Below are 58472 nucleotides of genomic sequence, written 5' to 3'. Positions count from 1 at the left end.
GAAGGTGAGATTTTCCTTCCCTCTTGCTGTCTCCATTGCAGTAAAACATTTTCCTGCTTGTGTATTTACCTTTTTCTACTGGTTACCTGGATCCTGCAGCAAAGGATGCACAGCAAGATGAGTCAGGCTGAATTGTTACTGGCAAATAAGTTTTCCTGTGTTAAATACTCATATTTCAGTGCGACACTCTGCTTTTTATGTTGGTGCCTCACCTAAGGGATGACAAAACTGTGTTTTTAGCAGGTGACCCATGCCTGGAGAACACCTCACAGGTCACAGCCACGCCTGGCCACGATGCAGACTTCCCCATGGGCGATCAGCTGGGCTGCGATGACTCCTACAGAATGAACTTGGCCAAAGGAGTCTCCATGTCCCTGCCATCCTCCCCTCTGTTGCCACGCCAGTCCTATTTGATGCAGTCAAGAGCAAACAAAAAGTCTCCAGGTAAAATGAAACTAAAATCTTCAACTCAGCTTTTCATACACAGTGCAATCATACTAACCTTTTGGAACAAGAACAAGAGCAATGAATGCGTTTTTCGTGCTTCCAGGGAAACAAGGTAACTGGTGATTCATAAAATACTTTATTTCATGTGGCAAAGAATTATTCAGGTATTGCAGATCCCTGTATTGAAATGCCTGGATGTGTTTAAAACTGGTTATTTATGATGTGTTTATCAGTTAGGTGGGAGACAGCTGCAAAACCTTTGTGCCTGTGTCAGTGACTGTGTAAGAGTGAATGTTGTTTGTGGCTTTAGCAGTTCATTTGTTTTGCTCCTACCTGCCTAAATGTATTAATAGATAAATTGCTGCTGAAGTGGTGACAAGAAACTTGTTAATTTTCAACAGTTGTATCCTTAGTAATGATCTCATGCTTCTGTGTGAGCCTGGCTAAATAAGGTGCTCCATCTGGTTCCCTTTTTATCAGCATTCTGCACATAGAAATCATTCCAACGTGCTAGCTTCACTTGGGTTCACTCGGGTCACAGCTTGAGCGTCAAGTGAAATTGTCCATGTTGCTATTGCTTGGGAAAACACTCAACAGTTTTGAGGTTCTTATATTGCAAAGTTTGTAAGATCTAGGAACAAAGAGTATCAGAAGTTGGGTTTTGTCAGCACTGAGGAACTGCGTTCGTTAGTTGCCCGTTTTACATAAAATTAAAAGTTGCACAAAGAATTGCCACAGGATGGTAAAAATAAAGTTTGTTAAAAGTATTCTTGGTTCAAGTTGCCTATTAATGCTTAATTTTTTCCCTTTCAGAATTTAAAGACAGTCACGCTTCGTGTATAAATAATTTTGAGTTGTTTTTGACACTTCAAGTAAATGTGTTGAGCCGCAGAGCAGTATTTTGTTGGTCTCTTACTACAAGTGATTTGTGTGCTGAAGAGCCTTACAACATAGAGTGAGGTCCTTGTAGTGGAGAAGGAAATGAGATTTTTGCCAGAGACTTCAGTGACTGTCAGGATCTAACTCTTAGTTTTGTTACTGTTGGGAAAACTGAAGTGCATTGTAGGTATGTTTGAGATCCTCTCTCACCAACTTGCCCACTCCATGTTTAGCTCAGTGACACACATTTGTATGAGCAGAGGGCAGGCTGCTGGCAGTTTCTCTTGCACAAAGTGCAGCTGATAAATTTTTAATGAAAAGCCATATTCGTGATGGCTTCAAAATCATTCTGCTGTGACACATAACCAGAGAAAAAGACTCCTTAAGCCTCTGGAGTGCTCTGAATGCTTTAGCATTTATGGAATCAGAGAATTGCTGTGTCTGGAAAAGACCTTGAAGATCTTATGTGCTGTTATCTTTTGCAAATACTCAACCAGGTGAGAGGGGGCTGATGGAGACATTCTCTGCTGGTCTTTCACCTTTCAGCAGAATATAGCTGATGGAAGATGAGTTAATACAAATTATCTTTCTAGTATCTAGTGGAAAGAGTAATAAAAGGAGAGAGTATCCTAAAGTGCTGATTTCAAAGCACTCTGGTTTCACAGCTTTCAGGTAGCAAGTTAAAGATTATTCAGGACATGGTGGATGAAAGAAGAAAGGATTGCACAGAAAGTTAAAAGTAGTGTTCTGAAATTAAGATGCAGTTATGAAGTTACCTAACCAGTGGTAGAACAAAATTCTAATTTCGGGCCTCTGTTTGCAAGTGAAGACAGAGCAGCTACTTAGGGATGTATTTGTCATTTTAGATCATATTGTTAATATTTTTTTAAGTCTTTGGAGCTGTGTAATAGGGCAGAGGAAAAGGAAAAGCCTGTCCCTTGGCATGTAATCATTTGTTCTACTTTTGCTGCTGTTGTGTAGTTCTGTTTGTATAACCCAGGCGTGTTGGGGGCAGACACAAGGTGATACCCTTGCATAACTTATCACAGCTTATATGACAGATGTACACAACTGAGAGGCATCTTTGCAGCAGCACGTGTGGTCATAGCTGCTTTGTTGCCCATCCATCTGCAAGTATGTCAGCCACTAGAACCTCCTAACACACAGGCAGGCAAAACCAGGGGAGAGCAAGCTGAACTTCTTCACTGGGACACAGGGAGCTGCATCATCCCGTGTGCACTATCTGCTGTGAGTGACACTTAATTATTTGCATAGGAGGTGGAGGAGCTTTTCCTTTGTGAGAAGGACTTGGAAGAGTACCAGTGTTTCTGGCCCCAGTTCAGTCTTCCAACTATAAAAGGAGGGAAGAGAGAAACTATATCCTCAATTACTAAGGAGCCTAAAATTTTTGGCACAACTAAAGCAACTGGTTCATTTGGAGTCAAAAGCTTCCTTAATGAAATAATTCATTGAGGAGGAGTAGGTGGATGAAAGAGCAGAAACAAACAGAACAAGGAAAAGGTTGTCAGTAGGACCACTCTGGGAAGGAGGAGCAGTAAATTGAAAAACTGTCGCAGTAAGTTGAGTTTCTTCTGCTATAAAGCTTGGATTGGTAACCATACAGGAGCACAGCTAAACCAATACTCTTCTTATTACAGGGGCAATAGTTGGCTGCACTCTGGTTTAGAGGGGTCAGCTAAAAGAGTGAAAATACTGATTTAAAACGGAGGTTCCAAAAGAAAAACGGGCTTAAGGAATTTAAGTTGTGAATGAAAGATGCTGCTGCTGCCCTTGGAGTAAATGTTTGCTGACTTAATGGGCTTGAACAGGGCAAGGAAGCAGCTTTCCTTTTAAAGACATCAGTGACTTCTGGCAGAGGCTTTCATAAACGTGCAATAGAACTTTTTAGATAGTTTTTAAATTGAGCTTTAATTAAAACTTTTGATTCATAAACAAATTAATCAGCATACCTTAATAACTGAGACTAAACTAGGTAAGAGAACTGGTTTCCCTTAAGGCTTCAGTTTTGCAGACTGATCTTGAGCACACTGGGAAGCAGTTCCTCTTGCATGCAGTAAGCTCTGCTGTGGCTCAGAGTCAATCCCCAGTATCAGTACAGGTACAGATTAGTTTGATGCTAATGGGAGGGAAAGCCAGGGCAGGGAATTCAGAAGGAGATCCATGAGTTTAAATATTCTTGTAAAAAATCAGATCTTTAAAATATAGAAATTTAAAATTACCAGGAAAACAAAAGATCATAACTTCCCCCTTCCCCCCCACCCAAAAAAAAAATAGTATAGTTATGTTTCCTCAGGAAGATAGAGGTGTAGCTCTAGTGGTATCAACTTTAAGAGTCCATAGTAGAGCTAGGGGAGAGCTCGAGAGGGGCTGCAGGAGTGGCTAAAGATGTGAAAAGGCTCTCAAAGAGAAGTTATTTAAACCAGTTCGGCTGGTATTTTTCTGCCAGGAAGAAAAGGAATGATGAGAGAAGGAAATAGTATGATTAGCATTTCATACCGTGTTGGTTAATTGTGGATGGTGCAGATTGTTAGAGAAAGGTCAAGATAAACTCTTGGAAGGAAAACCCATATAGAACTCTGAAAATGACCCATTCTGACTCAGGAAATGATAAGCCACTTAGCACAGGTCAGGAGAAGTGTACCAGGCAAGCATGTTTTCCCTAGCTTAGATTCTTCTCTGCTGTTTGCTGCTGATAAAATGCTGCCCCAGATGAACTTTTAGTCAGACCTGATTCAGCCATTGTATGGGTTTGGAAAAGAGCTTCCATTGTGCAGATACAGTTCCCCTTCAAATGAGTCCTTTTTCATCCGTGGGTTAATTCATGTGTCCTATTCCAGATTAGTGCAGGGAAATAACATGAATTTTCCTGGCTAGTGCAATGTTGCTCATCAGATCTGCAAGTACTGTAAGTCACCTCCACATTAGCTTGTGAGGAAGAAAATTCAGTGGTCTCTTCCACAGCTTAAAGTGTGAGCGTTTAAAATACATCCTGAAGGTATTTCCACTCTGATCTATATTATATGACTGCTACGTGTCGTTCTGGTTGTTTTTGTTGTTCAACTTTGGCACATCTAATTATACCGCTGCTTACAGATGGCAGGTTTGGTCTATTGTCCCCTTAAAGAATGTGATTTTGTTTCAAAGGAGTGTATTTTTAGCTGCTTCCAAGGCCAGTGCCCCTTGTTTTTGTTAGGAAGCAGCATTGGAAGAGCACCCTCTGGTGATGGTTGATAGCTAAGTGGCCATTGGTTTAAAAAATGTGGAAGGAGATGATTTTACAAGTCTTCTCATCTGCTCTAGGTGGAGGCATAAACATCTGCTCATAGATGACTTATGTCCCCCAGCCAGTATGCCTTAGCTGAGGAATTAGGTTCCCACCATATTCTCATTTTCCACTTTAGGTGGCATGCTGAAAGAAGGTAGGGCCTGTTAAGGAAAGGCCTCCATGCTTCTGAGAGGGTTGGTATGAAGATCTGGTAGAACCAGGTCATCCCTGGGCCATGATGTGTGTGAGGTAGCAAGCACACTCCTCCAGGTCAGTCGTGGTGTGGCAGGGCAGAACAGTACCATGGGGAGGCTAAGACCAGAACAGAGAGTGTCACAACTTACCTCTGAAAGCCATCATCAGCCTCATGAGAGTGAGCAAGGCATCAGTGTATCTCCTGAGACTACTGCCAAAAGGCAGAATGGGACCCTAGGTGGCTGCAAGTGTGGTAGCCTAAACAGATCATGGCTTTTGTTACACAAAATGTGGGCTGGCTCAGAGACCTTCAGCATGCCCTTGGAGTTTGAGCCAAGTAGGTTTGTATTTGGAGACCCAAACAAGTCAGGAAAGCCACCTCATCAAGGGCAATGTGGTAAAGTTAGCCCCAGTCCTGGAGTCTCTCCCCAGTGCTTTCTGCATGGGTTACAGTATTGGTGAGGGGCCGCAGGCTGGAACACAGGGAAAAGTTGAAAGCCTGAAGTGCAGTCCTGAGTTCTACTCAGCTAGGGACCCATCAGGATCTTCAAGTCTGACTCCCCACTCCTCACAGGCATACCTAGAACTAAACCATATGAGCAGGAGCATTGTCCAGACAGTCCTTGAACTCTGATGGGCTTGGTGCCATGGCCACTTCCCTGAGGAGCCTGTTCCAGTGACTGAATCTTTTCAGACAATTCTGGCTTACAGAATGTTGAGAATCTTAAAGACAAAGTTAATGCCTTCTTTTTGCACTGGCTCTCTGATGTTTACACCACATCTGCATTTGTCACAGCCTTTGAAATAAACCTTTGGAGCATTCTTTAGAGATTGCATGTTTGTAGTAGCTCTAAAATAACAAGGGGTTGTATTTAAATAATAAGAGGAAATCACCATCTACTGCCAGAGCTGGGGAGGTGCACAGAAACACCTCTGGGTTAGAATGTTGTTAAACCCAGCCCCTGACTGTGTTTCTGGGGGACTTCCAGCTTATACTGAAGTTCTTCTGGATGAAACATTGCTATTGCCTACCACACCTCAAGCTCACTGGACCTTGGAATGTTTCAAGTGGCTTTGTTACACACGTTACAAGAAGTTGGGATTGCCTTAATGAAAATCATAGGACAAAAATTTGGGTTTGAGTTTTCAGTCCCAGTGATTCCATTCCCCATGCCATTTAAATATCTTAGCTTTCCAGTGTAACTTTGCAAGTTTCCCTGTTCGTGCTTCGTGTTGCAAATACCTTCATGGATATAAAACTCTGCTGGCATTATTGTTTAGGATGTGGATAAATACGTGGTGGAGTTTCAGTTCTATGATCTGTTGTGCATCAGACTAGCAGAGCTAGCTGTCAGTTGCTGCATGAAGATCAGAGTTTCACCCTGTTCCTGGTGCCAGCAGAGGCTTGCTGGCTCAGTACTGTCAGTATATGTTCTCTGATGAACCTTCAGAGGGCAGCCTCACTCCCCTTCTCTTGGAGAAGTCCTGCAGTTAACGTTCCCTGTGCTTGCTGCTGAACCATAGTTAGCAGAGAATAGGATCCTGAGCAGCCTGAAACCAAAGCATGAGGCTAAAAGTGAGAGTACAGAATGCATCAGTTTAATTTTGTAACAGTGTGTGTGTCTGTGTGTGAACACACAATTCCCTTCATGCGGAAGGTGTGTGGCTGTGAACTCCCTGACTGAGAATGCTGCTGTTTAATGGAACCAGGACCTGTTAGTTGCTGTTAATGTTCTCTTCGTCTGAACTCATCTTCACCATTCTTCTTGATCAGGACGTGTGTCAGTATTTGGAGAAAGCATGCTATAATAGAAAGCTTCTTGAGTTTGAATTATTTAGTGTCTCGACGTTGCAAGCTGTTTTCTTGTAGCGTTTTTCTCCTAGCTTCAGAGATGCTGATAACAATATTATCTTCCTGTTAAGAGTCAAAAATCAAAGCTCTCAAAGCTCCAAAACAAGGAGACCCATTAAAAATTAGACCTGAGTTTGAACATGAAAAAGTTGCTCATTTTACATATAGACAGGAAATATTTTCAGGTTTCACAGAATGTCAGGGGCTGGAAGGGACCTTGAGAGATCATCTAGTCCAACCTTCTTGCAAAACAGGATCACCTATAACAGATCAAACAGGAACTCATCCAGGTGGGTCTTGAATATCTCCAGAGAGGGAGACTCCACAACCCCCCAGCAGCCTGTTCCAGTGTTCTGTCACCCAAGGTTTGTCACAACCAGCAGCTTGGGTTTGTTTTCCAGCAGGCTCTGCATTCCAACAGGCCCAGAGAAAGCCTTCCTTTCTCACCAGAGGGGAAGTGCAGCAGCTCAGTGCTCTTTGCAGTAGCAGCTGTGAATGTAAGGAATAATTCCTCTACTTAGTTTAGTCTTGAGAAGAGAAGGCTAAGAGGGGATCTTATCAATAAACATGAGGAGTGAGTGTAAGATGAAGGTGCCAGGCTCCTTTTGGTGGTGCCCAGTGATAGGACAGGGAACAGTGGGTACCAGCTGGAACACAGGAGGTTCCACCTCAACATGAGGAGGCACTTCTTTATCATGAGGGTGCTGGAGCCCTGGAGCAGGCTGCCCAGAGAGGTTGTGGAGCCTCCTTTTCTGGATACTTTTAAAACCTGCCTGGATGCATTCCTGTGCATCCTGCCCTAGGTGATCCTGCTTTTGGACTCAATGATCTCTGGAGGTCCCTTCTACCCCCTACCACTCTGATTCTGTGATACTCATTGTGGAGGATCTACACTGGATATAGGAAACTTGTGGTCCGTTTGGGAAAACTTACATACACTCAACTCATTCCCATTGCAGGTCCAGTCAGGAAGCCCAAGTACGTGGAAAGTCCTAGAGTGCCAGGTGAGGCAGCTCTGCCACTGAGAAAAGGATCAGAGCAAGGAGAACCCTCTCAGAATGGTAAGCCTACTTTATGTGGTAGAACAGGTCTTCATTTCAAACACTGATACACAGGAGCCTGCATAATAAGAATGCCTGACTCTTTGCAAGGGTGCTTTGCAGATATAACATGGTAAGGAGGAGATGCTTTTCATGGTGCTGCAGGATGTGGGTTCTTGGAGCTGTATTGCTGGCCAAGTGATGTGCCAGTGCTGTTGAGTGCCAGCCACCAAAGGCCTCCTGGAATTTTCCTGAGCATGCTTCCCGTGTAAACTGATTCCAAGTGTCTAGCTCTGCACTGGCTGCAGTGCTTCATTTTGGAAATGTGAAAGTTTGCTCAACAAGGAGGCAATAACAGCAGACTGCTGTGTTGGTAGAGCTGGGATAAGCTACTTCCCTGGAGTTACTTGGTGGTGTTGGAAAGTTTCATGTTCATTGAACTGGACTAGTTCATAACAGAGTGTGGCTTTGACAATGAATGTCATGGTCAGAGCAGAGTCACCCCTGTGTTGTTGGTACCTAGCTGTATGCACCATAACATGGATTTCATCTGCCTCATGTTTGTAGATTAATTTTTCAATTTGGCTGACCTTATTGAAGTCATTGCTGACGTTCCAGCTGAGCATTTCTCTGTTTTCCTTTTGCTTCAATTGTAAAGAAAACTGCAGTTATAAACCCAATGGCTTCTGTTTTAAAAAGCACCAGGGAATGTTAGCTGTGTCTTGGGTGGGTAGACACCATATGCTTGCCATACTGACCTGATGCTTTTTTTGGCTTAGTGAAGCCACAAAGGAAAGACCAGAAGAAAAGGGGCAATTCAGGCCACCCCTTATCCCCCTGCTTTTTTCTCCCCCTTTTTTTCTCTTCCCCCCCACATTTTTTTTCCTTTTCCCTCTTTTTCTCTCCCCTCTTTTTTTTTTTTTTTTTTTGCCTTTTCCCCTTCCCCCCCTTTTTTTTCCCTTCCTTCCCCTTCTTTCCCCTCTTCTTTTTACTCTCCCCGTTCCTCTTCCCCCCCCCCTTTTTTTCTTTAAACACTGTCAGATATTAATTCTTGCACCAAGCTGGCATTGGAAGTGTGTCACTCCTTTGCAGAGCACAACAAAAGTCTGTGGTGTTAGTTGAAGTTTTAACTGTGAGATTATGAAACATCTGTATTATTACCCTCTACTTTTCATGTTTTTAACATTACAGAAAACTATTTAAAAGTACAGGACAGACTCTCAGTCTGCCATTGAGTTTTGAGAGCCCTGAGTTGAATGTTGCTGTTAGAACAGTCACACTGATCATCAGTACAGTGATGTGCTGGTTGCTCATAGCCATTTCTGAACTGGCAGGGTTGGGTTTTTGTCTTCCTTAGATATGTGTAGGTATGCAGAGGATCCAAGACCCACCACCAATTTAAAGCCTAATGGTCAAAAAGTTTAAATGGCATCAGCTCCTCTGCAGATATGCTGCTGACAGAATTTATCAGACACATATTGCTGGTGTTCACATTTGATTGTGCTTTTTCTACAACATAAGCCTTTCACCTTCAACTTTTTTTTCCTCCATTCCAAAGCAAAGCCTGATAAAGACTCGAGCTGTTCTCCTGCAGCACAAGAACTGATGACAAGGTTGGGCTTTTTACTGGGAGAAGGGATCCCAACGTCTGCTCATATAGAAGAGAAAAATGAAGTCATGGTAGGACAATGAAAAAGAATACATTTAATATTCATCCTGTTTCTCTGAGGACTAATGTTATTTCCTCTATTTGCTGGTTGCAGCTACTTGATACTTAGCAAAAGACAATTTTAATAGTCATATGGTATAAGAATTGTAAATTAATTCTAAAGTGTGTGTGTGTGTTTGTGAAATTGTGAGGTGATCCTGCATTCTTAAAAAATAAAACAATAGGCTTATTTCTGGAAGTTAAATCTGATCTGCTATGACTGTGAACAGCTAGGGTTCTCTGCCTTATTTTAGTGTTTAGGAGGAACTTCTTTTTCATTCTAGTCTCAGTGATTTGTGAGAATGGAAGATGTTGATGGCTTGTTAGGATAGGAGCATGCTTCTGGGACATGTGTGATTTGTGTTATCCAAGAAGTTCACTTCCATTTGACAATATTTCCCTGTCAGTTGGAGGCAGGGAAGAAGCAAGCAGCTACTGTCTGTATGAAACTGATCTACTAACCAAAACTGCACAGTAACTACCAGTAACTCTTTGTTCCCCTTTCTCTCTCCACTTCCAGCCCCAAGCCTCATAAGTCTTGGTGCCTCCATTTGGGTTTCGTTGATAGTGAAATGTGAATCAGACTGCAGCTCCAGTGTTTTAAACCCAAAAAAATAGATACTGGGGGCAGAGGGGAAAGGTATCCAGTGGGGTTTAATCTATCTCACTGCATCTCTTCAATTGAACTGTACAATTCCCTTCTTTCTTCAGAAGTGGCTTTTAATAGCAATCTTAAAACACGTTGTTAAGGTTCCCAATCAAGGTGAAGCTTCTGCTACTTGGAAGTTCTTGCTTGAGAAGTGAGCTCTTTGCTTTGCTCTTACTCTCCTTCACCTTGATGTGTCTGATGTTCAGCACCGTGGTGTGGTGCCTGTGTAACAACTCTGTTTTTTCTTCACCTTGCAGTGTACAGTAGCCAGCCAAGGAGTCAGCCCCTGCTCCACCCTCACGAGCAGCACCACATCACCCAGCACCGACAGCCCCTGCTCGACGCTCAACAGCTGTGTGGGCAAAGCAGCAGCTAACAAAGGTAGCCCCTGTGGAACCATCAGCAGCCCTAGCTCCACCCTGGAGAGCAAGGACAGTGGAATTATAGGTAAGCATCTTAATTAGTAATAGAAGTTATTCTTCTCTTAACAGTACCAATCTGCTGCTTTGTGTCATTGTGTTCCATTTGACGTTGTCCATGGGGCCTGTTCCAAACCCTCTGTACCTGAAAGATTGAAATCACATCTTTGGTTGTAACTGTTGCTGTTTGGTGGGCATTCCCCTTCTTCTCCTGAGGCAATTTTAACGTCTCCATGATATCTTTTAAAAGAACTGATTCCTCTATCTCCCTCCATTAGGACATAAGGAAATATTTTTTTTCAGGGAAAGAATGGTCAGGCATTGGAATGTGCTGCCCAGGGAGGTGGTTGAGTCACCAACCCTGGATGTGCTTTGAAGGTTGTTTGGATGTGGTGCTTGGGGATATGGTTTAGGGGTAGACCTTGTAGAGTAGGGTTCTGGTTTGGACTTGGTGATCCTGAGAGTCTTTTCCAACCTGAATGTTTCTCTGATTTCTTATTTTCTTCTACCTTTTTCCCTTTCCATTGTATATGTCTTTACAGTGCATTTCATAATGGTGAAGCACAGTGTGGCTTAGAGCTGGTTTGACCAATACAGGCTGGGCAGGGACTGGCTGGAAAGGAGCCCTAAGGAGAGGGACTTGGGAGTGCTGGGGGATGAGAAGCTCAACATGAGCTGTCAGTGTGCACTTGCAGCCCAGAAAGCCAACCAGAGCCTGGGCTGCAGCAAGAGAAGTGTGGCCAGCAGGTCAAGGGAGGTGATTCTCCCCCTCTGCTCAGCTCTGGTGAGACCCCACCTGGAGTACTGCATCCAGTTCTGGAGCCTCCATTACAAGAGGGATATGGAGATGCTGGAAGGTGTCCAGAGAAGGGCCACAAGGATGATCAGAGGGCTGGAGCACCTCTCCTATGAGCACAGTCTGAGAGAGTTGGGGCTGTTCAGTCTGGAGAAGAGAAGGCTCTGCGGTGACCTTCTTGTGGCCTTCCAGTATCTGAAGGGGGCTACAAGAAAGCTGGGGAGGGACTTTTTAGGTTATCAGGTAGTGATAGGACTGGGGGGATGTGGAAACAACGTATTTCTACCCATAAGTCCTGCACCCTATAAAGCCATCTGCAAAGTCATTCTCTTCCTCTTTCTTCCCTCTCTGCTCCCATGGGAGATGTCCTCTCTTATCGGGTAATGCCGGGGGAGTATCCTCAAGGCCTCTTAGGCCTGTCTAGGCCTAATGCCAGGAGGAGAATGGAGGGGGGGCAGTCTCAGACCTGGCCAGCCTGAGACTTGCCTAGCAGCGGGAGGGGGAAGAAAGAGCCCTGGGGGGTTTGGGTTTACCCTCAGGTGGGAAGAAGGGAAGGATTGGGAAGCTTTTGGGAATTCTGTGAGGGGTTCTGTACACTTTGGGATACTCTTTGTCACTATGCTTTGTGGTTTGTAGTTCTCTGTAGCTTCACCAATTGCTTTTCCATTTAAACTTTCCATCACTCTCCAATCCGTTTGTGTGAGTCTCATTCTTTTGTCCCTTTTGGGGGCAAGAGACGATCTGTCTGGCCCCAAACCAGTACAGGGGAATGGAACAAAGCTGAAAGTGGGGAGATTCAGACTGGATGTAAGGAAGAAGTTCTTCACTATGAGAGTGGTGAGAGCCTGGAATGGGTTGTCCAGGGAGGTGGTTGAGGTCCCATCCCTGGAGGTGTTTAAGGCCAGGCTGGATGAGGCTCTGGCCAGCCTGATCTAGTGTGAGGTGTCCCTGCCCATGGCAGGGGATTGGAACTGGATGATCCTTGAGGTCCCTTCCAACCCTGACTGATTCTAGGATTTTATGACTTCCAGCTGAAGGAAAAAATAACTTAGGAGAATAACCTAAATCAAACTGCTTAAAAACAGTGCCAACTTCTGAGTAATAGGCATGAAAATGAGGCTAAAATGGGATATCAGGGCAGAGATGTATGATTCTCCACTGAGTAGATGACTGGCTCTCTACAGCCCTCCTCTAGGGAGCTGGTTGAGAGCAGGGGTGGAAAGAGAAGATCAGAGGCTGGGGGTACTCCTGTATAGCTCCTTCAACCAAGTATAGATGGTTGATGATCATGGGACCATATGAAATTCACCTGATGGAGTTCTGCTCAGTTGCCACTCAGGTCTCAAATTAAGGGAGAATTTGAACACTTCTTGTCCCTTGGCATAGTGTGGCAGCACCCCTTACATCTCAAAAGGCCTGAAACCAAGAAGGGAGAGAAGAGGCATCTCTGTGACAAGTGACCTGTGGTTTTGTTCTTTGTTTTTGAGACACAAAGGTGTCTGTGCATTCCAATTTGTTAGTAGTAGTAAATGTGCATTTTAAATTATGACTACCAAGTGTATGTGTTCTAATGTCCTTGACAGAATTCATCCAGCCATGAGAATAGTCTCCTCTGTCATCTGGGTTTCCATTGTGTTCCTATTCCCACTGTGTTTTCTGGGCCAGCAGACTCTGATGGGAAATCTCTTTTCTCCTTTTCCTTCTTTTTTACTTATGGTTCAAGTTTCTTTTAGCTTTCTGGTTTAGTGCTCTAGTTGAATTCTTCTTTGCTTCCATTGGGTTTGACAATAATAGTGGTGGAAGCAGATTTTAATCTTCAGCAGTGAGCTAAGTAGGAGGAAAGACTGGGCCACAGGCCAGAGCATAAGCTTGTGTGGATATGTGCCACTGCTTCAGTATGGAAATCAGCAGCAAGGTTTCCTGATGCCACATTTCACTCCAGGAGGAATCATAGCTTTAAATATTTCATACTTCAGGAGGAGCCAGATTTTTTTTTTTTCTTTGCCACAACCATTAACAATGAAATGGATTTTGTCATACAGAAGCACAGTCTAGGCTGTGTGCAAAGGTTAATGGAATGCCTGAAAAGCTTTTTCTTCTATTGCCTCTGAAATGTGTGTCCTATTATTGGTGTTCCTTAGAATATGAGCTCTTGAATGAAAGCAGCAGATCTTAAATGCCTTGTGAATGTGAGGCTAAGCTGGAGGAATGCTGAGTTGTGTAAGTGCCTCATCATCCTGCAAGGCTGAAGTTGCAGTGCAGTTGGTCTGAAAGAAGAAGAGTTGGTGCTTCTTTGGGTTGAACAAGCCTCAGAGCTCCAAGGAGCAGTCAGTACATTTGTATTTCATGAGCAGTCCACTATGCTGGAGTGGTTTACCTCATGATTTGGTCAGCAGAGTGTAGAGTCACCACACACAGACCTTTCACATTTTAGTCTGGGGTGCACACAGAGATTATTTGAACTGACATTGATTGTGATTTTTATTTTTTATATTTACCTTTTCTTATCCTGTTGTCCTTTCATCCTGTATTATACCTCCCTCTCTTGCATTCAGGTGTTCAAAATGCATTGGGTGTTGGCTCAACCCTTAAATAAATATTTGTTGTTTAGTTATTTTGTGGGAGTTTAATGTATTGAAAGTGGTTTAAATGAAACAGGCTTGAGAAGTGGGACAGTGCCAGCTGCATGAGGGTCAAGAAGTTGAACTGCAGGGTCCTGCATCTGGGTCAGGCCAGTCCCAGGCACAAATCCAGGCTGGGTGCAGAGTGGGTTGAGAGTAGCTCTAAAAAAAGAGACAATGGTGTGTTGATTGGCGAGAAGCTCACCATAAACAGGCAGTGTGCTCATGCATCCCAGAAGGCAAATCATGTCCTGGGCTGCATCAAGAGGAATGTGTCCAGCAGGTCAAGAGAGGGGATTCTGTCCCTTTACTCTGCTCTTGTAAGACCCCACCGTGAATACTGTGTCCAGTTCTGGTGTCCCCAGCATAAGACAGACACACAACTGTTGGAACAAGTCCAGAAGCGGGTCACAAAGATGATCCAAGGGCTGGAACACCTCTGCTATGAGGATGGGCTGAGGGATCTGGGATTGTTTGGCCTCTCCAGGGGGACGTTACAGCTGCCTTCCAATACCTGAAGGGATCCTACAGAAGGCTGCAGAGGGACTTTTCATAAGGGTGTCCAGCAATGGGACAAGGGGGAGTGGTTTTAAGCTGAGAAGAGAGTAGGTTTAGACTGGATCTTAGGGAGAAGTTCTTCAGTACAAGGGTTGTGAGAGTCTGGAATAGGCTGCCCAGGGAGGTTGTGGATGCATCCTCCTTGGGGGTGTTGAAGGCCAGGTTGGATGAGGTCTTGAACAGCCAAGTCTAGCGGAGAGGCATTCCTGCCCATGGTAGGGAAGTTGGAGTAGATGATCTCTAAGGTCCCTTTCAACCTAAGCCATTCTATGATTATGATTCTATGAAACAGCAGTTTTACTGTAAACACAGGATACATTCACAAAATGTTCACATGTGAGCACACGGGCATGGTTTTATCACACATCACTGAAGTACATCTTTAGGAGTATGAATTCTTCACACCTTCAGCTATTGCAGGAGGCCTAACTACAATCTTGAGCAAAATTAGGCTTGTGGAAATCCTCCTAACTTTGGAAGAACTGTGCAAGCCTTTTCAAAGAATTGAATTATTTTTTTGCAAAGATCAGTCTGTAAAAATGTGAGTTATCAAAAAGATGAGTTTCTTTTTCTTGCTTTAGATGCTACTTCTGAATGAGTCTTTTTTGCCTCCATGTTTGCAGAATGGTTGGAAAATTTGCAAGATAGTCTAGAGTTTTAAAAGAACTGAGATATGTTTTGTTGAAGTACTAGATTCTTCATAAGTGAAGTTTTGGTGGTTAGGGTTTTTTTTATCCCCTCAGTACAAATCAGACAGATCTAATGTGCTGGATTCTTCAGCACATTTTCTTGCCTCCTTCCTGAAGATGTTTTTCCCCATCTGACAAGCTGTATTGTTTGGCTCTTTTAGATCAATAATATTCCTTATATTTAATGAAATACTCAGTTGAAGAAATGCTGGAATATCTGCTGGCCCCAAATGCCATTTGAGTATGAGAACACAAGTGCACCATTTCACACAGCATCACAGTACATTAGAGGCTGGAAGGGACCTCCAGAGATCATCAGCTCCAACCCGCCTGACAAAACACTTAGGGTAGTCCACACAGGAATGCATCCAGGCAGGTTTTGAAAGCCTCCAGAGAAGGAGACTCCAGAACCTCTCTGGGCAGCCTTTTCCAGTGCTCTGTCACCCTCACTGTGAAGTTTCTCTCCTTGTTGAGGTGAAATCTTCTGTGTTCAAGTACGCTTTAGTTCGGTTTTCTCTCTCTTTCAGCAACGATCACGAGTTCATCAGAAAACGATGACCGTAGCGGATCCAGTTTGGAATGGAGCAAGGACGGGAGTCTCCGAGCTGGAAAACACCAAGGTATCGGTCACGAGCGAAGAACAGACAACTGCTCACCAGTGGCAGAGGAGGAGGCTGTTGGATCTGCTGAGAATCTGCCACAAGAAGTAGCAGCAGGAGAGGGTCCTGCTAATTATGCACAAAGTTCTGGCTCCTTAATAATGCCTCGTCCAAACTCTGTTGCAGGTAAAGTCATGAAACAGAAAGAAGGCTCTTCTCACTGAGTCGTCTTCTGTGGAACTTATGTTGTTAGTATGAAAGTATTCTTGTAGGACAGAGAGAAGAGAATGTAGGTTCTAAACTGCAAAGGGGAGCATTGCCAAAGCTGTGCTTCTGCTTTGTGCTCTGCTCTCTGGTACTGGGCTCCTGAGCTCCACAATCCCTGGGTCACTGGCAGCCCAGAATGCCCTCGGCTTTCACCTCTGTGGCAGGTTCTTCCTCTTGCGTATCAGGTCCAGCAGAGCATCTTTCCTTTTTGTCAGTGCACTCCAGAAATCTGAATTGTTTGTGCCTTGCTCTGTGGTCCCTCCAGCAGACATGGGATTTTTGTATTTGATGGCAGTTTGAAAACTGCTTTTCTGAATGTGAATATTCATTTGGTTTATTTTTAATGGAAAAATACATACCCCTGATAATCAGCTGGCAAATATGTTATCTGGCTTTTCAGCTCTTTTGCACAGCTCTTGTGGTTTGAAAATGGAGGCAAAAAATGTTACCCAGAGTTCTGTGACATGCAATACAAAAAGAATCTAAAGTTTTTCTTCACTGTGTTAGCAGCTAATATCTGAACTTGCTGTTAACCCCTCTGACCCATCCTCAGAAAGACAGATCTGATGAAGTGAGTCCTGAGAAGGGCTACAAAGATGATCTAAGGGCTGGAACATCTCTTCTATGAGGATAGGCTGAGGGAGCTGGGGTTGCTCAGCCTAGAGAAGAGAAGACTCTGGGGAAACCTTAGAGCTGCCATCCAGTACCTGAAGGAATCCTGCAGGAAGGCTGGAGAGGGACTTTCTGTAAGGATGTCCAGCAATACGACAAGGGGGAATGGGTTTTAAGCTGAGGGAGAGTAGGGTTAGACTGGACTTTAGAAATTAGTTCTTCAGTATGTGTGGTGGGACTCTGGAGAGGTTGTGGATGCCTCTTCCCTGTGAGTGTTCAAGACTAGGTTGGATGGGGCTTTGAGGGGAGGTTGGAGTAGATGATCTCTAAGGTCACTTCCAACCTAAGCCATTCTATGATTCTATAATGACCCCTCTGATGTGGTAGTACTCATAGTAACAAATGAACATGAGAACTGTTTACCATGAGAGGAAGTTAAGGCAGGTGTGAGTGCTATCTGGAAAGGGAAAAATCCAGCTAAGCCTTTAGTGAGCTTGATTGAAAAGATTTTGTAAATGTTGTAACATGAACTACTGCCATTGCCTACAAAACCTTGGCTGCGAGCACTCTGAGGAAAGCACTGCAATATGTAATAATGTTCCTTGTAACTTACACTGAGAGAAAAATAACCTTCCATCCTTTAAAACTCCAGCCACAAGTTCAACCAAACTGGAAGATCTGAGTTATTTGGATGGACAACGAAATGCTCCTCTACGCACCTCCATTCGCCTGCCGTGGCACAACACTGCTGGTGGCAGAGTGCCTCAGGAGAGCAAAGGTATGCACATCTCTCCTGGCACAGCACAGCTGGGCAGACTGAAGTCATCTGTGCTGTGTCCTTTCTGTTCTTGTGGCTTCAAAATGATGGAAAAATGGGTAGTAATTTATTATTATTATTAATTATTTTTAAAGCATAGGGATTTTTAAACCATAAAATGTTATTCATTCTCTGCACCTTTTTCTGTTTCTCTGTAAATGTCTTTACAGATCTGAAGACCTGACACTGAGAGGCTCAGCAGTGTAGTTCACTCTAAACTGAAAAATGTTTGGCACCTCCCTGTTTGTAGAATTATTGATGTGTTTTTTAAGAAAATAACTCAAGTGCCTTTATTAAAAAAAAAAAAAATCCTCCATTATGTTTGTAGCATCTCACCTCTAGAATTTAAATCCCATAGGAATTATGGAGTGACCTGAGTGCTTATGGAGTGAACTAAGCAACTCAGTCTTCATTGTTCTCTCGATGAAAGCTCTAAAAAGTCTGACAATGAATGCTGTTAACAAGGGCACTGAATGAAGTGGTCTAAACCAGGGCTGGTTTATTGCATGCAGAGTTTCTTCTAATAAACTGCTCTCTGTGCCACCTCTCCTCAGCTCGTTTCATCCCCTATAAGCCTCAAGACATTTTGCTGAAGCCGCTGCTGTTTGAAGTGCCAAGCATCACAACAGACTCGGTGTTCGTTGGAAGAGAATGGCTGTTTCAGGAGATTGAGGACAGGCTGGGGGACAGCAACCCAGCAGAGAACAGGGGAGCAGTCATCACTGGCAACGTGGGATTTGGGAAGACTGCCATCATTTCACGGCTGGTGGCACTTAGCTGCCATGGGAGTCGCATGAGGCAAATAGCTTCCAACAGCCCTCATTCATCTCCCAAAAGTATGTTCTTTTTTCTGAGCAGTTGTTTGGGTTATTGTGCTGGTAACAAGAGCCCAGTGTTGTTTGCTTTTTTTGGATGAGGGTGGTCAGGCTTCATGAGTTCCTCAGCAAATACTTGTTTCCTCCTGTGAGGAAAGGAAACTGTTAGAATTGCTTGCTTTGACATAATGCAGTGTGGATTCAACAGGCCGGAAAAGAGGGTAAAAAAGAGATGCAGAATCTCTTCCTGTGGTCAGGCAGTGAGTGTTTACCCTAAACTTAGCATTGTGACTGTAGGATCTCATTCTTTTGGAAGGAGAGAAGTGATGTGTTTCTTTCTCACCCTGTACCGCACACCTGCCACACAATTTCAGTAATGGCAAGAATAAAGCTGTGGAGAAACCTGTTCTGTCTTCTGCTAGCATCCACAGGTTTCTGTCATCTGACCAGTCCAATGCCTGTGTTAACTGGAGGGGTGATGTGACTGTTCATAGAACAATATAACGGTTTAGGCTGGAAGGGACTCTACAAATAATCTACTCCAACCTCCCTGCCATGGGCAGGGATGCCCCTCAACTAGGCTCAACTGCTCAACACCTCCAACCTGGTCTTGAAACCCCAAGGAGGAGGCATCCACAACCTCCCTGGGCAACCTGTTCCAGACTCTCACCACCCTTTTACTGAAGAACTTATTCCTAAGGTCCCGTCTAACCCTACTCTCCCTCAGCTTAAAACCATTCCCCCCTTGTCCTGTTGCTAGACACCCTTAATGAAAAGTCCCTCTCCAGCCTTCCTGTAGGATCCCTTCAAGTATGGGGAGGCAGCTATAAGGTCCCCCAGAGAGTCTTTGTGGCTGCTATTTCCCCTGCTGACGCTTCTATTATTGTTGTTGTTAATATTTTTTTTAATTATTATTATTACTACTATTTTTAATGATGATGATTATTAAGTTGTTTCCCAAGAGTTCTGACATATAATAACTAAGCCATCACATACATCATTTTCATAAGGAAACTTCAGCCTGATTTCGCTTTCAGTAACTCTGTAGTTTTCATCTAAAAGTCAGTGGAACTGTTTAAAATTTGTGTAGTTGCAAATATGTGGCTGTATTTATCAGACTAGTTGCAGGCTTCTTCTCAAATGCTGTTGTTCAGTTTTAATTTTTACTCTAGCAGTAAAGACACTCTATGAAGTTGTCCTAGAAAGCAACCTGCTACCAGCAAGTTTAGGCTCTTTTGTATTTGTTGTCTTTGAAATGTAGGTGGTGACTCCTGCCAGGAGATTCCCTTAAGTCACTTGCCCTCATCTGCTCCTCCAGCAAGTGGTACCAGTACAATGAAGTCTCTGAGTTGTGCTGGGGCTCCTGAATACCAAAATCAGATTCTGGGGGATTCTGTCCGACGCCTTGCCTCAAAGGTGAGCTTTCACTTCTCAAGAGATGTTCAGTGTGTTAGAAAACTTCTAGCCTTGGAGGCGTGGCATCTGCTTTGCAGAGCCTCCTGGCTAGGCCAGTGGTCACTAGTGGAAGGAGAGGTAGCAACCATGGACACTTCTAGAAGGTGTGTCTGTTTCATGACTGGTGAAACAAACTTCCTGCCCCTTCTGCCTTTCAGGTTATTACTTGAATTCTGCTTGGTTGTAGAAAAAGTTATGTAAAAATTCACACTTGGTTTCTGTGTGTACAGGAGGTTGGGATCTGTCACTTGCAGAAAGGGCCACTACAGGTAGATGCTCCCTCACTGTACCTTCCAAAAGTAAAATTCTGGGGAAAAGTGAACATGAAAAGTTTGGCCTATGTGTAATCCACCTACATTCTGTGACACAGGCTGAGTCTGAATGCAGTCCTTCCCTTATCTGTACTCTGTTACATATGGGGGTGTCTTGATTAGCTGTCTGTCATTCACTGCTGCCTGATGATGATCAGATTAGTCCCTGGGTGATGATGATCAGATTAGTCCATGGGTGACTACAGCACAATTAAATTCCAGCTATTGGGTTGCTTAGTTGGAGCCTCAAGTTGTTTTTCTTGTACTACTTAGCTGTGTACCCACTGTATCCAGACAGCCTGAGCTCACATTACTCTGCTTTCATGCCAGAATCTGACATTTTGATTTCTTTTCCTCTTTGCATGCCCTACAAGGTCAGAATCAGTTTCACTGTCTTCCTCCTTGCTGTGTCTCTGACAGAGGCCATCTGAGACCAGCCTTGGGGTTAGATAATTACTCTAACACTGAGAAATGTTCTGTAGCTGAAGGAGAAATGCAGTTTGTTGCAATTAGATGAAGTAGTGCCCAGCAGGAACACTGAAGGGTGCCACTTGTGTTGTGTTTGTCCCAAACTCTGCAGGTGGTTGCCTACCACTACTGCCAGGCTGACAACACCTACACCTGCCTGGTGCCGGAGTTCGTGCACAGCGTGGCAGCTCTGCTCTGCCGCTCCAGCCAGCTGGCAGCCTACAGAGACCTCCTGATCAGAGAGCCTCACCTGCAGAGCATGCTCAGCCTCAGGTCCTGTGTGCAGGACCCAGAGGCAGCTTTCAGAAGGGGGGTGCTGGAACCACTTGTGAACCTCAGGAAAGGTAGGTTGAGCAGGAAGAGACTTGGAAGCGGAATCTAAACTGCATAAAAAGGGGAATGGTGGTGGTGGTGGTGGTAAATCTAAGAATGTTTGTTTTAATGCTCTGAGGCAAATGAAGCAAGGAGAACATGCCTGGAGAAAGGGATTCCTCGACTGGGGCAGCTATTTGTAGCAATAAGAGGCAGGCTTTGAACAGTTGTTCCATGTTTTAAAATAAAATTCTATGAATCTTAGTAAAGGTTATGGAAACTTCATATTTACTTTTCTGCCAGATATCCCAAAGATAACTTTGCAGCTTGAAATGAAGGCCAGCAGGTTTGCAGGAAAGGTTGTTGTTTTTAGATGCTATTGAGTTTTGCCACACTTCCTTGGTTTGTAATTTTCTGTACATTGTAAATTTCTGTGCCTAAACACCTGCAAAGAGGATGTGGTTTTTGCTTGCTTCTGAAATGGATACAGCAGTTTTCCAAGGAAGCAGTTGGCAGGATGAGTTCCATACTGTAAAAAACCCCAGCAGACCCCTCCTGGAGATCAGCTGGCTCCACTATGTGTGCCAGCCTGTGCAGGGACCTGGTACATGGCAGGGCAGGGTAGGGTGTGCCCACCTGTGAGCAGAGCCTGTGCCATTCCTTTGAAAACTAGTTTGCAGTTCTCAAATTTTGTTGACATTCCACAAAATTCCTGTGAAATCCACTGGCAAATCTCATGTTTAACCCCTGGGATTTTCATCCTTAAAGAGGTGTTCAAAACGAGTGTTGCTGGTTCCTTAAGCTGTTGCAAAAGAACCTCTTCTCCTCAGCACTGAAAGTGTAAACATTTGCAAACTGTAAACTTATTTTTGTTTGGTAACTCCAATAAAGGAGCTCTTTATAAATCAGTTGTGAAATAGATCCATCATAATAGTGCAGTGAAAAACCCCTGCTGTGATTGCTTCCACTTCTTTCACTTTATGGCAGTGTTGTTTTGTATCTCCTAATGTTGCTTTGAATCTCCTAAGTAATGCTTAATGCCGTAAGATGTATTGCTGTGCATAAAAAGGTGTTTTTATCTCTTGATGTTCAAAACCTGGGGAGAAAAATGTGTCATTTAATAGGAGAATTTGATTCATTCTGTCCTCTTCTATTTTTGTAATTGCAGAGCAGAAAATTCCTGAGGAAGATTACATCATTTTGATAGATGGTTTGAATGATGCTGAATTCCATAAACCTGATTATGGTGACACACTCTCTTCATTTCTGACAAATATCATCTGTAAGTTTCCTCCCTGGCTGAAACTCATTGTGACTGTAAGAACAAACTTCCAGGTAAAAACATCTTTTAACTTTTCTCTTGCCCTCAAAGACTAAGTGATTTTGGGGGGGAGGAAAAACTCTGGGTGTAGAGGAATTCCAAGTAAAGATTCTTGGGTTTTTTTCCTCCCTTCCTTTGTTGTTGCATGTTTATTTACAGTGCACAAGTGTGATACCTGAAGGCTTTTTGTGTTTTGAATCACTTTGAGTATGCTAGTGGAATCAATAATACAAAGAAGTAGTGAAATCAGACTGTTTCCTTGACCTTCAAGAGTGAAATGGGCCAAGGAATTTCTTTTTAACCTCTCTGGTACTCATTACAGAAGAGAAGTTTAGCAAAGATGCATTGTTGAGTTTTTGCTGCTGGAATACTCTAATGCCTGTGTGGTTTGTTTTCTTTTTTTCCTACCTCTTCCCCTCATAGGAAATAGTAAATTCACTGCCCTTTATCACAATATCCTTGGACAATTTTCCAGATAACAAAGAAATTCATGAAGACTTGAATGCTTATATTCAGCACAGAATTAATAACAGCCAAGAGATCATAAACAACATATCTTTAAATGGAAAAGCTGATGCATCTATTATTGGGAAAGTGAGTAACCACCTGATCATGAGAAGCCTGGGCTCCTACCTCTATCTGAAACTCACTCTGGATCTTTTCCAAAAAGGTCACTTAGTAATCAAAAGTGCAAGCTACAAGGTTGTTCCAGTGTCTCTGTCAGAACTGTACTTGCTGCAGTGCAATATGAAGTTCATGACAAACTCTGCCTTCGAGCGAGCCCTGCCCATATTGAACGTGGCGCTGGCGTCCCTGCATCCCATGACAGATGAGCAGATCTTCCAAGCTATCAATGCAGGCCAGATCAGTGGTGAACAGAAGTGGGAAGACTTCAGCCAAAGGATGGAGGCCCTCTCCTGTTTTCTGATCAAAAGACGTGACAAAACACGGATGTTCTGCCACCCTTCCTTCAGGGAATGGCTTGTTTGGAGAGCAGAGGGCGAGAATACTGACTTCTTGTGTGAGCCAAGGTGAGTGGGACCTGTGGTGTACCGTGGCCAGAGAATCAGTCATAGAATCATGGAATGGCTTTGGGTGGAAGGGACCTTAGGGATATCTACTCCAGCCTCCCTGCTTTGGGCAGGGACACCTCTCAACTAGACTTGGCAGTTCAAGGCCGCATTCAATCTGGCCTTGAACACCCATAGGGATGTTCATCCTCAGCCCCCATCCGCAGCCTCTCTGGGCAGCCTGTTCCTGAGTCTCACCACCCTCTTACTGAAGAACTTCTTCCAAAGATCCAGTCTACTCTGTCAGCTTAAAACCATTCTCCCTTGTCCTGTTGCTGGACACCCTTATGAAAATGCCCTCTCCAGCCTTCCTGTAGGATCCCGTTAGGTATTGGGAGGCAGCTCGAATGTTCCCCCATTCTTCTCTAGGCTGAGCAACCCAGGTTTCTTCAGCCTGTCCTTGTAGCAGATCCAGCCCTTGGATCATCCTCATGGCCCTCTTCTGGGCTTGCTCCAACAGCTCTGTGTCCTTATGATGGGGGACACCAGAACTTGGATGCAGCATTCAAATTGGGGTCTCACAATAGAGCAAAGGGGCAGAATCCCCCCTCAGCAGCTGGGTTTGACATGATTGCTCAGCAACATCTGCTGAGAGGAAAGAGCAATGGTAAAGTACAAGCACACTCAATTTCTTCCACAATGAAAAGTTAAACATGCTTATAAGTAGAGCTGACCAGAAGTATCAGAGGTTACAATGCATACCTGACTTTGTAGAATATGCAGTTTTGCCTTTGACTTTGCCACCTTCCTGGAGAAATGAGAGTACTAGGTTATTAATAGAGCAAAATTGGTGAGAATGACATGCAGCAGCACCTTGTCTGTTTAGAGCACAGGAATAGAAAGAACAGATTGTTTGGGCTCTTTTAGACGTAAAAACACTAAGGCATTTCATTCTATAATTATATCCTCATGGCATAGCTTCAGTTTGTTCCATCTCACCTTTGACTTAGCATGAATTACTTAGCTTGGAGGCAGTGAAGCTGTTCGTGCACATTCTCCCAGCCTGCATCGTCCATTTGTTTTATGCTCCTCAGGGTGTTAGTTGTTTTGGGTTTGGTTTGGTTTTGTTTCTTTTTTTTTAACATAAGAATAAATAATTCTGCCATTTAAAATTGTCACCAGCCCAGAACCCTCTGTGTGTTGGGGTGGATGTAACCAAGGTGGCAGTGCCAGGGCTGCTGGCTGTTCAGCCCCACCATTTTTCACCTTGCCAGCTGCATGCTGGACCTGTTGCATTCCTGAAGCATGACTGCCTGCTCTGCTGGGAGGTGGAGCACTGCCCACTCTGACATAGAGCTGCCCTCCTTGCAAAGCTCTCTTCAGAAGTTTCTGAAGATGGGGTCAGTAGGGCCCTGCAAATTAATCCCCCAGATAAATGGTCTAATTAGCATATGGTTAGTTGTCCAGTTCCACTGCTAGGGAAGTCATTCTGCCCCTACACTCAGCACTGGTTAGGCCACTCCTTGAGTACTGTGTCCAGTTCTGGGCTCCTCAATTCAAGAAAGATGTTGAGTTGTTCAAACAGGTCCAGAGAAAGGTAACAAAGCTGGGGAGGGGTCTGGAGCACAGCCCTGTGAGGAGAGGCTGAGGGAGCTGGGGGTGTTTAGCCTGGAGAAGAGGAGGCTCAGGGGAGACCTCATTGCTGTCTACAACTACCTGAAGGGAGGTTGTAGTCAGGTGGGGGTTGGTCTCTTTACCCAGGCAACCAGCGACAGAACAAGAGGACACAGTCTCAAGCTGTACAGGGGGAAGTTTAGGCTTGACCTTAGAAAGAAGTTCTTCACAGAAAGAAAGATTGCCCATGGATTGGGGCAGATTGGAAGAGACCTTAGAGATACCTATTGCAACCTCCCTGCTTTGGGCTGGGACACCTCTCAACTAGACTTGGCAGTTCAAGGCCACATTCAACCTGGCCTTGAACACGCCCAGCATGTTCATCCTCAGCCCCCATCCACAGACTGTTCCAGAGTCTCACCACCACCTTCTTACTGAAGAACCTCTTCCAAAGATCCAGTCTACTCTCAGCTTAAAACCATTCTCCCTTGTCCCATTGCTGGACACCCTTATGAAAATGCCCTCTCCAGCCTTCCTATAGGATCCCCTCAGGTATTGGAAGGCAGCTCAGATGGCAGATTGCATATTGGGGCTGCCCAGGGCGATGGTGGGGTCATGTCCCTGGAGGTGTTTAAGAGGAGAGTGGATGAGGCACTGGTGACATGGACTGGTTGATTAGTTAGGGGTGGGTGATTGGTTGGACTTGATGATCTCGGAGGTCTCTTCCAACCTGGCTGATTCTGTGATTCTGTGTGGTGACCATGTTTTCTCAGGCTTCTGCCATTCCCACTGTTTCCTAGAGCACTGACCACCAACTAATGTAGATGGACAATTACTAAATACACATTTTATCTCAGATGTCAAAGGAATTCACAGCATCATAGAATTGTGTAGGTTGGAAAAGACCTGCAAGATCAAGTTCAGGTATTAACCCCAGCACTGCCAAGATTCAGATCTCCTAAAAGGACTGGGTTTTTCCTGAGGTACCTGCAGTTTCTGACTGGGAGATGGAACAAAACAGGAGGGGAGCAGCATGCAGATCAGTGTCCAAGGCTGCACTGTTTCTGACGTGGGCCTCCTAGGAGGTGACAGGAGAGAAATGTTAGGAGTATGTTTCAACTTGAAAAATTGCTGTTTCTTCATTCTTTGCATTATTTGGCTGTGGAAGGAGCTTTGGATGTCATGGCATGTGTCAGAAGTCTGCCAGAGAAAGCTGAGCATGTGACAGGCATGTAGCCATCACAATATCATGTAAAGATCTTTACTGAGAGGACAGTTGTAAAAGCAGTTCTCTCTCCCTCCTTTCTGCTAGGAACGGGCACTCTCTGCTGGCTTTCATGTTCTCTCGACAAGAGGGAAAGTTAAACCGCCAGCAAACGATGGAACTTGGTCACCATATACTCAAAGCTCACATTTTTAAGGTAAATTTTACAGTTTGATAGCTTTTATGATCTATTCATCTGACTGCATCTCAGGGAGTCTCCTCTGAGCTGCTTTATTTAATGCTTTGTTAGAAGCTTATGCAAACCACCATGTTGTAGTGCTAACAAACAGAACTGTTGTTTCTCTTGATACTGCTGAGATGTAGCTATCAATTTGCATTTCCTGTAGAGAGATTTCCTCTTATATCATTTCTGTTAGGGTCTCAGTAAAAGGACTGGGATTTCTTCCAGTCATCTTCAAGCCCTGTGGATTGGTTACAGTACTGATGGACTCTCTGCAGCCCTCGCCTCTCTGAGGAACATCTACACACCCAATGTGAAGGTAAGGGAATAAGCACCATCATGTGCCACTGTTGCTGGGACTCTGGTGATGAATGTTGAAATCAGCATCGCCTCTTAGAAGAAAAAAAAGCCACCACTCTGCATCTGTAACTGAACTCCTTTAGGACAAGTCTTCCTGTGCTTTTTTTAAGCTGTTGTTAAATTCTAATTCAATTTTCCTTGATAGTTTTGATGGAAAGAAAGGTTTCACTCTGGTTCTGAGGCACTCATGCTCTGTAGCAGCGATCAATGTGTGGATGCATTCTCAGGGGTCAGATGTGCCACCTGGTTTGCTGGCCACACTTCAGCCATGTTTTCCTGCATGGGCAAGTACCCTGAGAACTGTAAAAGGAGAAATACTGTGAGTGAAAGGATGTAAAATGCCAGATCTTTGCTCTGTTATTGGAGTCCCTGGATTATGGATAGGAAAATCCAAAGGGAACAGCTGCAATTCTAGCCAGCTGCTAAGCCTTTTGATTGGTAATGTGTGTGGACTTGCACACACACTCACACCCAGGCTCTGATGACTTTGTCAGATTGCTTTCTGTGCAGTCTGGTTCTTTATTAATAGAATCAGTTACAGAGTTGCAAGTCACAGGGATGAAATTGTGGTGAGGAAGCAGAGATCCTCACTCAGGGAAGAGCTGAGTCTCCTGCTAGGAGTACAGAGATCAGCAATGCAATAATCTGTTTGCTAACAGATGATTTTAAACTTTCATAGTGCTATACATGAGACAAAAAGTAACATCTGCATCAGAATTAGGTAGGAACATGTGAATACCTGAACTGAGACATCAAGTCTCTTGATGAGACAAAACTGGGGAGAAATTGTTCTGTTTAAATTCAATTTTAGGTGAGTCGGCTGCTGATCTTGGCAGGAGCAAATGTGAATTACAGGACTGAAGTACTGAATAATGCTCCAGTGCTATGTGTTCAGTCACACCTTGGACATGAAGAAGTGGTCACTCTCTTGCTGGAATTTGGAGCTGCTATTGATGGAACTTCAGAAAATGGGATGACAGCACTTAGCTACGCAGCCGCTGCGGGCCACATGAACATAGTTTCACTGCTGTGCAAAAGAGGTGCAAAGGTAAGCAGGTGCACAAAGACTGCAGTGTCTACAGCCAAAAACAATCCTGCAGAGGCCTAAGAAAGGTGATGTTGCTATACAATTCACACACATGGACTTGAGGCAGGGCAGTGGGAGAGTCCAGAACATCCACACAGGCTTCCATGAAGCATTTTCTACATAGCTCATCTGTTCAGCCAGTTCAGGTCTACCTCACTGTGCACTTTGGCTAATCTGTACTGCATCAGCTCGTCCATGACTGTGTCATGGGAGACAGTGTGAGAAGCCTTACTGAAGTCAAAGTAGGCAGCATCCACTGCTCTCCCCTCATACACCAAGCCAGGTGTAGATGGCTGTCAGTTTTGTCAACCATGATTTCCCCTGGGTAAATCCATGCTGACCACTCCCAATCACTCTCCTGTCCTTTGTATGTTTGGAAATGGTTTCCAGGATTAGTTTTTCCCTAACCTTCCCAGTGACTGTGGTGAGACTGTTTGGTTTGTAATTCCCCGATCTTCCTTCTTGCCCTTCCTGATGATAGAATTGACATTTGTTCTCTTGCAGTGCTCAGGAGCTTCTCCTTTCCATGGCCTTTCACAGGACTTTCTAACTTTGGACATTATTTTCCCCTCAATGCAGGCTGACTATGTAGACAAGAAAGGCCAGTGTGCATTGGTCCATAGTGCTTTGAGAGGACATTGTGACATCCTGGAGTACTTACTCAATGTTGCTTGGACAGCTACTTCTTCCCAAGAACAAAGTTCACTGAGAAAAAGCCAGGCACTGCAGCAAGCTCTGACAGCAGCTTCCAGCATGGGACACTGCCAGGTAGGTTGGGTAGCTCAGGTGTTATGTTTGAATTCATGAGAATTGTACAGCACTGCTTGCAGCTATTTTTAAAAGAGGTTTGAAAAGCAGAACTGTTGCAACTTAAGATATTTGAAGTAGTTTGCATTCTTAGCAGCTGGCTTAAATTAGCTGCAATTAATTATCCAATAGTATTATTTCCTTCAGGATTTGTTTATATGTAATTTTCTGTCTACCTTTTCCTCTGCGTTTTTGGAAGTTGACTTCAATCTCTAGTGGTGATAATGATGTGCTGTATCAGTGATCCACCCCAGTATGGTATTCTACTTCAGCCTGAATTATTTTGTTGTCTGTAGTGTAACAAATTCTCTGCTGCACATGGTTGGCTTTTTAACCTGACGCACTGTCAAGGCACTGACATCAGCTTACTTCAGCCTGGTGTCACCTAAGACACAAGCGTGGGGTTGTAGGCATGTCTGTGATGAGCAGAGTTACTCAGCATTGCAGTCTTACTCAGTGAAAGCAACCCTAGAAGTAAATATAAGAAACACACAAGATGCTTTAGATAGTTAGGTAATGCATGTCTCCTGTTGGGTGAGAAAATAAATCTTAACCTTGCTAGCCAAGTAATCAGTAAGTAGTGACACCTGAATAAAAATGGCATGAGGCTGATGGGAGTTCCTCTGGAAGTATTATAAGTAATGTGCCAAAAGTGGAGCCTTAACCACCTCTCCAGTAAAACCCTTCCAATAATTACTTCCTTTTAGATCTCTCTTTAATTGTTACAAAATCAAGAACCTGATCTTTTAAGTTCTTTACATGATTCAGCCATAGAAATGTCTATGTACAGCTAATTGATTATGTGGTATGGAAGCCAGCACTGTCACATTTGAGGATTCTGAACTGTGGGTAACTTGAATTCATGGACAATGCCTTCACTCTCATAAAAGTTCCTGTTTGCTATTCACTGATTAAATGGAAGCTCCTGAGTATCATCAAACTAGGTCACATCAACAATAAATACTTGCTCTTACCTGAAAATGTCCACCTTTTCTACTTGTAGGGCAGTAAGATGTTTAATTCTTCTTAGCTGGAAAAAAAAAAGCCCTGTGTGTGTCATCAATTTGTAATAAACTATAGTCTAACGTTTTGAATTTCAGGATTTTCCATATATTGTGTTCAGCTCTTCTCTTACAGTCTGAGAACACAAACTTTCTCCTTTCCTGCCACTGCTTTTTCCCACAGCATCAAAAATTAAGCATGGTTTTACTGCCTTCCCTGCTGGACTCTCAGTGACAATGTTCTGTGTGGACCTGGCACTTAGTGACATGGTTTAGTGTTGACCCTGCAGTACTGGGTCAAGGGTTGGACTGGATGATCTTTGAGGTCTCTTCCAACCAGATATATTCTGTGATTCTCCATTAGAAAATTCTGTTTAAAGTAGCCTTCAGGAGAGGTTTTTGTTTAATAATCTTCTACTAGGAGTTGGTTACAAAACAAGAGGTTTCCCTAACAAAATAAAAACACAGCAAAACTTAATTTCTAACTCATCTCAGGTTAACAATTAGCAACTGACAGAGGTATGTTTACTAGCATTCTGTGGGAAAAGTTTGAAACCCAGGCTCTGGGTGGCCTGGTCTAGTTGAGGATGTCCCTGCTTTTACTGCAGGGGGAGTTGGACTGGGTGACCTTCAGAGTTCCCTTCCAGCCTGGACCATTCTATCATGACTATAGACAATATAAAAAGAAAAAGCCAGGAATCACCAGCTAATAAAATGTATGCAGATACTATTTTTTCCCCACTCCTCTGTTTTAGACAGGATGGAATTTCCTCACTTCAACTGCAATGCTTTATTTTTACTTTTAGCATTGTTTGTCTTGATTATTCTGGTATATGTAGGTCACACTGGAGCTCATTGGATCATAATCATGCCAAACATCCTGAACCAATTAATTGAAAGGCACTGGGCTTGTTAAAAGCTGCTTTCAACAGCATTCAGCCATCTTCAAGTCATACTAAAAATCACCCAGACCTTGCTTGAACTTGATTCCTATGCATTGAGAGAAGCACTCTCACTTACTTTAAATCTTTTACCCATTGCTGTGTCTTGTTACAGCAAATGGGTTTTGTGCCTCACTGCATCTCTGCTTTGACAGGTGGTTTGCTACATCTTGGCAATCAAGAAGGACCTTGACATAGACATCAATGAGACTGATGCCTTGTGGGGAGAAACAGGTATGGCCTTTCTCACAGTTTCCCTAATTCAGCTGTTCACTGAAGAAGTAAGAGCTTTTAATACTGATTTTTATTAATTTCAGGGTGGGGTTCTTTGTGATAAAAGTCATGGGGAAACACCAAATTTTTAATGACAAAACACAGTTTGTAAGTGTAGGGTTTTTAACTGACTCAACCTACCCATGTGATGTATTGAAGAGTTATGTGATATTAAAATTACTGTACACCACTGCCTTAAATTGAAAGTTGTCTGTGGAAATAGTGCTTTGAGCTTCAGTGCAGATGATCTGTTTGAGAACTTCTAAAAAAACCTTATGTGTTTGTAGGATTTGTTAGGTGATGGCCTCAATTTGTCTTCTGACACCTGGATAAGGATTAGGGAGATGTGTTCACAGGATGCTGGGGTTGGAAGGGACTTCCAGAGATTGAGTCCAACCCCCCTGCCAGAGCAGGACCGTAGAATCCAGCACAGGTCACACAGGAATGCATCGAGATGGGGCTTGAAAGTCTCCAGAGAAGGAGACTCCACAACCCCTCTGGGGAGCCTGTTCCTGTGCTCTGTGACCCTCACAGTGAAGAAGTTCCTCCTCCTGTGCTGTAGTTCGTATCCATTGCCCCTTGTCCTGTCACAGGGTGCAACTGAGCAATGCCCCCTCCCCCTTGTGCTGTCGCTGTACTGTCAGTTACACCTTGAGACAAAATGCTGGCACTGACAGAATCACAAGTGTAGAAGTTTCTGGACAGGACAGCTTGTTTTGCCTTTAATGGGTATTTCTCAGGTATTTTCCAGTTCTTCAGATCTAAACAGCTGATAATTGTAATTGCAAGAGTGAAGCATCAGGGAGTGAAGAGTGGTTAGAATATTGTTTTAAAAAAGAGACTTCAATGCTTCCTGCAGTGTTGGTAATTTCATCTACTTTCAGCATCTGTTAGAGTTTAAAAATACTTGAAAATGCTAAAAAACACAACAAATTCACAATTGGACTCACCTCTTACTGGAAAATAGACTTTATTAGGTTGTAGTAAATGGAGGGGTGAGTCTCTCACTACTTCCTGCAGAAGCTACTGCCCATGGCCCCATTTTCTACAGAGTGTTAGCATCACTGATGCTTCAATACAAACAGCAAAAGCGTTTGAATTTCTTCAAGCTCCATTTCAAGCACACAATGAGTTGATGTAAGCAAAATGGAAGACGAGGGGGAAAAAATCATGGTGGGGGAAATAGTTCATTGTCAAGCTTCAGTGAGCATCCTAGTGAAAAGCACAGAGTGTAACCAGCTACAGGAGAGAAGGTGGCAAGTGGCACTGCTGCAAGGTTTAAACTTCACCCTTCTGCTGCTGAGCAGAGTCACAAAGTATTGGTGCCAGACATGGGGAGTTGTCCTGCTTTCTTACAAGGCAGATACTGTGAACAAAAAGATGCAGGGATATGTATCTTTCAGAAGCCTAAGATAAGGATCCCAGCAGTGGCTTTATCACTGTGCTGTCCAGAGCTGATTGCTGCTGCGCTCTTGGGCTGCCCCATCAGCAGCCTGCAGGGGGCTGTGCTCTGGTTGTGATGCTCTGGTGTTTGCAGCCAGGGCTCAGGAGGTGCCTTCTGTCTGTGCAGGAGTTGCCAGGTTACTGTATTTTAGCTGGACGTAAAGACACTGTTTGGCTGACAACTAGAATGTTGATGTCTCCTGTGTACTGGAAAATGTACAATAATCCCTTGTTGTCTAGAGCAAGGGTGAACACAGGGATTACAGCTCTGGATTGATAACCTGCTGGGGTTTTCACCATGAAAAACTAGGAAAACAATTCTAACTGATGCACAGTGACACTAAATTGTCCAAGTGTTATGTTTTGAGACTGGTTGCCTTTAAAAATCCATAAAGTTACAGACCTCCAGAGGCTGGATAGATACCAACTTCTTGCAGAGATCTGCTTTTTGGTATTACATCACTGCTAGGGATGGAGTAAACAGAGCTTCCTGAAACTTGAGTTCCAGCTCTTTTGTTGCATCCCAGCACTGTTACTATCTGCACCTTTGAGTAGGGCCTGATGGAAAGAGGTGAAGCTTTCTTGTCATCAAAATGTGATTTATGAAAAAGGAACTGTCTCAGGCTGGTGGGTTTATCCAGAATTTTCATAGATTCCTTTGAACCCAAAAGCTATGCACGTGATACAGTCATTACCTTGGAGAGCCACCTTTTTATTCAGCAGAGAACGTGTGTGGTTTATTGACTTGGCCTTACCGGATTCTAACTTGAGCCTGAAAACAGTGATGAAATTCTTAGGGAGCAGCTGAGCTGAAGCAAACGGGGGATTCAGTAAAACCCTTACAACAATGTCATGTGTCAGAAGATGTGGTAACACAGCTAAGAGCTGCTGTTGATGAATGTGCTTTCTTTCAGCCCTGACAGCTGCTGCAGGAAGGGGAAAGCTGGAGGTCTGCGAGTTCCTTCTGCAGCACGGAGCAGCTGTGACGAGAGCCAACAGGAGGGGGGTGCCTCCCCTCCTCTGTGCAGTACGGCAGGGCCACTGGCAGGTCTGGCACATCTCTGCCAATTAAAGGGATTCCTTTGGGAAGTGGGCCTTGATTCCTCCTCTCTCTAGCCCTCTCATAAATTAGATTATTGTTTCTACTGTGCCTTTGCATCAGCTTCAAAGGGACCTGTTCAGAAGCTCCCTTTTGAGGTTACTTGAAGCGATACAAGGGATTCGGAAGTACATGGGCTGCATGACAACCTTAGGTGTGATAGACCTCAACAGCAACACATTGGCAGTTAAAATAGTCCCTAGGCCAAGAAGAGAGGCAATTTCAGATCCTCTGCTGCTTCTGTATTAATGGGGAGAGACCCTTAGAGTCAGGAGCCTTCCTAGTGCTGGCCACTCCAGTCAGGAGAAGGCCCTGAACTGCCAACAGCACAGACCTGAGCTGTGCAGAATTTCTCAGTGATGGCTAGAAACCCCTTCACAGTATCACATTATAGGTTGGAAGGGACCTCCAGAGATCATCAAGTCCAACCCCACTGCCAGAGCAGGATCAATTTGGGTAGTCTGCACAGGAATGCATCCAGGTGGGGTTGGAAAGGCTCCAGAGAAGGAGACTCCCAACCTCTCTGGGCAGCCTCTTCCAGGGCTCTGTCACCCTCACTGGAAAGAAGTTTCTTCTCATGTTGAGGTGAAATCATCTATGTTCCAAGTTTGAACCTGTTGTTCCTTGTCTTATTACTGTGTACCATCAAAAAGAACTTGGTCCCCTCCACTTGATACCCACCCCTCAGATATTTATACACATTGATGAGATTCCTCTCTCAGTCTTTTCTTCTCGATACTGAACAGCCCCAGGATTCTCAGCCTCTCTTCACAGGGGGATGCTCAGGTCCCCTAATCATCCTTGTGGCTCTTCATTGGATTCTCTCCAGCAGTTCTCTTTCTTGAACTGGGGAGCCCAAAACTGGACACAGAATTCCAGGTGTGGTCTCGCCAGGGCAGAGTGGAGTCCTCTGTGCTATTAGGGCTAAAATCTAAGTCTGCAAACTGATTTTTAAACTGCTGTTTTCTCTTTCAGATTGCTAAGCTTCTAGTGGAGCATGGGTCTGATGTGAACTTAAGTGACAAGCAAGGCCGAACTCCACTTATGGTGGCTTCTTGTGAAGGACATTTAAGCACTGTGGAATTCTTGCTGTCTCAAGGTAAAAAATAAAGAGTTGATTTGAAGAGCTGCACAGCTGTCCCAGAGACCACAGCTGTGTCAGTGAGCTGACTGTCTTACTGAACAGGACATAACAAAGTTAATTTCCATTTGTACAGGCGCAGCTATTTCATCTTTGGACAAAGAAGGACTAACAGCTTTGAGCTGGGCCTGTCTGAAAGGGCACAGGGAGGTGGTTCAGTATCTAGTTGAGAAAGGTGCAACAACTGATCAGACAGACAAGAACGGACGGACCCCCTTGGACCTGGCAGCTTTTTATGGAGATGCTGATATTGTAAGTGGAGCTAACAGCAGAAATACAAAGCCTGTGTTGAATTTTCAAAATGCAAACCAAAGCTTAGAGGAAAGCTTGCTGACCAAAAGAGAGAGGAAAGGTGGGGAGGTGGCTGAGGTGCTTATGCTGCTGGCAGCTGGGCTGCAGTGCCAGGGTTTCCTCAGGAAAGCATTTTAGTACCAAGGTAGTTGTGACAAAGTCCAGCATGGTGCTGTTACGTTTTACAGCCTGCTGCTGTACAGAGCAGATGAAATGCAGAAAGCTTTTGCTTCTCCATCATAAGGCAGCGTTACTTGGCTTTGATGGGTACCTCACATGCTTTGCATGATGGGGGAGGAACTGTTGGAAATCCTTACCCTTACAAAGGTGTATTTCAAGGAAGGTTAAGTGGCAGCTGGAACATTTTGCTGTTCTGCCTCTCCTACCAAAAACATCATTACAGGGCTGTCTTATTTCTTCTCCCAGGTGCAGTACTTGGTGGAGAAAGGAGCACTGATCGAGCACGTGGACCACAGTGGCATGCGGCCCCTGGACAGAGCTATCGGCTGTCGCAACACGGCGGTGGTGGTGATGCTCCTGAGAAAGGGAGCCAAGCTAGGTTAGTGGAATCACCTCCTGCTCGAGAGGAACAGCCAGGTGTCTGCTCTGCCAGATGGCTGCTGGTGGTGTAACGAGGATTAAACAAGCAACTCTGGAAATAGACATGGGGGCTGTGGGATGTGTGTCTGGCAGGTGCCTGCTCAGGAGAAATCATCCCTCTCTTGTAAAGGCAGACACTGAAGGCTTACTTCAGGAGAAAGGCAATGCAAGGGATTGATTCTGTTCCTCTCTCTGCTGTATGTGCTGAGGAGGAGGCTACAGGAGACCAGTCTTTACATCCTTACTCTACCACAGTATACTTAAGAGGAGGGCTACAGGAGACAGTCTTTATGTGCTTACTCTATCACAATATACTTGAACAAGAAAATGTTGATTCATCTACTAGTGATACTTAATTCTGACACTATTAATGATTTAGATTTAAAACATCCTTTTACTAAGTCATAGCATTTGTACAGTTTTACAAGGGGTGGGCAAAAGAAGTTATCTATTATGTAACATCATCTAACATGTAATGTCAGTAAGCAGGTAGGTGGTGCAGGTGTGTACATGATAATTGCTGCATCCCTCGTTGCTTTAAATCCTCATTTACCATCATAAGTATGACCAAATACAGGTCCTTACTTAGGCCTGACCTTTACTATGACTTTCATACTGAGCTATATTGGCTTTAGACTAGGAGTAAAATGAGTTGGACTGTTTTAATACCTGGCTGCTTTCTTTGTGGGGAGGCAGGGGGCAGGTATGGATATATGAATTTATATATAATGCAGCTATATTTGTACACACCAATCCTAATAGTTGCAGGCAGGTAGAAGATCTGCTGAGGTTGGATTAGGATTTCTGGTGTGACCAGGTATCAGAGACACACTTTCTTCCCTTTCATCAGAGATCCTTAAAATTTAACTTGCAGGAAATGCAGCGTGGGCTATGGCCACCTCAAAACCTGATATTCTCCTTATTCTGCTACAGAAACTGATGGAAGAAGGAAATATACTGTACAAAGTAGGTAAATTATTTGTTTTATGGTAGTAGAGTGTTTTAAATGGACTTCTGTCTGAAGGGAGATTATAGTTCTTTGCACCTTCTTTGCACATCCAATCATGTGGGGAATGAGACCCTGAAAGAAACACTGAAACCTCCTGTGTAAAATTAATGAAAGACATAAGATAGCCAAGTGGACTTTCTTTCTGTTGAGCAAGTCTGTGTGAACATCTGTACCAGTCAGTTGCCTCTTAAAAGCAACTCCAAATGGGAGGTGCTGGTTCGAAAGTGCTGTGTTGAATGAAGTGACCTGTAGCCATCTCATTTTCTTCAGGGTTCTTTTGTGCACTATTTAAACACCTAATGAGGAAAGTGACAGCTCTTTGGATGCAGTCTCTTTGCTTGTGGTGCTCTATTACTCACGAGGGAGGCTGGAATTATTTGTGTGTGCTGTGTTGTTTCACCAGTGCAGCAGTGTTGCACGGCTTCTACTCTAGCTACAAGGCTTGTAATTTGTAGGGGTTTTATAAGGGCCCTCAAATATCTCTGCTACCTTATCTGTGATCTTTGTTCTGTATCAAGTGGCTTTGTATAGAACAGGAGAGAGACTCTGCTGTCAGGTGGACCTGCTTAGAGTTTCCCGAATTCTGTACAAGAGCCTTATGAACACATTTGGATAACTGACCAGGTGTGGTGAGCCTGAAATGTGTTGAGAGCTCTACCTGTAAGCAGATGCCTTCTAAGCAGCCTAAAGGATCACAGACTTTATGCCACAAAGGCTGTTCTGTCTGGGAAGCCTCTCCAGTGTCACACCTCTCCAGTGGTATGTTGAATGTGACTCACTGGTGGTCAGGGAAAAGGTGCCACCATGTCACCAGCACCAGCTCATTTTCTTCATGGTCACCTCCAGTTGCTGCTGGGCATCTGAGACCAGAGAGTGGGGTGAGACGCAGGGCTAAGATGTTTTGCAGTTTGTTAGAGCGGGCTGAACTGCCACTTGGTCTTTAGAGTGCTAAGTTTATTAGAGTCATTGAAATGGACTTCCCAGAGCTGTGGTAGGTCATCAGCTTCTTCAGCTTTTCCCACTATGCTCTGATTTTATTTGCTAGATGTTTTAAACTGATGGTTATTGTGCAGAGTAACATTTGAGCATGCTCAGGGTATGCAGTAAATTTTCACCACTTCATTAAGATGAATTAAATATAAAACATTACATGCTTATGAAAAGAAATTAACCTTGTAAAATATCAGTAAAGAACCCAGCTCCTTGAGGAGCACCTCTTGGTTAATGTCAATGGCTGTTTGCTAGAGTATTGCAATGGGAAGAGTTTGTGACAAACCTCTTGTTCCTTGCATCTGCAGAAAGGAAAGATGAAAGAAGCAGCCCAGCGCTATCAGTATGCCTTGAGGAAGTTTCCAAGAGAAGGATTTGGAGAAGAAATGAAAGCATTCAACGAGCTGAGAGTGTCCTTGTACCTGAATTTATCCCGATGCCGCCGAAAAACAAACGTAAGCTCTTGCTGATAGCCTCTCGGGCAGGCACTTGGGCTGTGGCAGTGAGGTTATACTTGGGACAATATAACACTGGAACAGGCTGCCCAGGGGGTTGTGGCGTTTCCCTCTCTGGAGACCCACCTGGATGAGTTCCTGTGTGATCTGGTATAGGTGATCCTGCTCTGTCAGGGGGGTTGGACTAGATGATCTCTCGAGGTCCCTTCCAGCCCCTAACAGTCTGTGATTCTGTGACATTTCTTGTTGCTGTTGTAGAATCCTTTTCACTGCACCCTGGGTTATGGGCTGTGTTGTGTCCAACAAACAAGAAAAGTTCATAACACGTTGCCATTGGGGATCTCTTACAGCTGTTCTTGTCACAGAATCAGCATGGGTTGGGTTGGAAGGGACTTTAAAGGCCATCTGGTTCCAAACACCTGCCATGGGTAGGGACACCTCCTTTTAGACCAGGTTGCACAGAGCCTGATCCATCTGAGCCTGGAACTCCCTGAGACGGGGCAGTGTAGCGTAGTTACTGTGCATGCAGAGCAGGGGGTTTGGAATGCTGAGCTGCTGGATGGCTTTGGTACTCTAAAAAGACTGAATGGAAACTGCCACCACTAGCCCTGGTTACTGCACAGCACAAGCTGTGTCTGCTGGCTGTTCTTGGCACCTGCTTTGCTCTGAGGGATTTCTAAGCACTCTATATAGGCAGCTGAGTGCTTTGCACAGCAGCACTCATCCTTTCCTTTCTGTGCTAGGACTGCCTCTCCTGTTGCCTTCCTAGACAAGCCTGCCTTTTTCACTTGGGGCATGTTAGCAGACACTGGCTCTGCAAACAGCTCCCACGTGTGGTGCTCACCACACCCCCCTCTTTTACACCTGATAATCCTGGGGTGCTGCACCTCACATCTAAAGCTGATGTTCATCTGCTTTTGCAGGATATCTCAGGATGTGGCTTTTTGCTGTTACTACTTTCCAGCCTTGTGCATCATCAGGCTCACTTCATTCAGGAGCAGGAAGGCCCTGTGCTCTGTGTGGCTGTTATAAAAATTAGACCTGCTTCTGCCTCATCCTCTCTGGAGCCCTCTGTGCCCCACTGCAGTCCTGCTTTGTTAATTAACAGTCTTTAGTTTACACAGCAAGTTGCTAAACTCTTACTCTGTTCTTGTTAAACAAAGACCAAATACTTTGTCTACTGCAGCTGTTCTCTCAAAACTCCACCTGCCTTATCAAAGCAGGCTCTGGACTAGTCCAACCCAGCTCCTGATTTTTCTCATCTTTTTCTACATTCCTGGGTCTTTAGCTGATTTTTTTTTCAAAACACAGTCTAAAGTCATTTAACCTGTTAAACATTCAGTCCCTTGTAGCATTTTGACATCTCCGGGTTGAAAATAACCACATCTTATCTACAGTGACGTTGCTTTATAGCTGCCTTGGAGTCAGTTTCCCTTAGACAGGAAAGGCAGGGGTGCCAAGGTGAGCGTCTGCTCTCAGTCTTTCAGAAGACATCTGCTCATGCTGCTGACTCCTGCACTGCACAGGTTCTCCACACTTCTGGAGCTGTACCAGAACCAAAGAGTGTATAGCTTGCTTTTGTTGTCAGTGTTTGTGTTGACATTCCAGGACTTTGGTCTGGCTGAAGAGTTTGCTACAAAAGCTCTGGACCTGAAACCCAAGTCATACGAAGCCTATTACGCTCGAGCCCGAGCCAAGAGGAACAGCAGGTACTGTCTGATTTGTGGGTGCACAGCTATTTTTAACTCCCTAACACTTGCAGTAACTTCCTCCTTCCCTTTTCCACTAGTTCTGTTTGGAATTGCGAAGGTCTTTGCCTTGTGCCCATTCTCTCTGTATTAGGTCTCTGCATCAACGCCAACCAAACCCAAAAAGCAGTGTTCTCACTCAGGTCGTTATTTGGCAGTCTAGGAAGTAACAAATGGCTATGAGGAGAGGTTATTCGACATCTAAGGGTGAACGGTTCTGCTGTTCCACATGCTCAGCAGAACGCAGGCAGCAGTGTTACTTATTACCAAGAATAACTGGGTGCTTTTACAGGACAGGGTATGGTGAACTGTGATCAGTTCAAGACACAAAACGAGGTGAGAGGATGAACCATCACCTTTTGAAGCTGGAGAAACACCACCGTGTAGAGGCATAGGGAGAGCTGCCTGATTGCATCTTTTCTATGCAGCACAACAAATGGTGACAAGGCTGAGTTCAGCAAGTCACCTACACTCAGGAGAACAGTGCAGAAGACAAAGCCTCAGTGCCTAGCATTAGCAGCAGGCTTCTGCTGTGTTCATGACAGAGCTGTTAAGATGCAAGGGGGAGGGTTTTCGCCCTAAAAGAAGAATTTCCTGGACTAAGTCCCTTTCTTACATTGTCACCTCCTGCAGCAGCAGGTGACAAATCAGAATATATCTTTGCAAGTGACAGAGGTGGATTATCTGTAGCAATGCTGAGACTCAAGTTCGCTCCAGGCTTTTTATTCAGTCACTTTCTTTTTCTCCTCTGAACAGAAAGCTGCTTGCTGCTCTTGCTGACTTACGTGAAGCCACACAGCTGTGTCCCAGCAATCAAGAGATAAAACGTCTGCTGGCTCGAGTGGAAGAGGAATGCAAACAGCTCCAGAGAACACAGCAACAGAAGCAGCAGTCTCCACAGCAGCTACAGCAGATTAACAGCTCTGATAATGAGGAGGAGGGCCTCACCCAAGGTGTGAAGGATAATTTTAATCTTCAGGACAGGGAGGATGAGCTGCCACACCCTGAAGAATCTGTCTACCCTCCACAAAGGCTGCAGCAGTCCACAGGTGCCTCCTACAGCAGGACCCTTCAAGAAGCCGTTCAGCAGAAGGCACAGTCTGCATCCCCTCAGAGGAGAACAGGCAGCAAATACCTGAGAGAACCAGGCTTGGTCATGCAACCAACGAAGCAGGCGCAGATCGTAAAAACTAATCAGCACCTGAGCTCCATCCAGCCTGGGTCCAAAACAGGAAGCAGCCAGGGCAGCACAAAGACACAGTCATCCTGTCAGCATCTTCCCCAGGGTCCCGTGCCAGTCCAACAGGCCAAGGTTCAGCATTTGGATGGGATACACAGTGTTCCCACAGGCCCTGGTTCTGAGCTGCACAGTGAGAAGGTGCCACTGACCCACTGCTCCCATTCACAGCGTGCCGAGGGGCTCTCTGCTCATCCCTTCACAAGCAAGTCTAAAGCTGCTGACCGGCCAACAGCCCCCAGCTCTGCAGGCCTCAGCGAGGCTAGGCAGCAAAGTCCTGCAGCCAGTGTTGCCTCCTCTAGTTCCCCAGCCAGCAGCACAATTCTTGCTGCCTCAAGCAGCAGCTTATCTTCAGCCAGCAGTTTTTCAGAGAGTATTAAGGGGCTGGGCCCAGATGTTCGACTCAAGGAGAGCTACGTTAGCCAGGGTCAGGGTGCTGCTGCTGAGCACAGACCTCGCAGTACCCCCTTCATGGGCATCATGGACAAGACTGCAAGGTTCCAGCAGCAGAATGCTCAGGCCAGTCGCACCTGGCACCCTCAGGCTTTGGATGGACTATCAACAAACACTGCTTCCGGGGGTGTTCAGTCTTCCACCTTTGAGCACTTCTCAGTCAGACACTACCAAACTAAAATCTACTCTGCTGGTGCTGCCCCAGGAGACAGCAGCCAGAACGGTGTGCAAGCTAAGGAATGTGAGGAGCTGAAGTGCCAAATACCCACCCACTGCCAAGATGGCAGAGCCCCGAGCCAGGCCCCTCAGCAGCCTCACCTCACCAAGGAGGCCCATCTGAGCCAGGTGACAGCCACAAAACCAAAGCGATCATTCATTGAGTCAAATGTATAGCTGTTGGCAGGGCTGCAGAGCTTATCTCAGAGCTTCACAGAGCTTTTACTGCTAGAAGGAATGCTGACTTGGCTGGTCCTGTGTGCAGTGGAGCAGGCCATCCCTGTAGGCCAGTGCTTAATGGGATACAACCACTTCCAACTGTTCCTACCACCACAGGACAGTTACAGTAACTGGAAGAGCAAATCTGTCTAGAAAGATGCATTTGGGATCATCAGGCCACCGAACCAGGACCTTAAGCAGAGAAATCCTTTCCATCAAGACTTTCCTTTTATGCAGGGCTTTAAGTCTTGGCTTTGGCTACCTTACAGCTCACCACTGACCCAACAGCCATGCCTCTGCAATGCCTGAGTGCTTCCATCCCAAGGCAGCAGTCAGGACGGTACCTGCTGCGCAGGGCTGGGAGCTGTGTGGGGTTTGTAAAGCAGAGAGAATATTTTAATCAGTTTCTAGTGGGATCTGACTGGGGTTGCATGATGTACATTTAGGAGGCATCAAGTGTTTGTGTATGAGCAAAGAAACATAAGCAGCCATGTAAATAGAACTATTTTTAGTAACTAGGAGATACCAAGTTAAATAAACAGTGATGTTTGCATGTGGATGGAAAGGCTGTGGCCATATTGGTCACTGCCCTGAAGAACACAACTTTAAGGCATATTAACAATAATCGCACTTTATCTAGGTTACCTAATCACCTTTGGGTGCTATCTTCAAATGATTTGTTGTTTGTCCCTGACAAAGGTACAGAACTGGTTGGCAAGTGTGTTTGTGGGAAACACGAGTGAGCGGAGTGAGGGCGAAAGCTTGGTGAGAAGTGTCTGTGCAGGATGAAGTTGTGAAGCTTTGGGGAGGAAACAAGGTTTTGCGGGGGTGAGACTGCTCTGGAAATCATCAGCTGCAGGGAGAGATTCTGCAAGCGCTGAGGTTGGTCAGCTCCACCTCTCTGTGTTCTATGGACACAGAAAGCAGCTGTGCCCACCTTGACAAACCCTTTTCCTGAGTTTGCATCATTATGCTTCAGCTTATTTATTGTTTACTGTTTCTTTGATATTTTGTATGTGTCCTATATTAGTCTTGTCCTGTAGTTCTATTTTTGCACAGCTACTGTATTTTTTCCATACAAAATAAAGATTATTAATATACCTGTGGGAGGAGCGCAGTCACCAATGGCTACAGGAGAAACTCTCCTCTATCCTCAGTAACAGAGACTAGAGAGACACGTGAGGTTTAAAATGAGAAAAAGAAATACGTATTAGATACATGGCTGTTTCTTACCTTGGTCTTAGCAAAATCAAGATTCAAAAGACTCAGAAGGGTAGGGAGGAGTTAAAGAAAACCTTATCTGGAAATGTGTGAACCTGAACACTTCATTTCCTAAAACAGAAATGCCACAAAGTTAAGTTACCAGTAACTTAAAAACTTTTCAGTAATTCTCTGAGAGGTTCCAACAGTGAAGACTTCCTTCCTGTCACACAATTACAGGACAGCTGTAGATCAGAACAGGACCACCCTTGTATCTGACACAGTGGTCTCCTTTACCTACATCCAATGTCAGTCAACGTCCACAAGTTCCAAATGCAGTGATTTATTTCTGCTGAGTCTCCAGCCAGCGACTGATGGCCATTTTCAGTGTCCTGTTTGGTGTGAGCAGGAGGGAGGGGAGAGGAAGATTTGTCATGGGACTCGATCGTCGTTTGTTGGTGATCCAGTTCTCCATCGCTTCCCTCTCATAGGAGTAGCCATCTACAAAGAGACCATCACAGGCACACATGTTACAGACTGTGCAGGAATTAGCTGATCCAGCCCAAAAGGCTTGGGAGGAAGGGCAGCAGCACTTCCCAACAGGAAAACTGGGATGGGAGAAAAGCTTTACCCATAAACTCCTGCAAGATTTGTTGCAAATCACATAATTAAATATATATTACAATAAAACTTTACACAGCAGCAGCAAGATCAAAATTTGGTTCAACTTTTTTTGGTTATCCTGAACTTTGTAACCTGACCAAGCTGCTTCACAAAGCACTGCAGCTGCATCTCTTATTGCTGAATGTTCACTGACCACGAGCAAGCTTGGTGAGTATTGCTGCTCCCCACCAGAGATGTCTTTTGGCAAACAAAGCATGCACCACATTTCTCTGTTCCTGTAGCAGCCATTAGAACACTTTCTGTAACTGCTAAGATATGCCCAGTTTTGTGTTCCCACACATCTCTTGACCTTTAAGTAATCAATCTTAGGCAACACCATTTAAAGACTTACCTGCTGCAATGACAGGATCCTTCATGAGCTCCCTTGTTATGGGACATAAAAACTCGTCAGGGACAGGAACAGAAACAGCCCTCACGTCCATCCTCAGTGATTCAATTTTCTGGAGGATTTTATTGCGCAGGCCCAGAGACTCTGAAGAGTTATTTGTAGGTGAAGTTAACAACACAGGCATGTAAAGCAAAGAGGTTGGTTCTTGCATTAATTAGATGGAGCTGTCTCTCCTGTAACTCAGCTGCCAAGACAGAAAGGCCTGCAGACACCCACAGCCACCACCACGAACAACTCCACTACATCACGTCAGTGTCACACCCCCAGCCACCCCATGGCTGTGCCTTTTCCCCACTCCACCATGCCACAGGCACAGTTTAACTGCCAACTGTGCCAGATGTAAAAAAAAAAATAATTGAAGACTGCCCTGCCAGAGGCACCCTGAATAAAAAACCTCAGCAACAAATCTTAGGATGGCTTTTTAATGTTAGAAAAATGCCTTTACTGACACAACTTTGAAAGCTTGAAACATTTCAGTTGATGTAAACATTGCTTGAAATTTAATACAAGCCATAAAATGTCAAGATCCAAACCAGAAAGAGCTGGCACAAAACTAATTCCAAGCCACAAACAGGCATTTCTCTAAATGCCCACCATGTTACAAAACATAGCACTGGCCCAGTGTCTGCCTGTTTGCAGGGCTGAGAAAAGTAAATCCATAGTACAAATATGAATAGCTCTTACATTCCAGGGACTGACTCCTCTTTGGAGTGGCTGCTGTGTCCTCCCAGTCATGCCAAATGGAATGACACACCACTTCAACATGCTCCCTTCAAGTTCCTGTTAGCTGCTGCCACACACAGTCACAGAGAGATGTCTCTCCCTTACAACTCGCCTCTTGTGTGGTATTGCTTTCCTGTGGCCCACAAAGAGACAACTGAAGAATGCCTGAACCTGTGGTTTTTAAAGCTTAATGTCCTCCTAATCTAAAAATAAACTGCAGGCACAGTTCTGGTTCTCCCAGGTTGCCTTCTTTTCTTTCAGACTCTTTTAGTTAGAGGCACTCAACCCCATAAAGCTAAGACATCAATGCTGCCTTCAAACAAGACACAAGGTCTGTTTGTAGGCTGTACCTGCAAATCACACTGCAGTGTTCTGTGCTTCATGAAACCTTTCTCTAGTGTGTGCACACAATCAACTAATGCATCACAAGCACCAATTCACACAGATTCACAAGCATCCCAAAAATGCTGCAGGCACTTGCTGCTACCCATTTACTGAGAATACACAATAGCTCAGATCCAAAAGAAAGCTGAATCTGTGTCTGAGACAGCAGTCACTCTTCCAACTTGATTGTCAGTAGATGGGGGAGAAAAATCTGACAATGAGAAAAAGGGCTTTATACTGTATAAACTGTCACACTATGATTTTAGCCTGAAAACATTGGAAATGTGTCCCAGATAGCAGCAATCCTCATCCTGCAGCAGCAGCAAACACCCCTCCTTTTAAAAACTGCTCTGTGTCAAAAACCCCTGCAGGTGTCACAATTCTTCCCATCTAGCAAACACTATGTTCCTGCTCTGGTTAACTTCCTATCTTCAGCACTAAAACAAGGATTTGACACAATGGTTCCTCTACTGCCTCTGCGGCCTGCCGGGGGAACGCAACAGTGCTCCCAGCTTTGCTGCACAATCCATCAGCTGCCTCAAACTGGGTGCCAAGGGATAAAACTCAGGCGTGCTGATAAAAGTCATCTCTATCAGAAAAGACAAAATATATAACCAAAGGAAAGAAAGAGAAAAAAGGAACCAAATAATTCTGGTTAGGACCAGACTTTGAGGACACCTTCTAAGATCTTAATCACAGACAGTTTTCTCTCAGGTAACCGTCTTGAGTTTGCACCTCAATTAACTACACCTCCTGATTAAATCTCTAGTCAAGGATTAAAGAATTATCTAAGGCACCTCATCTTCCAAAAACTAGTTACAAAAGAACACTTTAAATAAGATTTTGTGCATACAGACAGAGCACATGCAATTTTCTGTTTAATCTGTACTGAGCTTGCTCCCTCCTCAGTGTGCCTGTAAGGAATGGTGAATCACAAGAGATTCAAACTCTGTGCCAACACGTTGGGGTTTAGGCTCAACAGACCCAAAGTTTCTTGCTGAAGATCTGAAACAGGAAAGACCTTACTCATACCTTACTTTTACCATGAGGGTAGTGGAACACTGGAACAGGTTTCCCAGTGACGTAGTTGAGGCCCCATCCTTGCCCTTGACAGGGCTCTGGACAGCCTGATCTAGTTGAGGATGCCCCTGCTTACTGCACAGGGGGTTGGACTAGATGAGCTTTGGAGGTTCCTTCCAACCCAGACCATCCTACGATTCATACTTTCATGTGTCCCTTAGGTAAAACCTTAAAATCAGAGAAGGATGACCAAAAAGCCTCCCATCTTTGCTGGCACCTTGCTGATGGAGAGGACAAAGTCAGCCTGATCAGAGGTATCCAAATTCAGTTCATACACATCCATCCTTGGTTTTGGTTCCAAGGACACGCCCCATCAGAGCTGAACTGTCTTTAAGACAATCTGTTCTCTTTCCACATCTACCCTAAACTAGGACAGAGTCACAGGAAAAGAAGCTTTGTCCATGTGCTACAGAAGAAGGGAGAGTATTTAGAATACCTCCAACTTCTTTACAATCTGTGTTATTACAGCACAAAATACTTCCTATGGCACTGGCCCCTAAACTGAAGGTACAAAAATAGAGAGCATTGAGGATAATGTGACATTAGGGGGCATCAGCCTTGGTAATGAAATAAAAACAGGGAAAAAACATGGGTGTATGGAACTCCTAGCTTGCTTCCATTCATACATTTCAGAGGTACTCAAAAGATTAAAGGTTCTCTGGATTTCTATACTCTTACCAATTCTTAATTCATTAGCCAGACTTTCTTTAGTAAGATTCAGGAGCTCCTTGCCATCAATGTTATTCATTTTGAAAAGCCCAACAAAGTCTGCTAAGTCTTGTGCACAGAGCCAGGCTGAAACATCATCCTCTGACCAGTCCTCAACAGCCACCTTAGATTCATTTTCTACAGCACTTCCTTTGAAAAGATAAAAGACAGTTAACAAAACTCCAAGCAACACCCTGCCCCCAAACCCAGCAATTAACCCCCAGTTCCAACAAGAATGGCAGCATTTTCCCAAGTGTTCTCATTACAACCCATTCCCCAACATTCTAACAGCAGAAATGCCTATTGGACATCATGGGCTTTGTCTTTTACTATGAATTTTCAAAGTCTAAGGAACTGAACCTCTCAGATGCCTGCACTTCTGTCCAACTTGAGTTGAACTGAGGGACAGAAAATCAGCAGACACTGAAACGAGTCTCAACTCCAGACCAGGTTTACTCCTGTGCTTTGGACAAAAATCTATGTACCTTTGTTCCAAATAACTGTAACATTAATTATCCTGGATTTTACACCTGTAACAACTTCCTATTGACAATTATGCTTGCAATTAGCACATTTTCTTTTTAACTCCTTGCAAATGACATTGTCCAAGAAGCTTCTGGGAATATAACATTCAGAACAGCATTTAAGAGATGAGAATAAGAAATGGTGAGTAACAGAAAAGAAGATATAGCAGATTACTAAAATAAAAATACTTCTGGTACACCTTTTCTTGAAAAATCCAAAAGAGAATACCTCTGTAGGACATTAATAAGGTCAAAGGATAAATAGCATGCAGATAGCCTGAGGTTACAAACTGAATGTAAGAAAAAGTGGGGCTTCTACATCTTCAGAAAGTATCCCACAATACCATGCTTTAAATTTAAAGAGCAGATCACAGATACCTGCAGAGGCTTGCTTCAGGTCAAACTGCCATATGTTCACAGTTTTATCCATTGAACCTGTGGCAAGTAAGGGACTGCATGGTGCAAAAGCACAAGTTGTAACATATCTACAAGTAAAAGTAAGTGTGTAAATGTTCACAAGACAAGGAGGTAATTTCTTTTATTTATTATAACAGAATAATCATACTGAATTCTTACCTGGTATGCTGAGACAAAGTATGCAGGGTATTGCCAGTACTCTGCAAAAGAATATTTGTGAGTTTAAATCTTAAAGTATAAAAAGAATGTTCATCTGTTGGTACACTTCCTTTCAAGATAAGCAATAATAATTGCTGCTTGGAAGATGACAGAAATCGTATAACTTCAGAGAAGTTTGACAAATGCTGACCAGCAGCAGAATCAGGAACGCAACTTGAATTTTGCTGCTTGAAGCCCTCCTCTTCAGCTCACTGGAACACTGCTAGCCGTCAACAAGCAGCCTGCACAGAAGTGTCAGAGTAACAATGCAGAAATACCAGCTGAATTCATTACACCCATCCTGGCTGGCTGCTCATCTGCATACAACCTGGCTATGAATCTCGGATGAGAAATGCCCAGAAGTGCAGTGGTAACTGAAACTGAAGTGGACTTCATACTCCAGTCCTTCAACTGGGCTAACTAATCCCATCTGTGATTCTCCATCTGCCCACTAGATGCTACTAAAAACCAAAGTCCTCAATTTCCACACAGCTTTAACTGATGATTTGAAAGATTTTTTTTCCTCTTATGAAAGACACTGTCTCTTTGACAGGTACAGACAGACTGGAAGGATGAAGACCAAAGATATTCTCAATCACTAATTGATTAGTCAGCACTCCAGTTTTTTGAGCTGTCCATGATCAGCAAGGTGCCCTTTTTAAGGCTTTTACTGTCCTCACTCCTCCTCAAGTAGCTGCAAAAGTTATTCTCTCACCCAGTAAAAACCTAAGGACAAAAAGGTGACCAACAGTATTAAGAAACACGCTGCAGTTTTGAGCATCTTTCAATTTTCTGGGGTTCCAAAGAAATCTAAGTTCCAAAGAAGTCTAAGTTTCAAACTACTGAAACAAATGAGCCAAAATTTGTGAAGGAACCCAAAAATCAGTGATTTTAGTGAAAAATTGTGACCCAAATTGAAAAACTGTCAGTAAAATAGTAATTGCAGAGCAAGCTGGAGAAGCTTAAGATTTGTTAATTCTTCATTTTCAGCAAAATTGTTATTTTTAATGCTATAGAAGTACTAAAGGCAAGTATCACTTACAGGTGAACAGTGAAGGATATAACAACAGTATTACAGAAAATGCTTAGATTTTAAAGACATTTTACTTAATATTTAAAAATTTATTTCATCCTTTATTATGCTTCTATTTTGTGTGCACTTGATACATAATTAACTAAAGAATTTCTATTATCACCATTCCCAATTTTAGGCCAAAGCTACAGCCCTTCTTGCCTTGGAAGTTGAGATAGATTCAGGGTAACAAAAAAAAAAAATCCTTCTGCTTCATTGTGAAGATAATGTGTGTGTATGGAATTCATTGAATAATGCTCTCCTGTGAAGAGACCAAAGAGCAACCCCCTCAAAGAAATAATAAATAAATATTGTGAAAGCCTGACCAATTCTCCAGAGGTATTTTTTCCTCATATTCCTTCCCCTGCTCCATGTGCAGTAAATACTTAGGGCTTATACAGCTTCTGTTAGAATTTCTTTATGTTGATAAGACACTGCAGAAGCAGTGGTAATATTTCAAGACAACAACCCAGTTGCACTGTCCTGTACTTACAATTTCATGCACTATGACACACTTGTCCACAGACCTTAAAAAAAAAAAATCCACATTAAAATGATGCAGAAAAAACAAACCATGTTTAATTAAGAGGAAGAAAAAACCCAACACTTTTCCACAAACAAAATAAGAGCAAACAGATCTCTTAACACCACTTTATGAAAAGCCCCTCACTTCCAAGGACACTGAGGTGCTGCAGTGTGCCCACAGAAGGGCAAAGGTGGTGGTGAAGGGTGTGGAGAACAGGGCTGGTGAGGAGCAGCTGAGGGAGCTGGGGCTGTTCAGCCTGGAGAAGAGGAGGCTGAGGGGAGACCTCATTGCTCTCTGCCACTACCTGGAAGGAGCTTGGAGCCAGGTAGGGGTTGGTCTCTTCTCCCTAGTATCAGGTGATAGAATGAGAGGAAATAGCCTGAAACTGTGCCAGGGGAGGTTTAGGTTGGACATGAGGGACAATTTCTTTGCTGCAAGAGTTGTCAGGCATTGCAACAGGCTGCCCAGGGAGGGGTTCAAGAAACATGTGGGCATGGCACTTTGGGACCATGACTAATGGTCAGGGTGGTGGTAGGTCAACAGTTGGACTCAATGACCTTAGAGGGCCTTTCCAACCCAAACAATTCTATGATTCTATCTAAATCCCCTCCACCCCTGTCCAACCTTGAAACACCATCAACAATGAACTCCAGCACTGTGTAAAAACCAGTCATTAAATACAAAAACTCTGCAATTTCATGAGAACTTTTGACTTGGAGGATCTGCACAGTTCTGATGCAAACTGGCCCACACTCCCACTGCTACCCATTCTCTGTCCTTGATGTCTTTACAAGAAGTTATCTGTAAGGCAGATGCCCAGAATCTAGCTATCCATGATCTGCTCTCAGCACCTCCATTTATTTCTGAAAGCTTTTCACTTGCAAAGCAAGCCAGAGGAAGCAGTGCAATAAACACACACGACAGAGTGGTGCAATGCAATCAATACATAGCTCACAAAACACAGACTGCACAGCACAGTTATTTACCATGACAGCAGTTTTTCCTGAAAGACTTTATGAGGCAGACATTTCACTTACAACAATGTAAGTGAAAACAAGAATCTATTTATCTAATGGAAAATAACTCCAGATCACAGACAATCCATAATGATCTTCAAACACTGAAAAAGACTCCTTTAAAAACAACACTGAGTAAAACATCAGAGCAAGCTGATGTCTCCTGGAGCTTGTATGGTTTTTAAGTTTATTTGCTGGCTGTTGTAGTCTCTTCATTCTCCTTTGGAAGGCATCAGTTTTTCTGTGTCCATTTGAGATGACATTCAGAGAGCACTTCAAAAGCTGTGCAATATCCTGGATGTCAAACTCCATCACCCACAAGACACAAAACCAATTGGAAAGACACTTCAATAGTTCTGGAGGTCACAGAATTATTCCTTAATTATTGCAATTACATTCTGAAATCTCCAACTCTTTTCAACTTTCTGTTTTACAACACTGAACCTGGGCAGCCATCTGCATGAAATTTAAACACTTCAAAGGTAATGCTTACCCTGAAACTAGTATCTGCCCATCATGAGAAAAAGCACAAGCCAGAACTGGGGCAGAATGTCCACTCAATGTGCATTTATATTTTAGTTCAGCACCTAAAAATAATAATTAAAAAAAATTAGATATGGATGTATTTGACAAGGTGTAAGACAAGCTGCTTTTGGAAGTATAAAGCTGCAACCAAGATCTGACTCTGTGCTGTACACAAAAAAGGGGATAAAAAGACCACAAGGCAATTTCAACATCTTTGACTTCCTCACTTTGTAATCTTAGCATATCTAGGAGTGTTTTAGATAATTAAATGTGCATCTGTACATGCAATAGTCATTCTTCAGACTTCTATACAAAAGTGATCAGAAAAAAAATGCCCTCTGAAGAGGTTTTGCCCATCTGGTTTGTCTCTGCATAGCAGTCACACATCTAGACTGAAGTTCTAGCAGGAGGAAACACTTTCCATGCCTCCAGCTTTTGCTGAAGGCCAAGATGTACTGCAAGATGAAAGGAAACCTCTCCCTGATAGGTTTCAACCTCTCATCCTGCTCAAATGGTCACACTAGAAATGTTACTAGTTACAAAAAAAGATAACAATGCTAATTCAACCCAAGCATTTATCATAAAATTAAGTTTGAGGGAATTTGGGAAATTATTGGGTTGGGTTTTTTTCAGTCTTTACTTTTACAATTGTTGACAAATAGATCACTAAATAGAACCCACGGGGCACAATGTCACAAAGTGCTGCATGCCTAAACAACTGAAAGAAAACTTTCAACTTCTAGTTCGTTTGGCTGTGAATCCATGACAGCAGTATAAATTTCATCTTAGATGTTAAGTCACTAAAGGCTTAAAATACACTGGAATACGAAAAAAAAATTAAAAATCACTATACACACCTGAGGAATCTGCAAACAAAATAAGCCAGAGTTTGATCTGATTATCTTGACCACAAGAAGCCATCTGGAAGCATGTAAATGTATGTTCATCACCTGGTAAAAATTCAAATTTGTTACTGTGAATCAGAAGCACTGACAGGAGCAGCATATCAGTGAAGCAGAGCAGCATTCTTACATTGGAATTTGGCAAATTTCCTTCATCTCAGAAGTTCTATAACCATTTACAAGTAAGAAATGGGTATCATTGTTAGACTGCTTCCCAGAGCAGGGAGATAAAGACCAGAACAGGACTCATATTTGCTTTCTTGGTGGTAAATGTTTGCTTCCTGTATCTACTGAGTACAGCACTAGAGCCTTGTAAATTATATAGTTACATCCACCACTTCTACAGATCGTTAAGCTCTCAAACTCATCCACATATGCATCTACAAAACCTGAGAGTATCTGATAGTCCACTACCTTTCTTTCTTTCTTTTTTCAAGCCCTATACCAAATTATTTTTGCTCTTCTACTCCACAGAGCTGGCATACCAGCCTGACATGAGTCACCCCAACAATCCTTCAGTGGCATTAGCTCTGCCAGTACCAAGTCTAAGAATTCCTACAAGGATCACCAGGACTGAGGCTGGAAATCAGAATTCTAACACAAATTTTAAGGCCTCATCTCTCATCGCTCCAGCTCTGTATCTCTCAGCAATATCAAATTATTTACTGCCAAGCATCTTACAAAATAACTCCAGAGATTTTATCGCCATTTTATCTCCATGGCAGGGAGGTTGGAACTAGATGATCCTTGTTGTGGTCCCTTCCAACCCTGACAGATTCTATGATTCTATGATTTTTCCACCACAGAAAGTGTACTTCAATTTCATGTGGCTATTGCAACAAAATCCTAGTGCACACAGACCTGTCTGTTCACAGTAACCACCAGAGCTGCGTGACTGTGGCAGACCTCAGGACTCACCTGAAAACTGTTAAACATGAAAGCACCAAAGTGCATCAGGGCTGCCAGGATTTCCCAGTCAGGTTTAGATCTCAGTGTGCATTGTGACTATTTTCACCCAGACCCAGTTCCCAAGTCACAAGTTCTTACTTACTAAGAAACATTTTTGCAACAGAATAGCTAATACTTGCTGTTTCTTGGTAAGTAAGAACTTGTGACTTGGGAACTGGGTCTGGGTGAAAATAGTCACAATGCACACTGACTTTGAGACTGTTTTACAAGCTACCAACTTGTTAACAGGCTATTTACAGTGTTGTACAGGCAGAGATCCTTGGGATAACTTAGAGGAGGACTACACTGTCTTCCAGTGAGGGTCACTAGAAAACTTTAGCAAGATCTGCCAATTTCTTACCAGTGGGGCTAGGTAATTTCCCTGAACTTCACTTATTCAGGAGGAGGGAATAAACAGGGAGCGCTGCAACTGTGCAGTACTGCAGCCTTTAGTGGAACACATGAGATCCTAGGCTCATTGCTCCCCCAGATTCCTCCAACTGAGAAAGTGAGGCACAGGAAAAGAGTCTGTCTATTCATCCCACAGCTTCTTAGCTTTGCAGTTCTCTGCACTGCTTTAACCAGTTCTGCTCCTTGAGGAGCCAAAGTATGAAAGAGTAAAGTGGGAATAGTAGCCAAGCACTGCATTTTCTAACACCCTTGTCAGCCCTGGGCTAGGCTTCACTCTTTACAGTCACTGCACAAGTATTTTTCAAAACCATGGTAGGGTAATTGGCTACTGAAAGCTATTATAAGCATGCTAATCACCTTATTTGATGACCTAGATTCCTTGTCATCAACCTGACCACAACTTTTAGGCAGGACTATTCAGAATATTCTAAGCCATCAGCTCTTCCCAGTACCATTTGTATCAAGAGCACTGAAGACAAAGAGTATGAAAACAAAAGAGAGAGAGAAATAAAGTAACTCTATTTTCCCCATGTTCCTTGCCTGACAAAAATTAAGTGACTAACCAGAAACTGGCTGTGAAGAAATATCACAGCAGGTAACACCAAGATCATGTGCTTTTTCATTACACAGGCATCTCATTTTGTCATCCCAAACAGTTAAATCACCACACGATGATCCTGTGACAAAGAAGTTTCCACTAGGAGCAAACGCACAGGCCACCAAAGAACCATCTTTAACATTCCCAGATCTGAAAAGCAAAGAGTACACAGGATTTGAATTTAGAGTAAGCACTGCTCTGAATAAATGATCTCTAAAATCCATTGTGATACAAGCAGCCAAGCCATTTTAACTTATGCACTTTGGAACTTGGTAACAGAAGGGAGGGAAACTCACACCCACTGTGGGCAGAGAAGCAAAGTACAGTACAGCTGCAGGAACCAGGATCTGCTTTCTGGCTGCAGGAGGAAAAATGTGAGATGGCTTCCCAAGGCAATACATTTTAACAAAGTGATAAAATAATTTTCAAACTGAAGACAATCTGCACGGACTTACCATTTGAAAGACAAAAATGCATTGTTAAGCTTTTGTGGCAGGATGTATTTTAAAAGTCAAAAACAAATACAGAGCTATCATAGCATAGACTTACATGTGCACAAATAGTGAAAACAGACTCTCAAAACTGTTTTTAAAGGCAAAACCAAACACCTCCTAACCCATATGATAAGCTGCAGCCAAGAAAAATACTTTGTGAATTACGATTTGTTTTGGAGTACTCATACACAAAAGGAAGCAACATGAAAAAATACTGCTGCCCTTTAAGTCAAAGTGCCTTGTAAAACTCATCTTAAAGGGAAATTCCTAGCAGACAGAGAAGTGTGGTCAATCCTTGGGAAGGAAGTGAGGTCAAGCTAACACCCTTTAGGTTATCTGAGAGTGAAAGTGCCTCACTCCTTCTAATGGATGCTAGATCCAGCCCAGCATGCTCAGCAGAATCTTTAAGTGCTGTACAAGCAAATCACATAGCAAGACAGGCCAGTCTTATTTACTCTGTCACTGCATTGTGTAGAACAGCTGCTCATTCTCTTCTGCTTGATAAAACTTTTATTTACTGCCAGAGGTATCAAACTTAATGCCACAGAAGCCATGTCAATAAACTTTGCTGAGAATCTCTGCAGCAGACCCAGGACCCTTCATCGTTGAAAATGCATTACATTGCCTGGTGGGTTTATATACACCACCCTTTCTCCTTAGTGCAGCCTTTAAAACTTTCCTTCTTTCACACAAAAAGCTGCAGATTCTGCTCTGAAAACCTAACAGTAAAATAAATAGTACTAGACACATTCAGAGCAGGTGCTGAAGGCTCTCAAGGCCAGGTACCAGTATGGTAACTATTGAAGGGCAACAGAGAACACCTCAAAAGACACACACCCCCCCAGGAAACACATCCCAACTTGGTTTGGTGTACCTCACACCTATCACAGGGATGATGTAAATTGTCATCTTACTTCACAATTTGGTCAGTTACCACAGCTGAGTTGATAAAGAGTAGCTGCTTATTTTTGTTGTAAAATACCATCCATGTCAAGTGTGGTAAAAGGTGTTCTCTTTCCTTAGCATCAACACAACCAGCAGCTGTAAAAGAAACTGAGGACCACAGGTGGTTAACTAAAACGCTCCGGTCCAACAACTTTTAAGCACTCCGATCCTTTCTAAGCAACGCTCCGGTCCAACAACTTTTAAGCACTCCGATCCTTTCTAAGCAACGCTCCGGTCCAACAACTTTTAAGCACTCCGATCCTTTCTAAGCAACGCTCCGGTCCAACAACTTTTAAGCACTCCGATCCTTTCTAAGCAACGCTCCGGTCCAACAACTTTTAAGCACTCCGATCCTTTCTAAGCAACGCTCCGGTCCAACAACTTTTAAGCACTCCGATCCTTTCTAAGCAACGCTCCGGTCCAACAACTTTTAAGCACTCCGATCCTTTCTAAGCAACGCTCCGGTCCAACAACTTTTAAGCACTCCGATCCTTTCTAAGCAACGCTCCGGTCCAACAACTTTTAAGCACTCCGATCCTTTCTAAGCAACGCTCCGGTCCAACAACTTTTAAGCACTCCGATCCTTTCTAAGCAACGCTCCGGTCCAACAACTTTTAAGCACTCCGATCCTTTCTAAGCAACGCTCCGGTCCAACAACTTTTAAGCACTCCGATCCTTTCTAAGCAACGCTCCGGTCCAACAACTTTTAAGCACTCCGATCCTTTCTAAGCAACGCTCCGGTCCAACAACTTTTAAGCACTCCGATCCTTTCTAAGCAACGCTCCGGTCCAACAACTTTTAAGCACTCCGATCCTTTCTAAGCAACGCTCCGGTCCAACAACTTTTAAGCACTCCGATCCTTTCTAAGCAACGCTCCGGTCCAACAACTTTTAAGCACTCCGATCCTTTCTAAGCAACGCTCCGGTCCAACAACTTTTAAGCACTCCGATCCTTTCTAAGCAACGCTCCGGTCCAACAACTTTTAAGCACTCCGATCCTTTCTAAGCAACGCTCCGGTCCAACAACTTTTAAGCACTCCGATCCTTTCTAAGCAACGCTCCGGTCCAACAACTTTTAAGCACTCCGATCCTTTCTAAGCAACGCTCCGGTCCAACAACTTTTAAGCACTCCGATCCTTTCTAAGCAACGCTCCGGTCCAACAACTTTTAAGCACTCCGATCCTTTCTAAGCAACGCTCCGGTCCAACAACTTTTAAGCACTCCGATCCTTTCTAAGCAACGCTCCGGTCCAACAACTTTTAAGCACTCCGATCCTTTCTAAGCAACGCTCCGGTCCAACAACTTTTAAGCACTCCGATCCTTTCTAAGCAACGCTCCGGTCCAACAACTTTTAAGCACTCCGATCCTTTCTAAGCAACGCTCCGGTCCAACAACTTTTAAGCACTCCGATCCTTTCTAAGCAACGCTCCGGTCCAACAACTTTTAAGCACTCCGATCCTTTCTAAGCAACGCTCCGGTCCAACAACTTTTAAGCACTCCGATCCTTTCTAAGCAACGCTCCGGTCCAACAACTTTTAAGCACTCCGATCCTTTCTAAGCAACGCTCCGGTCCAACAACTTTTAAGCACTCCGATCCTTTCTAAGCAACGCTCCGGTCCAACAACTTTTAAGCACTCCGATCCTTTCTAAGCAACGCTCCGGTCCAACAACTTTTAAGCACTCCGATCCTTTCTAAGTAACGCTCCGGTCCAACTTTTAAGCACTCCGATCCTTTCTAAGTAACGCTCCGGTCCAACTTTTAAGCACTCCGATCCTTTCTAAGTAACGCTCCGGTCCAACTTTTAAGCACTCCGATCCTTTCTAAGTAACGCTCCGGTCCAACTTTTAAGCACTCCGATCCTTTCTAAGTAACGCTCCGGTCCAACTTTTAAGCACTCCGATCCTTTCTAAGTAACGCTCCGGTCCAACTTTTAAGCACTCCGATCCTTTCTAAGTAACACTCTGGTACAACTTTTAAGCACTCTGATCCTTTCCAAGTAACGTTCTGGTAGAACTTTTAAGCACCCTGATCGTTTCTAAGTAACGTTCTGGTATAATTTTTAAGCACTCTGATCGTTTCCAAATAACATTCAAGCACTTTGATAATTTCTAAGTAATATTCTGATATAACTGTCAAGCTCTATGACCATTTCTAAGTAGTGTTGATCTCCGCTTTAATAAAACAGAACAGCTGGATTTTTCTATCTGCAATACAACATTATTATTATTAATAATAATCTGAAAATATATACACACAAAATATCTACCCTCTTCTCATTGTAAACAAGACTGTCAAGAAGTATTTGGCACTCACCTGTACAGCTTCAATGACTGCATGTTCCAAAGGACTACACTGCCATCCGCTGCCCCTGACACCAGACAAGTGGAGTCAGGAGAGAATCGGCAGACTCTAACAGGACTGCTGCTGGGCTGCTCCAGCACTGCCAGCATCTGACCATCACCAGCGTCCCACACCACACTAGTACCATCTGTGGAACACGAAGCTAAAAAGTGTCCTGATGGAGAGAAGCAGCAGCAGTGGACAGCATATGTATGGCCTTTTAAAGGCGAGTAGGGGAGCTGGGAGAAGTCCTTTAAAGAATAAACACGAACTGTTTTGTCCAGGGAGCAAGTAGCCAAGCACGATGATGAGAAGGCACAGTAGTTGACATCATCACTGTGGTCTGCTAAAGTGTGAATTAACGTCACCATTTTGCCCACTTTGAACAAAAATATTTGGGAAAAAAAAAAAGTGCAACAGTTAGACTTATCTATGTCATAAACAAAACACACAGCCTTAACAAGACACATTCTCCAGGAAAAAAACAATAAATTAATTTTCAGAGACAGAATTTTCATCACAGTTTCAGCTTAAACTTAAACCAGAGATCAACCACAGCAATGATGTAAGAGGTTTATGACTTGGTGGTTAGTATTACCATACCTAAACTTTTAATATCAGCTGCAGTTCTGTAGTGGAACATGCAAGATTACATAGTAGCTACTTGGTCTTAGAGCAGTAGCAAAACAAGTTATTCTAGTTTAATTTATGCTAAGAAGTTCACTGTTCACGTTTGTTACAATTTGCAACCATACTAGAAACAATGGAGTAAATGGGCACTGTGGAATACAGTCATATCATTAATTAGGGCTGCCTCAGGAATACAGATGATAG

General features: G+C 43.8%; 2 protein-coding genes across 5 annotated transcripts; one reads left to right on the top strand and one right to left on the bottom strand.

Moving 5' to 3' along the window:
- The first annotated feature begins 297 nt into the window (after nucleotides 1–297).
- TANC1 (tetratricopeptide repeat, ankyrin repeat and coiled-coil containing 1) lies at nucleotides 298–42612 on the top strand. Its single transcript, XM_054381331.1, has 24 exons — nucleotides 298–444; nucleotides 7619–7720; nucleotides 9258–9379; nucleotides 10314–10503; nucleotides 15667–15924; nucleotides 17270–17395; nucleotides 17989–18270; nucleotides 19511–19665; nucleotides 20596–20827; nucleotides 21964–22130; nucleotides 22540–23147; nucleotides 26053–26161; nucleotides 26382–26504; nucleotides 27357–27593; nucleotides 28212–28400; nucleotides 30537–30615; nucleotides 33012–33145; nucleotides 34172–34295; nucleotides 34414–34589; nucleotides 35055–35187; nucleotides 36103–36194; nucleotides 37536–37682; nucleotides 39291–39391; nucleotides 40187–42612. The coding sequence occupies exons 1-24, from the start codon at nucleotides 309–311 to the stop codon at nucleotides 41511–41513; spliced, it is 5349 nt and encodes a 1782-aa protein (XP_054237306.1). The 5' UTR covers nucleotides 298–308; the 3' UTR covers nucleotides 41514–42612.
- A 486-nt stretch (nucleotides 42613–43098) lies between these two features.
- Nucleotides 43099–58009, bottom strand: WDSUB1 (WD repeat, sterile alpha motif and U-box domain containing 1). 4 transcript variants are annotated; one of them, XM_054381143.1, is made up of 10 exons: nucleotides 57612–58009; nucleotides 53825–54009; nucleotides 51858–51950; nucleotides 50969–51062; nucleotides 49427–49460; nucleotides 47823–47863; nucleotides 47625–47731; nucleotides 46693–46872; nucleotides 43771–43911; nucleotides 43099–43256 (listed from the first exon to the last, which is right to left on the bottom strand). In XM_054381143.1, the coding sequence occupies exons 1-10, from the start codon at nucleotides 58007–58009 to the stop codon at nucleotides 43099–43101; spliced, it is 1431 nt and encodes a 476-aa protein (XP_054237118.1). The 4 variants fall into 4 exon arrangements, with proteins under 4 accessions (XP_054237118.1, XP_054237119.1, XP_054237121.1 ...); XM_054381144.1 differs by lacking the exon at nucleotides 43771–43911; XM_054381146.1 differs by lacking the exons at nucleotides 47625–47731; nucleotides 47823–47863; nucleotides 49427–49460; nucleotides 50969–51062.
- Nucleotides 58010–58472: the final 463 nt, after the last annotated feature.

This window comes from Indicator indicator, chromosome 5, assembly GCF_027791375.1.
Source record: "Indicator indicator isolate 239-I01 chromosome 5, UM_Iind_1.1, whole genome shotgun sequence".
Classification (NCBI taxonomy): domain Eukaryota; kingdom Metazoa; phylum Chordata; class Aves; order Piciformes; family Indicatoridae; genus Indicator; species Indicator indicator.
The sequence above is the reverse complement of the archived record's forward strand: the minus strand, read 5'-3'. Positions and strand labels throughout refer to the sequence as shown.

Excerpts from the sequence above, each read along its gene's own strand:
- TANC1 (XM_054381331.1), top strand. The coding sequence starts at position 309 with ATGGGCGATCAGCTGGGCTGCGATGACTCCTACAGAATGAACTTGGCC. Across the intron at positions 445-7,618 it reads AGCAAACAAAAAGTCTCCAG|GTCCAGTCAGGAAGCCCAAG; the intron begins GTAAAATGAAAC and ends TTCCCATTGCAG. Across the intron at positions 22,131-22,539 it reads CTGTAAGAACAAACTTCCAG|GAAATAGTAAATTCACTGCC; the intron begins GTAAAAACATCT and ends TTCCCCTCATAG.
- WDSUB1 (XM_054381143.1), bottom strand. The coding sequence starts at position 58,009 with ATGGTGACGTTAATTCACACTTTAGCAGACCACAGTGATGATGTCAAC. Across the intron at positions 51,951-53,824 it reads TTCTTCACAGCCAGTTTCTG|GTGATGAACATACATTTACA; the intron begins GTTAGTCACTTA and ends AATTTTTACCAG. Across the intron at positions 47,864-49,426 it reads GTGTCATAGTGCATGAAATT|AGTACTGGCAATACCCTGCA; the intron begins GTAAGTACAGGA and ends ATTCTTTTGCAG.